The sequence below is a fragment of the Mesocricetus auratus genome, unplaced genomic scaffold (assembly GCF_017639785.1).
Source record: "Mesocricetus auratus isolate SY011 unplaced genomic scaffold, BCM_Maur_2.0 Super-Scaffold_100033, whole genome shotgun sequence".
NCBI classification, from domain to species: domain Eukaryota; kingdom Metazoa; phylum Chordata; class Mammalia; order Rodentia; family Cricetidae; genus Mesocricetus; species Mesocricetus auratus.
Window position 1 is genome coordinate 4,135,439 of NW_024429213.1, and position 70,611 is coordinate 4,206,049.

General features: G+C 41.9%; 1 protein-coding gene across 1 annotated transcript; it reads left to right on the plus strand.

The window, feature by feature from the left end:
• Window positions 1–24,239: 24,239 nt before the first annotated feature.
• Window positions 24,240–60,463, plus strand: Dipk2b (divergent protein kinase domain 2B). Its single transcript, XM_005080539.4, has 5 exons — window positions 24,240–24,636; window positions 33,842–34,106; window positions 53,771–53,944; window positions 56,890–57,178; window positions 58,283–60,463. Exons 1-5 carry the CDS (start codon window positions 24,401–24,403, stop codon window positions 58,621–58,623), a joined length of 1,305 nt encoding a protein of 434 aa, XP_005080596.1. The 5' UTR covers window positions 24,240–24,400; the 3' UTR covers window positions 58,624–60,463.
• Window positions 60,464–70,611: the final 10,148 nt, after the last annotated feature.

The following is a 70,611-nucleotide window of genomic DNA, read 5'->3' on the forward strand; positions in this document are numbered from 1 at the left end:
AAATAACAATAGACACTGAATAAATCCAGAGAATCATTAGGTCACACTTCAAGAATCTGTACTCCACAAAATTAGACAATCTAAAAGAAATTAACAGTTTCCTTGATAGCTACCAAATACCAAATTAAATCAACAGCAGACAGACAACTTAAATAGACTTATAAACCCTAAGGAAATAGAAGCAGTAATTAAAATAACCCCCCAAAAGACCAGGGCCAGTTGGTTTCAGCATAGAATTCTACCAGAAATTCAAAGAAGAGCTAATACTCTTCAAATTATTCCACACAATAGAAGCAGAAGGATCACTGCCAAATTCTTTTTATGCAGCCACAATTACCTTAGTACCCAAACCACACAAAGACTCAATAAAGAAAAAGAATTACAGACCAATCTCCCTTATGAACAATGATGCAAAAATACTAAGTAAAATACTCACAAACCTAATCCAAGACCACATTTTAAAAATCCACCATGATCAAGTAGATTTCATCCCGGAGATGAAAGGATAGTTCAACATATGAAAATCTATCAATACAATCCATCATGAAAACAAACTCAAAGAAAAAACACATGATCATCTCATTAGATGCTGAAAAAGCCTTTGACAAAATCTAACACCCCTTCATGATAAAATCCTTGGAGTGATCAGGGATACAAGGGACATATCTAAACATAATAAAAGCAACATGCAGCAAGCATACAGCAACATCAAATTAAATGGAGAGAAACTCAAAGTGATTCCACTAAAATTAGGAACAAGACAAGGTTGTCCACTCTTTCCATATCTATTCAATATAGTACTTGAAGTTCTAGCTAGAGCAATAAGACAACAAAAGGAGATCAATGGGATACAAATTCAAAAGGAAGAAGTCAAACTTTTGCTATTTGCAGATAGGATAGTATACAAAACTGATGCCAAAAATTCTACCAGGGAAGTCCTACAGCTGTTGTTAACACCTTCAAGTAATGTGGTAGGATACAAGATTAATTTAAAAAAAATCAGTAGTCTTCCTATATATAAATGATAAATGGGATGAGAAAGAAATCAGGAAAACATCACCCTTAACAATAGCCACAAATAATATAAAATATCTTGGGGTAACTCTAGCCAAACAAGTGAAAGACCTGTATGACAAAAACTTCAAGTCTTTGAAGAAGATATCAAAAAATGGTAAGATCTTCCATGCGTATGGATTGGTAGGAATAGCATAGTAAAAATGGCCATCCTACCAAAAGTAATCTATAGATTCAACACTATCCTATCAAAATTCTGACACAATTCTTCACAAACCTTGAAATAAAAATACCCAATTTCATATGGAACAACAAAAAATCAGGATAGTTGATACAATCCTGTAAAACAAAGGAATTTCCAGAGTTATCACCATCCCTGATTTCAAGCTCTGCTATGGAGCTACAGTAATAAACACAGCATGGCATTGGCATGAAAACAGACACTTGGATCAATTGAATGGAATTGAAAACTCACCTATGGTCACTTGATTTTTGATACAGAAAGCATACAAAGAAAAAAGAAAGCATCTTCAACAGATGTTGCTAATCTAACTGAATGTCCACATGTAGAAGAATACAAATAGATCCATATCTATCACCCTGCACGAAACTCAAGCCCAAGTGGATCAAAGACCTCAACATAAAATCAGATACACTGAACCTGATAGAAAAGAAAGTGGGAAATATCCTTGAATGTGTTGGTACAGGAAACAACTTTCCAAACATAACACCAATAGTGCAGGCACTAAATCAACAGTTAACAAATGGGACCTCATGAAACTGAAAAAGCTTCTGTAAGGCAATGTACACTGTCAAAAGGACAAATGACATCCCACAGGAAGTAAAATATCTTCACCAAACTCACATCTGACAAAGGGCTAATATCTAAAATATACAAAGTACTCAAGAAGCTAGACATCAACTAAAAAACAAATAATCCAATTAAAAATTGGGTACAAATCTAAACAGAATTCTCAACAGAAGAAATTCAGATGACTGAGAATTACTTTAAGAATTGTTCAGCATCCTTAGCTATCAGGGAAATCAAAATCAAAATGAGATTTCATCTTATGCCTGTCAGAATGGCTAAGATAAAAACACTGATGACAGCCTATGTTCGAGAGCTGCACTCCTCCACTCTGACGGGAGTGCAAAATTGTACAACCACTTTGCAAATCAATATGATGATATCTCAGAAAACTGGCAATTAATCTGGCTCAAGACCCAGCTCTACCACTCCTGGGCATATACCCAAAGGATGCCATATCATACCACAAGGACACCTGCTCACCTCTGCTCATGGCAGCTTTTTCACAATAGCCAGAACCTGGAAACAACCTGAAGAATAGATAAAGAAAAGGTGGTACATTTACACAATGGAGTATTACTCAACTGTTAAAAATGATGTCACGAAATTTGTAGGCACATGGATGGAACTAGCAAAAATAGTCCTGAGTGAGATAACCCAGACCCAGAAAGACAACCATGGTATGTACACACTTACAGGTGTATATTAGCTATAAAATAAAGGATAACCATGCTGGAATCCACAGACCCAAAGAAGCTAAGTAACAAGGAGGGCTCAAATGTCGGCACATGAATCTCACTGTGAAGGGGAAATAGAATAGGCATCACAGGTGGATGGGACAGAGTCTGGATAAGAAGTGGGCATGGTTGCTGGAGGGACTAGGTGAGGGAAGATGAAGGGAGAGAGTGCTAGTAGAGACAACTAGAATCAGGGGGCATCTCTGGAATGAGCTAGAAACTTAGAGCAATGGAAGCTGCCATGAATCTATGAGGGTGGCCCTAGCTAATACTCCTACTGATAAAGGATACACAGCCTGAACTGGCCATTTCTGGTAACCAGGTAAGACTTCCAGGGGAGAGAATGGGACCCTAGCCCATAAACGTAACCTTTGACCTAAAATTTGCCCTGCCTACAAGATATCCTGGAGTACAGGCAGGGCAGAAATTATGGGAATGACCAACCAATGTCTGGTTGAGCTTGAGACCCATACCATAAGAGAGAGCCTACCACTGACAGTGCCTGGAGGGACCGGACCCATAGGTGTGACAACCCAGAGGCCTAGGATAGAACCAAATATGACTGGAAAAAAGTCAATTAATGATTCCTAACGATGTTCTGCTATACCCATAGGTTGGCATCTAGCCCAACTGTCACCAGAGAGGCTTCATGCAGCAGCTGATAGAAAAAGATTCAGAGACCCAAAGCCAAACATGAGGTGGACCTCAGGGAATCCTGTGAAAGAAGGAGAGGAAGGATTTGGGGAGACAGAGAGTCAAGGACACCACAAGAAAATCCACAGAATCACTAACCTGAGCCAACAACCAGGGAGCCTACATTGGACTGAAGTAGGCCCTCTGCATATATGTTACAGTTTTGCAGCTTGGTCTTCTTGGGGGATTCCTAACAGTGGGAACAGGGGCTATTTCTATGTTCCTGCTTTTGGAACCCTTTCCTCCCACTGGAAGAAAGCCTTAATAGAAGAGGAGGTGCCTAGTCTTACAACTTGATATGCCATGACTAGCTGATATACAAGGGAGGTGTGTGCCCATTTCTGAAGAAAAAGGAAGAGGAGTGGATAGTGAGGAAGAGGGGAGGCTTGGGGGAGAGCCTGGGAGCAGAGGAGGGAAGAAGGAGAAACTCTGATCAGACTATAATAATTAATTAATTAATTATTAACTGATTGACTTTTAAAAAGGAAACAGGACCCATGTTTTTGATACATCCAAGCAACACACTTCATCATCAACAAATGATAGGCATTGCTTTGGGTAAAAGAGTATAATATGGTATCATAAGCAAGTAGAAAATAGAAACAATATTCCAATCCCTGACAATATATATCTTAAACCAAAACTAGTCAGAAGAGATAAGGGAAGATATTTCATAGTCATTAAAGGAAAATTCAAGAAGATATTATAATTATAAGCATTTATACACCAAACACATGGATATAAACTTCATAAAAGAAACACTGTTGTATCTATTGACCCCAGCACAGTGAAAGTGGGTGAGTTCAACATTCTATTTGCACCAATAGACAGGTAACTTGGCAAAAACAAGATGAGAAACTCTGGATCTAAGTGACATCATAAATTAAATGCAACTAACAGACATTTACAGAACACTTCACACAAACACTAAAAAACACATGTTCTTTTTAGCAGCCCATGGAACTCTCCCACAGATTGACCACATGTTAGAACACAAAGCAACTCTGAACAAATTTAGGAAAATTGAAATTGCATCTTGAATACTATCTAACTGCAAAGGTATAAAGTCAGATATCAACAATAGAAATGACAAAAACACACAAACAAGTAGAAGCAAAATGACACACTACTGAAAAAGAATTAGATTTATGGAGACATATAGAAGGGTGCTTTGTAAATTCCTAGAATTTAATGAAAAATGAAAACACAGCATACCAAAATCTATGAGACAGAACAAAGGCAGCCATAAGAGGAAAGTTTACAGCACTAAATGCCTACATCAAAAAACTGGAGATATCTCATATAAATAACTTAATGTTTTACCTGAAAGCCTTGGAAAATAAGAAGAAATAACACTCAAAAAGAATAGATGGGCATGGACAATAAAAGTCAGGTTGAAATTAATAAAATAGAAACAAACAAAAATACAAAGAATCAATGAAATAGAGGAGGTTCTTTAAAAATACTAAAAATATTGGCAAACATTTCATCAAATTAACAGAAAGAAAAAGAATACCCAAATTAATAAAGCTAGAGAAGAAAAAGGAAATATTATAACAAATACTGAGGAAATTCAGAGAATCATAAGGCTATACTTTTTTTCCTCAATATATGTTTTATTTAAATTAGAAACATGAATGCTTCACGTGTCAGTCCCAGCTCCCTCTCCCACCCCTCCTCCCTTGTCCCTCCACCAGCCCTCCCAACCCCCCACCCAATCCCCACATCATTCCCCAGGGAGGGTGAGGCCCTCATTGGGGGGATCTCCAAAGTCTGTCATTTCATCCAGGGAAGCACCTAGGCCCTTTCCCATGTGCCCAGGCTGAGAGAGCATCCCCCTATTTGGAATGGGCTCCCAAAGATCATTCATATACCATGGTAAACACTGATCTAATACCCAAGACCCCAGTGATTTCTGTGGCCTCCTCACTGGCAGTACATTCATGGAGTCTGGATCAGTCCCTTGTTAGCCTCTCAGGCATCAGTCTGGGGTTCAAGAGCTCCCCCCTTATCTGGTCAGCTGTCTTTGTGGGTTTCACCATCATGGTCTTGACCCCTTTCCTCATCACTCCTCCATCTCTGTCACTAAGTTCCAGGAGTTCACTTCAGTGTTTAAGGGTATCTGTCTCTACTTCCATCAGTCCCTGGATGAAGGTTCTAGGATGGCATATAGGGTAGTCATCAACCCTATCATCAAGGAGAGGCTATTAATGTAATCTCTCCACTATTGCTTAGTTTGCCAGTTGGTGTTATCCTTGTAGATCTCTGGAGATCTCACTAGTGTCAGCTCTCTCCTCAAGCCTATAATTACTCGATCTATTATGGTATCTCTCATCCAGCTCTCCTCTATTCTTACCTCTCCCATGCCTTCTCCTCTTATCCCCCTCTCTTTTTGGTTCCCTCTCCCCTCCCCCTATGTTCCCAATCTGCTCAGGAGATCTTGCCTCATTCCACTTTTCTGGGGTATCATGCATCTCTCTTGGGAACCTCAAAAGGCTATACTTTAAAATCTATGCTTTAGCCCTCTTTTAAGTTTTTGATGTGCATGTTTCATTTGTAACATTCATAGGGTTATGAAACTAGTAAAAAGCCATGAGAGAGAAGGGAATCTTTCAAGAGGAGGGACATAGAATTCAGTGATGTGAAGGGGGGAAGGTATTAATGGACTGTGAAGTGCTAATTTGGAGGGCAAGGTGGAAGAAGGACTATTGAAACCATAATAAACACTAAAGGCCTTTCGAAAAAAACAATATGGATGTGAGCCTAGCCTTTAACTGCTGAGCTGGATCACCATGGCTTAAAATTAGAATTCTACAAGAAAACAAATTGCAGAAATCCTATGAACTCATTAAAATTAAACAATACTCAATCGCATCACTCCTGGGTCAAGGATGAAATAAAGAAAGAAATCAAATGCATCCTAGAATTCAATGAAAATGAAGGCACAACATACCAAAACCTATGGGATACTCTGAAAGGAGTGCTAAGAGGAAAGTTCATAGCATTAGTGTCCACATGAAGAAACTGGAGAATAGCCAAACTAGAGAATTAACAGCACAACTGAAAGCTCTAGAACAAAAAGAAGCAAGCTCATCCTGGAAGAGTAGATGCAAGAAAATAATCAATAGAGTAGGAACAAAGAAAACAATACAAAGAATCAATGAAACAAGGAGTTGGTTATTTGAGAAAATCAACAAGATAGACAAACCTTTATCCAACCTAACCAAAAGGCAGAGGGAGAACATGTAAATTAACAAAATCAGAAATGAAAAGGGGGACAAAAAAAACTGAGGAAATGCAGGGAATCATCAGGTCATACTTTGAAAACCTGTACTCCACAAAATTTGAAAATCTAAAGGAAATGAACAATTTTCTGGATAGATATCACTTACCAAAATTTCAAAGAAGAGCTGATAATACTCCTCAAAGTGTTCCACACAATAGAAGCAGAAGGACCATTGCCAAACTCTTTTTAAGAGGCTGCAATTACCCTAGCACCCAAACCACACAAAGACACAACTAAGATACAGAAATACAGACTAATCTCCCTCATGAACAGCGATACAAAAATATTCAATAAAATACTCAGAGAAATAATTCACCACGATCAAGTAGGTTTCATCCCAGGGATGCAGGGATGGTTCAACATACGAAAATCCATCAATGTAATCCACCATATAAACAAGCTGAAAAATAAAAATCACATGACAGCTGACCAGACAAAGGTTAACTCTTGAATCCCAGGCATTAGCCTGGGAAGCCAGCATGGGACTGATCAAGACCCCCTGAATCTGGGTGTCAGTGAAGAGGCCTAGGGAATCTATTGAGCCTTGGGCAGCAGATCAGTACCCATCCCAAGTATACACACGGACTTTGGACTCCAATAGAACAATGTGAGGTGCACTCTCACCCTGAACTCTTGGGAAAGGGTCTAGGCCCTGCCCTATATGAAATGACACACTATGGACACCCCCATGGAGGGCCTCACCCTCCCTGGAGAAATGAGGGGATAACGGGGGGAGGGCACGGGAGGAAGGGAGGGAATGGGAGAGGGACCTGGAACTGACTTATGAAGCAACCTTGATTCTTATCAAAATTTAAACTGGAAAATAAAATTAAAAAAAAAAACAAAAAAAAATCACATGACCATCTTACTAGATGCAGAAAAATTCTTTGACAAAATCCAACACCGCTTCATGATAAAGGACTTGGAGAGATCTGGGATAACAGGAACATACCTAAATATAATAAAAGCTATATACAGCACACAACTGGGTTTAACAGACATCTATAGAACATTCCACCCAAACACAAAGGGATATACCTCCTTCTCGGGACCTCCTGAAACTGAGAAGCTTCTGTAAGGCAAAGGACATAGTCAGAAAGACAAAAAGGCAGCCCACAGAATGGGAAAAGGATTCGCTAACCCCACATCTGACAGAGCTCTGATCTCCAAAATTTACAAAGAACTCAAGAAGCAAGTCTCCAAAACACCTAAGGATCCAATTAAAAAGTGGGCTACAGAACTAAATAGAGAATTCGCAATAGAGGAGGCTAAAATGGCTGAGAGGCACTTGAGAAAGTGCTCAACATCCTTAGCCATCCAGGAAATGCAAGTCCAACAAATACCTAACACAAAATATCCAGTACGGGACTGATCCAGACCCCCTGAATGTGGGTGTCACTCTAGGCAATCTATGGGGCCTTGGGTAGTATTTATCCCTGGCATACAAATGGACTTTGGGTGCCCATCCCACAATGAGGGATGCTCTCTCAGCCTGAACTCTTGGGAGAGAGCCTAGGCCGTGCCCTGGATGAAATGACAGACTCTGGAGATCCTCCATGGAGGGCCTCACCCTCCTTGGGGATCAGAGTAGGGATTGGGTGGAGGGCTGGGGGGCCTGGTGGGGAGGGATGGGGAGAAAGGGAGGGAGAGGGAGCTGGGATTGACATGTGAAACAAACTTGTTTCCAATTTAAATTTTAAAAAAGGAAGAGGAAAAAAAGTTTCAGAGAATGTTAGTGTGTGGCCTAGAAACCATTCCTGTGCTATTTTGATGAAGAATGTTGAGGGTTTTTTTTTTATCATTGCCCAAAAAGTTTGCCTCGGGTTGAATTGAAGATCTTTGGATCAGCTTAAAGAAAAGCTGATATTAGATGAAATGAAGATAGTAGGGACCTTAGATCAAGACCCCACTCATCTAATCTCCCAACTTGTAAAAAGGTATTAAAGAAAAGTTTAAGTACAGGCAGGGTGGTATACGCCTTTAATTCCAGTACTAATAAGACAGAGGCAGAAGATCTATGAGCTCAAGGTCAGCCTCATCTACAGAGAAAGTTTCAGGACAGCCACATTTGGGCAGTGAAGGAAATTATCAAAAACAGAAAGTTGGTGAAGATATAATTGAATCAGGGAGCTATGTACCAGACCCAGCAAGCAGCAAAACTTGGCAGCTTTGGCCATGTGGTTCTGGCTTTAAAGTCAAGGATAGAAGAAAAGGATTATGAAATCTCCCTCCTCTACTAAGTTGCTGAAGCCAGACATGTGCCAGAGGTGTCCCTGCATGGAGACCTAGAGAGGTCATTGTATAAAGCTGTGAAGTTGAAGCCTGGGTTACCTTGGAGACCCCAAGATGATGGAAAAGACAGATTCATGGGATACCTGACAAGGGGAGCTGCTAACAGGGAGTGGAGCCAGCCCAAGAGAAGTGTGTTGCAGTCAACACAACTGAAAGGAACTGGAGATCTGATGAGCGTTTTGGCATCAAACATGGAGATACAGAGTTTGAAGTTTGCCAGTTTTGTTTTCGCTGCTATGCTCCTTTCCACCCTTTTGGAGCAGTGATGTATATCCTGTGCCATTTTATGTTGGAAATATGTGATCTGGTTTTTCATTTGATTTTCCTCTGCTGGGCAGAAAGTTAACATTTTATGTTTCCCTAATCATTATTTCTAAGAGTTATTTCTTTTGCTATTCAGAGAGTTCTCTCTTCAGAGAGTTCTTAATATACTTATGTCTTTAAGTATACTCCTTGGGCTTACCTCTAGCTCTTTCACATTTCATTTTTAAATCTTTGATCCATTTTTATTGAATTTTGTGCACACTACGAGGTGGGGGATCTAATTTCATTCTTCTGCCGGTAGATGTCCAGTTTTCCCAGAACTGTTTGTTGAATAAGATGGTTTTTTTCCAGAGTATGTTTTTTCAACACCTTTGTTAGGCATCCATATCTCTATGCATTCGTTTCTGGGCCCTCTATTGTGTTTTGTTGGTCTACCTGCCTGTTTTTGTGCTGGGATTGCAGGCTCACACCACTGTGCCTGGTGTTTTTACATGAATGCTAAGGTCCAAAGTTATATCTTCATTCCTGCACAGCAAACATTTTACTGACTGAGCCAACTCCCCAGCCCTTTATCTTGTTTTCCATCCAGCCAGTCTGCATCTTTCTATTATTGTGTTGAGGACATTTACATTTAAGGTTACCACTGAAAACATTTTGATTTTGCTGGGTTATGTTCTGGTTGGCTGAATTGTATTTCCGTTCCCTTTCCTGTTAATTTTAGCAATTGTGATCATTTAAATGAGAAATGTTCTCCATAGACTCAATTATTTGAACACTTGGTTCTGAGTTGGTGATGCTGTTTATGGAAGTTTAGGTCGTGCAGCCTTGCTGGAGGAACTGTGTCACTAGGGAAAGAGGAAACGTTGAGATTAAACACACACACACACACACACACACACACACACACACACACTTTCAATATGTTCTTTCTGCTTCATGGTTGCCTCTCACTGCTCCTTCCATGATGCCTGCCACTTGTTGCCATGTTTCCCCACTCTGATGAATTTTTATTTCTCTTGAACCATAATCCCACATAAACTCTTCTATAAGATGCCTTAAGCATGGTGTTTTATCAAAGTGACAAAATGGCAACTAATACAGGAAATTTTTCTTTGCTGTGTTAAGTAGTACTGATCATTTCTCAGTTCTTTTTTGTTCAGGTGTTCTTTACATAGAATGTATATTCTCATGTGTTCTCAAAGATGAAACTGTCTTCTTCCTTTTGTATAGAATTCCTTTAAGAATCTCCTACAGTGTTAGCTTGGTTGTAGTGAATTGCCTTAATTTGTCTTTTTTTCTTTAAATATCCCTATTTATCCATCAGTTTTGAAAGATAACTTTGATAGTTATAGTAATCTTGTTTGGTAGTTATTTACTTTCAGGGCTTTAAGTATATCGTTTCATGCATTCCTGGCTTTTGGGACTGCTAATGCAAGCTCTGGTTACTCTGGTATCCCTGCTCTGTATGAAATCCGATGTTTTTCCTTTACATGTATTACTATTGTTATTTTACTTTGTAGTTTTTACATTTTGAATATGATACACAGTGGAGAAGTTCTTCTCCTGTCATATCTAGTTGGAGTTCAAAGTGCCTCTTTTGTTTGGGTGTTAACTTCTTTGTGAGACATTTTTAACCATAATTAAATAATTTGTCTATTTATTTTTCCTTTACTCCAGATCCTCCTTCTACCCCATGATTCTTAGATGTACTCTCTTGAATGTATCCCAGACATGGAAGTTGAGGGCATATTCATTAATTTTTATTTTATCTATCTCTGAGTATATTATTATCTTGACATTAGAATCTCTCCTTAAAATCCTTTTACATGTTCTTGTCTGTTGTTGGTGCTTTCTGATACAGGCTTTCTTTGTTGTTGTTTGCTTTTTATTTTACATCCCACTCAAAGTTTCCCCTCCCTCCCCTCATCCCAGTTCTTCCTCCTCCCCTCCCCACCTCCTGCACCATCCACTCCTCCTCCACTGCTTCTCTTCAGATACAGGCAGTCTTCCCATGTACATCAGCCAACCATGGTATATCAAGTTGCAGTAAGACTAAGCACCTCCTCTTCTCTTAAGGCTGGATGCAGCAATCCGGTAGGAGGAACGGATCCCCAAAGCAGGCAACACAATCTGAGACAGCCCTTGCTCTCACTGATAGAAGTCCCGCAAGATGACCAAGCTACGCAACTGTAACATATGCAGCAGGCCTAGGTCAGTCTCATGCAGGTTGCTTGGTTGTTGTTTCAGTCTCTGTGAGCCCCCTAGAAACCCAGGTTAGTTGGTTTTGTAGGTTTTGGTGCCCTTGACACCATAGGTTCCTACAGTCTTTCATCTCCCTCTTTAGTATGATTCTTGGAGTTTGCCTAATGTTTGGCTATAGACCTCTGTAACTGTTTCCATCAGTTGGATGAAACCTCTCTGATGATCAGTTGGCTAGGCACCAATCTATGAGTATAGCAGAACACTTTAGGCATCATTTCATTGATGTTTTGCTGCATTTGGTCTATCCTAGGGCTTTGGCATATCCAGCCTCTGGGTCCTGGCCCTGCAGGCAGTTCAAGCATGGACTCCCTCTCATGGTATGAGTCTCAAGCTCAAGCAGTCATTGTTTGGTCATTCCCACAATTGCTGTGTCATCTTTATTTACCCTGGTACATCATGTAGGCAGGACAAATTGTGGCTGGGTTGCTGTCCCAGTTCCTCCCATAGAAGTCTTGTCTGATTACAAGATGTGGCCACTTCAGGGTTCATATCACCTATTGCTAGGAGTCTGAGCTAGAATCACTCTCATAGACTCCTGGGAGTTTCCATTGCTCTATGTTTCTAGCTCATCCCAGAGATGCCAGCTGATTCCAGTTGTCTCTCCCTCCAACCTCCCCAAACCTAATCCCTCCTGTTCCATATCCACCCTCCTTCTAGGCCCCTCCCCTATCTACTGGAAATATCCATTCTATTTCTCATTCATAGTGAGATTCATGCATTCCCCCCCTTAAGGTCTCCTTGTTACTAAACGTCTCTTAGTCATGTATTATAGTGTGGTTGTCCTTTGCGTTGTGGCTAATATTCACTTATGAGTGAGTAGATACCATGTTTTATAGGGGTATTTTTGCTCTTTTCCTTTTGGAGGCCTAACAATCAGCTCCCAAATACATACACAAGATGTATTCTTACTTATGCATGCCCAGCCTTAGCTTGGCTTGTTTCTAGCCAGCTTTTCTTAACTTAAATTATCCACTCTACCTTTTGCCTCTGGGATTTTACCTTTCTCTAATTCTATATATCTTTTCTTTTCTTCTTATTCTGGTTGTGTGACTGGGTAGCTGGTACCTGGCATCTTCCTCTCCTTCTCCTCTTCTTGCTCCTTGAAATCCTCCTCCAAGATTTCTCATATTTATTCTCTCTGCCTGTGTAACTTTTGGACATTCAGGTCTTTATTAAACCAATTAGGTGTTTTAGGCAGGCAAAGTAACACAGCTTCACAGAGTTAAACAAATGCAATATAAAAGAATGCTACACATCTTTGCATCATTAAACTAGTGTTCCACAACACAAACAAATGTAACACATCTTCAACTAATATTCCATAACAATGTTTGTCTGTCTGTGTCTGGGTTACCTTACTCAGGATGATTTTTTTCTAGTTCCATCAATTTGCCCGCAAATTTCCTGATGTCATTGTTTTTAACATTTGAGTAATATCCCAGTGTGTAAATATACTATGTTTTCTTTATCCATTCTTCAGTTGAGAGGCATCTAGGTTGTTTCCAGTTCCTGGCTACTATGAATAAAGCTGTTAGAAACACGATGTCTGTTTCTATGCCAGGGTGCCATAGGTTGCCCAGGCCTCCTCACTGACTCTCACATTCGGGGGGGGTCTGGATCAGTCCCATGCTGGCCTCCCACCTGTCGGGTCTGGGGTCCAAGAGCTCTCCCCTGTTCAGATCAGCTGTCTCTGCTGGTTTTGCCAGCCCATTCCTTGCCAATTTGCTGACCGCTCCTCTCTCTCTGTCACTGGGTTCCTTGGGTTCAGTTCAGCGCTTAATTGTGTGTTTTTTGCCTCTGCTTCCATCAGTCACTGGATGAAGGCTCCAGGATGGGTATAGACATAAAGTTCATTATCAGGAATGGGCATTCGAGGTGGTCTCTCCACTATTGCTTAGCTTGCCAATTGGTGTCATCCCTTTAGATCACTAGAGGTCACTCTGGTGGCTGATCTGTCTTCTATGATTGCCTCTTCCCCCTATTCTACCCCCCACTCAACCTTCCTGTTCCCCCATGAACTACTCTGTCTTCCTCTTCTCCCCCTCTCTTCTTCCCAGCTCCCACTCCCCCCCCCCCGCACCCCTCACCATGTTCCCCATCTGTTCAGAAGATCTTTCCTCATTCCTCTTCTCTTAGGTACCATGTATATCTATTAGGTTCTTTCCTGTTTCCCAGACTCCCTGTCAGTAGAAGTGCAGACTGCCAATATCGTGATTCATGTCTAAAATCCATATATGAGTGAGTACATACAATGTTTGTCTTTTTGTGACTGGGTTACCTCACTCAGGATGGTTTCTTCCAGTGCCATCCATTTACCTGCGAATTTCAAGATTCCATTTTTTTTCTGCTGAGTAATACTCCATTGTGTAAATGGAACACATTTTCTCTATCGACTCTTCAGTTGAGGGGCATCTAGGTTGCTTCCAGGTTCTGGCTATTACAAATAATGCTGCTATGAACATAGTGGAGCAGACGCCCTTGTTGTATGAATTTGCTTCTTTTGGATATATGCCTAAGAGTGGAATTGCTGAGTCTTGTGGTAGATTGATTCCCATTTTCCTGAGGAATCTCCATACTGATTTCCAAAGTGGCTATACAAGTTGGCACTCCCACCAGCAGTGGAGGAGTGTTCCCCTCTCTCCACATCCTCTCAAGCATAAATTGTCTTCGGTGTTTTTAATTTTAGCCATTCTGACAGGAGTAAGATGGTATCTCAAAGGTGTTTGATTTGCATTTCCCTGATGGCTAAGGATGTTGAGCACTTTCTTAAGTGTCTCTTGGCCATTTTAGCCTCCTCTATTGAGAATTCTCTATTTAGGTCTGTACCCCACCTTTTAATTGGATCCTTTGGTGTTTTGGAGACTTGTTTCTTGAGTTCTTTGTAAATTTTGTAGATTAGCCCTCTGTCAGATGTGAGGTTAGTGATTATCTTTTCCCATTCTGTGGACTGCCTTTTTGTCTTGTTGGCTGTGTCCTTTGCATAAGAGAAGCTTTTTGGTTTCAGGAGGTCCCATTTGTTAATTGTCTATCTCAGTGTCTGTGCCACTGATGTTATGTTCAGGAAGTGGTCTCCTGTACCAACTCGTTGAAGAGTATCTCCCAATTTCTCTTCTAAAAGTTTCAGTGTGCCTGGATTTATGTTGAGATCTTTGATCCATTTGGATTTAAGTTTTGTACAAGGCGATAAACATGGATTTATCTGCAGTCTTCTGCATACCAATACCCAGTTATGCCAGCACCATTTGTTGAAGATGCTTTCTTTTTTCCATTGTATAGTTTTAGCTTCTTTGTCAAAAATCAAGTGTTCATAGGTGTGTGGGTTAAAATCAGGGTTTTCAATTCGGTTCCATTGCTCTCCCTGCCTATTTTTGTTCCAATACCAAGCTGTTTTCAGGACTACAGCTCTATAATACACCTTGAAGTCAGGTATGGTGATGCCTCCTGAAGTTCCTTTATTGTATAGGGTTGTTTTGGCTATCCTGGGCCTTTTGTTTTTCCATATAAAGTTGATTATTGTCCTTTCCAGGTCTGTGAAGAATTGTGCCTGAATTTTGATAGGGATTGCATTGAATCTATAGATAGCTTTTGGCAAGATTGCCATTTTTATTATGTTGATCCTACCAATCCAAGAGCATGGGAGATCTTTCCATTTTCTGGTATCCTCTTTGATTTCTTTCTTTAACGACTCAAAGTTCTTGATATACAGGTCTTTCACTTCCTTGGTTAAAATTATCCCCAGATATTTGATGCTGTTTATGGCTATTGTAATGGTTGATGTTTCTCTGATTTCTTTCTCAGCCACTTCATCATCTGTATATAAGAGGGCCACTGATTTTTTTGAGTTAACCTTGTATTCTGACACATTGCTGAAGGTGTTTATCAGCTCTAGTTTGCTTGTGGAGTTTTTTGGGTCACTTATGTAAACTATCATATCATCTGCAAATAGTGAAAGTGTGACTTCTTTTTTTCCTATTTGTATGCCCTTGATCTCTTTCTGTTGTCTTATTGCTGTAGCTAGAACTTCAAGTACAATATTGAAGAGATATGGAGAAAGTGAACAGCCTTGTCTTGATCCTGATTTTGGAGGAATTGTGCTGAGTTTCTCTCCATTTGGTTTCATGTTAGCTGTTGTTTTACTCTATATTGCTTTTATTATGTTCAGGTATGTTCCTGTTATCCCTGATCTCTCTATGACTTTTATCATGAAGGGGTGCTGGATTTTGTCAAAGGCTTTTTCAGCATCTAGTGAGATGATCATGTGGTTTTTCTTTCACAGTTTGTTTATATGGTGGATTACATTGATAGATTTTCTAATGTTGAACCATCCCTGCATTCCTGGGATGAAGCCTACTTGGTCATGGTGGATGATTTTTCTGAAGTGTTCTTGAATCCGGTTTGCGAGTATTTTATTGAGTATTTTTGCATCGATGTTCATGAGGGAAATTGGTCTATAGTTCTCTTTCTTACTTGTGTCTTTGTGTGGCTTGGGTATCAAGGTAATTGTAGCCTCGTAAAAAGAGTTTGGCAGTGAGCCTCCTGCTTCTATTGTGTGGAATACTTTGAGGAGTATTGGAATTAGCTCTTCTTTGAATTTCTGGTAGAATTCTGCACTGAAGTCATCTGGGTCTGGGCTTTTTTTGGTTGGGAGACTTTTGATGACTGCTTCTGTTTCAATAAGGGTTATAGGTCTGTTTAGATTGTTTATCTGCTCTTGATTTAGTTTTGGCAAGTGATATCTATCCAGGAAATTGTCCATTTCCTTTAAATTTTCGAATTTTGTGGAGTACAGATTTTCAAAGTATGCCCTGATGATTCTCTGGATTTCCTCAGTGTCCGTTGTTATGTCCCCCTTTTCATTTCTGGTTTTGTTAATTAGCATGATCGCTCTCTGTCTTTTGGTTAGTTTGGACAGAGGTTTATCTATTTTGTTGATTTTCTCAAAGAACCAACTCTTTGTTTCATTGATTCTTCTCAATGGTTTCCTGGTTTCTACTTGATTGATTTCAGCCCTCAATTTGATTATTTCCTGGTGTCTGCTCCTCCTGGGTGAGTTTGCTTATTTTTGCTGTAGAACATTCAGCTGTGCTATTAATTCTCTAGTGGGCATTTAGAGCTATCAACTTTCCTCTCAGCACTGCTTTCAGAGTGTCCCATAAGTTTGGGTATGTTGTGTCTTCATTCTCATTGAATTCCAGGAAGTCTTTAATTTCTTTTTTTATTTCTTCCTTTACCCAGGGATGGTGCAATTGTGCATTGTTCAATCTCCATGAGTTTGTAGGGTTTCTGCAATTTGTGTTATTGTTGAATTCTAATTTTAATGCATGGTGGTCTGATAAGATACAGGGGGTTATTCCATTTTTTTGTATCTGTGGAGATTTGCTATGTTTCCTATTATGTGGTCAATTTTAGAGAAGGTATATGTGGCACCGAGAAGAAGGTATATCCCTTTGTGTTTGGGTGGAATGTTCTATAGATGTCTGTTAAACCCAGTTGGGTCATAACTTCTATTAGTTCTTTTGTTTCTTTGTTAAGTTTCTGTCTGGAGGTCCTGTCTAGTGGTGAGAGCAGAGTGTTGAAGTCTCCTACTATTAGTGTGTGAGATTTTATGTGCGATTTGAGCTTTAGTAATGTTTCTTTCACGAATGTAAGTGCCTTTGTATTTGGGGCATAGATGTTTAAAATTGAGACTTCATCTTGATGGAATTTTCCTTTGAGGAATATGAAGTGTCCTTCTTCATCTCTTTTGATTGATTTTATCTGAAGTCTAGTTTGTTAGATATTAGGATTGCTATACCCACTTGTGTCTTGGGTCCGTTTGATTGGAAAATCTTTTCCCAACCCTTTACTCTGAAGTAATGTCTGTCTTTGATGTAGAGATCTGTTTCTTTTATGCAGCAGAAGGATGGGTTCTGTCTTCGTATCCATTCTGCTAGTCTGTGTCTTTTTATAGGCAAGTTGAGACCATTGACATTGAGGGATATTAATGAGCATTGATTGATTATTCTTGTTTGTGCTTGATTTATTGGTAGTGGAGTTATTTTGTGTAGGTTCTCCTCCCTTTTTCTTTTGGTGTTTGATAAAATGGGATTATCTATTGCCTTTGTCTTTGTGAGTGTAGTTATCTTCCTTGGGTCTAGGTTTTCCTTCTAGCACTTTCTGTAGAGCTGGATTCATGGATACGTATTGTTTAAATCTGGCTTTGTCATGGAATATTTTGTTTTCTCCATCTATGGTAATTGAAAGCTTTGCTGGATATAGTAGTCTGGACTGGCATCCTTGTTCCCTTAATGTTTGTAGGACATTTGTCCAGGATCTTCTGGCTTTCATCGTTTCCATTGAGAAGTCAGGTGTAATTCAGATAGGTTTGCCTTTATATGTTACTTGGCCTTTTTCTTTAGCTGCTCTTAATATTTTCTCTTTATTCTGTAGGTTTGATATTTTTATTATTATATGGTGAGGTGACTTCTTTTTCTGGTCCAGTCTATTTGTTGTTCTGTAAGATTCTTGTATCTTCATAGGCATATCCTTCTTTAGGTTAGGGAAGTTTTCTTCTATGATTTTGTTGAATATGTTTTCTGTACCTTTGAGCTGTATTTCTTCGCCTTCTGCTTTACCTATTATCCTCAGGTTTGGCTTCTTCACGGTGTCCCATATTTCCTGGATATTTTGCGTTAGGGATTGTTGGTTTTGAGATTTTCTTTGGTTGACAACTGTATATCCTCTAATGAGTCTTCAACACCTGAGATTCTCTCTTCTATCTCTTGTATTCTATTGGTGATACTTGCATCTGTAGTTCCTGACCGTTTACCCAGCTTTTCTATTTCCAGCATCCCCTGGTTCTGTGTTTTCTTTATTGTTTCTATTTCAGCTTTCAATCCTTCAACTGTTTGAGTCATTTCCTTCATTTGTTTGGTTGTTTTCTCTTGGTACTCTTTAGATTCTTTGAGATATTTGTTTATTTCTTGAATTTTTCCCCCATTTCATGGATTTTTTGTTTGCTTTTACTTCTATTTCCTTAAGGGATTTCCTGGTTTCCTCTTTGAGGGTCTCTATCATCTTCATAAAATAATGTTTAATGTCTGTTTCCTCTGCTTCATCTATGTAGTGCTTTTCAGTTCTTGCTGGTGTTGGTTCCCTAGATTCTGGTGGAGTCATGTTGGTCTTTCTATTGCTGAGTGTGCTCTTATTCTGTCTTCTTCCCATCTCTTCTTCCAGTGGGTGCAGTTGGGGTCTTTCTGTCTCCACTGTTCTACATCCTTCCTGAAGCTGAAGCTGGGGACGCTGACACTAAAGCTGAAGCTGAAGCTGGGGTCGCCCGAGGTTGGGGCCTGGAAGGGCTGATGTCTTTCCTGTGTGTGTGGGTCTTCTGGATGCCAGGAATGGCCCCCGGAAGATCGAGAGGATGGGTGTTGGGCAGGGGGTTGGTGAGTGTCCCCCTTGAGACCCAAGCTCACCTGAAGCTGGCATCACCGGATGTTGGGGCCTCTCTCTAAGACTTTTATCATCAAAGACTTTTTTCAGCATCTAATGTGATGATCATGTGCTTTTTTCCAGTTTGTTTATATGATGGATTATATTGACAGGGTTTTTTTTTGTATTTTGAACCATCCCTGCATTTCTGGGATAAAGCCTAATTGATGATGGTGGGTGATATTTTTTATGTGTTCTTGGATTTGGTTTGTGAGTATTTTGCTGAGTATTTTTGCATCAGTGTTCATGAGGGAAATTGGTCTATATTTCCCTGAGTGTGTGTGGTTTGGGTATTAGGGTAACTATAACCTCACAAAATGAATTTGGCAATGTTCTATTTTTGTTTTGTGGAAGGGTTTGTGAAGTGTTGTTATTGATTCTTCTTTGAAGGTCTGGTAGAATTCTGCACTAAAACCATCTGGCCCTGAGATTTAATTGGTTGGGAGACTTTTAATTTCCTTAGAAGTTATAGGTCTATTTAAATTGTTTACATTATCTTCATTTAACTTTGCTAAGTGGCATCTATTGAGAAAATTGTCCATTTCTTTTAGATTTTTCAGTTTTTTAGAGTACATGTTTCTGAGGTGTAACCTAATAATTCTTTGGATTTGCTCAGTGTCTGTGGTTATACCCTCCTATTCATTTCTGATTCTGTTAACTTGAGTATTCTCTTTCTGCCTTTTATTCAATTTGGATAAGGGTTTGTTTATCTTGTTGATTTTGTTTCATTGATTCTTTGTATTGCTGTCTTTGTTTCTATTTTATTGATTTCAGTCCTCAATTTGATTATTTCCTGGTGTGTATTTCTCCTGGGTGAGTCTCCTTTTTGTTCTAGAGCATTCAAGTGTGCTGTTACGTCACTAGTATGAGATCTCTCCAGAGTCTTTATGAAGGCACTTTGTGCTATGAACTTTCCTCTTAGTACTGTTTTCATAAGTTTGGGTATGTTGTCCATCCATTTTTATTGAATTCTAGGGAGTCTTCAAATTTTTTTTTGTATTTCTTCCTTTACCTAGTTGTGATTCAATAGAGAGTTGTTCAATGTCCATGAGTTTGTACCATTGGTCTCCTTTTCCCATCATCCTGTCCCCAACCCTACTTAAACATATAGATTAATAGTTATGGGTTAATAATTAAGAGAGAGCTAGCCAATAAGAATCCTGAGCCATAATCCAAACAGTTTATATTTAATATAAGCCTCTGTGTGTTTATTTGGGGCTGAAGGGCAGTGTGTGTTTATTTGGGGCTGAAGGGCAGCGGGACCAGGTGGGAAAGAAACTCCATCTACAATTCCCACCACGCAAATGAGGGTAGCTCTATGATAGCCCATTAAAGCTAACCTTCGACAAGCCATTCTCCTGCTCTGAATCTCCAATGTTTGATAGAGTGGAAGAGATTCATAGATTTTTAAGGATGCTTTCTGGACCAGGTTTCTATTGGGAACCTCTTCCCTTTCTAATCTCTCATCAATGGCCTTCCTTCCACAGTGTATATACAAGCTATCTTGATCTAGTCATTTCTCTATGTGCACATATTTTGAAACATTATATCATACCCAATCAATATATAAATTATTTGTCAATTTAAATGAGTAAATGTTAAATACAGTAGCATTTGCAAGATTAGGAGACTGCCAAGCATAAACACTGGCTTTTTTAATTAAAAAAAAACTTGTAACTAAGTGAAGAGAGGTGTTCGAGGATTTGCAGACGGCATCAGAAAGAGATCACTTCTCTTTGAAAACAGAGAAAAGGCAGAGTGATATACCTATTTAACACAGTTACTAGCAAGACTCTGTAAGGTCTTTGGAGACACAGACAAGAATGTAGTAAAATGTATTTGGAAAGCTGGGTAAACTAGAAGAGCTGACATACTTTTGAAAAAGAACAAGGTAGGAAGAATCACTTAACAGACTTTTTTTTTTTGGTTTTTTGAGACAGGGTTTCTCTGCAGCTTTGGAGGCTGTCCTGGAACTATCTCTTGTAGACCGACTGGTCTGGAACTCACAGAGATCCGCCTGCCTCTGCCTCCCGAGTGCTAGGATTAAAGACATACGCCACCAACGCCCGGCTCACTTAACAGACTTTCAATACTTATCACATCATTATAGCAATTATCATTAGTGTGGTATCAACAGATAAATAAACACTCAATGTAACACAGACCCAGACACGGCTACTTAGATGCACAGACAACTGAATTTTTACAAAGGTTCAAAAACAGTATCAATGGAGAAAGGATGGTGCTGGAATAATTGGACATCCACTAGCACAAATACAAACCTTGCCTTATGAAGGGAAAATGAACTCAAGATGCATTATAGATTTAAATACAAAACATAAAACTATGAAACATATTAGAAGGTACAGGATAAGATCTTTAGAACACAGGACTCCACAGAATTCTTTTTTTGACATTTATTGGTATGAACATGTGCTTGAAGAACGATCATGGGCATTGGGACACCAGAAAACAACTTACAGAAGTTCCTTCTCTTCCACCATGTTGTTTCTGGGGATCAAATTCAAGTTTGGCAATAAGCATCCTTACCCACTGAGCCATCTCACTCACCCTGACCTTATCAGAATTCTTACATTTAACAAACAAAAATGTAGCTGAAAGGCCATGAGACTGGAGACGCTCCAGCACTTTAAATTCCTACATGAACAAAATAAAGCCTAATATAAGTGATCAATTGGAATCAGAAACCTTACAAATAAGAAGCTGGGTGTCAGGGTCTCAATACTGTGATTCCAGCATTTAGACATCTATAGCAGGAAGACTGTGAATTCCGGACCAGCCTTGGCTATGTCGTGAGACCCTCTTTCATAAAGGAAAGAAGAGACAGAGAGAGAAAAGGAGGGAAGGAGGGAGGGAGGGAGGAAGGGAGGGTAGCAATCAGAGGCTCTAGGTAATGTGCCACCTGAAAAAGAATATTCACAAGCCACTTATCAGATAGCTTTCCATAGTGGTGACAAAAACATGAGAAAACCAGTTTATAAAGAAAAAGAGGTTTATTTGTGTGCAGCATTTGGGCTTTTCAGTACATGGTTGAAAGTCTCAACTGGAGTCTGTTGTGAGGTGGGGAGCACTCAGTAGAAACAAAGAAAGAATGGTGAACAGAGCCATGGGCCTACAGTCTCCACCATGAGCCAGGCCTGGAAGGACCTCCTACTAGGACCCATATCTTCAAGTTTCTATAACCTTCCAATAGCAACACACAGGCTGGCAAGCAAAACTTTAACACATGTGTCTGTAGAGGACATTCTACATCCAAACTATGGCCACTAAAGACCTAAGATCTAAATTAAGAGAGAGCTAGCCAATAAGAATCCTGAGACAGAATCCAAACTCCATCTACAATTCCCACCACGCAAATGAGCGTAGCTCTATGATAGCCCATTGAAGCTAACCTTCGACAAGCCATTCTCCTGCTCTGCTCTAAATCTCAAAAATTAATAATAGGAACAGAGAGATGACTCAGTGGGTAACAGCACTTGACACACAAGAATAATGACCTGAGTTCAGATATCTGAATCCCATGTAAAAGCTGAACTCCACGGCACACGTTTGTGATCCCAGTACTCCTACAGCTAGTGGGAGCTGCAGACATGACTTAACCCTTGGAGGCCAGGGAGTCTGCAATAGGAAGCATGGCAGAAACAAAAGAGATTCTACATCAATAAGAAAAGAGAACCAACTCCCAAATGCTGTTCTCTGACCTCCACACGCACATGTGGCACAGAACATGTAGCATTGTATGTACACATGCACAAAAATAAATGAACACGTTTATTAAATCACCAGTAAATAAAAAACATGATCCAACACTTTACCAAGAACACAAAGATAGCTAGTAAATATATGCTTAATTCCTTCAGAGCTGCCCTTAGTCTGCTCTTCTCATTACTGTTTAACCACACTCCTCACTTCCCTGACACCATCCCCATCCCCCCTCACCTTTCTTTTCCTCTCCACCAGTCCTGTCCTTCCATGCACAGTAGCCTAGCAAGGTAATCCCAACCCTGTGCAAAGTCACGCAACCTGATTTGGCCCCCACAGACTATTCCCATCTGCACCATGCTGTGAACCTCATCTTAGTATCCAGAGGAAGTCAATCCTAGACACTTAAATTGTCGCAAGTCGGGCAGCTGCTGAGAAATGAGGCAAGGTGGTAAAGAAAAGAAAGGCTTTCAGCCCTACGAAGAGGGCCGAACACAGCTGGCTACAGCAGGGCTCCTTCTACTGCTGCCCTCATCAAGCCACACAGGCCACCAGCTCCTTTCCCCTCTCTTGTTCTCAGATCAGCAAGAAATGGACTAACCTGGGGTTTTCTATTCCTTTAGCAGCAAAAGCTTTCAAATCAGTGTTAAATGTGCTGCTTAATGGCCAGCAGACTAACCTCTAGTTATTTCTTTATGGAATTTGGGGAAAGTCAGAGCATACGACTGGTTAAGTGCAGAACAAATTTTCTGCTTCAGACAAGGGAAAAGTTGGTATTGGGCGGTGGTGGTGGTGATGGTGGGGGTATGTGTGTGTTTGTTAAACTCTGTGTATATATGTGTTATGGGATTTGTGTTGTGGGGTATATGCAGCATAAGGTGTGTGTGTGTGAGAGAGAGACAGAGACAGAGACAGAGAGAGACAGAGAGAGAGGGCTGTGTGTATGTGTGTTGTGGAGGATGGGGATGGGGTGTGATGTGTGTGCCAAACTCTTGCTGTGTGTGTGTGTGTTATGGGGTTTTGTTGTGAAGTGTATGTGCTGTGAGGTGTGTGTGTGTGTGTGTGTGTGTGTGTGTGTGTATTTGACGTGGGGTTGCATGTGTATGAGGGTTGGGAAGAGGAGTGTGGTGTGTATGTGTGTTGTGAAGTGTGTGTTATGTGTGTGTTTTGTGTGGTATATGTATATATGATATGAGGTGTGTGTGAGATGTGGGGTGGTGTACATGTGTGTGTTGTGGTAGTGGTGGGATAGGGATCTGGGATACGATGTGTGTGCTTGTGTGTATGTGTGTATTAGACTCTCTGTGTGTGTTGTGGCATTCATTTTGTGAGGTGTTATATATGTGTGTGTGGAGCGTGTGCATTTGTGTGTGTGCGCGTGCATTTTCCACAGGGAGAGATGTACCCAGAATGAAAACAGTGGAGGGTGGAGGCCTTCAGGATTCTTTGAAACTCCCAGGTGGAACCTAGATCCTACACACATCCTGCATGGACGTTTCCTGCCCAGCTGGGATATCCTGTGTTTGTCAAAAGGACTACACAGGGAAGCCATAACCATTGTCCTTCCTGAAATCTGCCAGTGTGCCCCTCCCCAGACTGAGGCAGCCGCCCCAAGCAGAGGAAGAATGACTTTGGAAATGTGTTATCAGCATCCTCCATGGATTTCCTCACCTCCTGCCCAGCTCCATTAGCTGCTAGCTCCTCAGCATCCTCAGACAGAAACTTAGAGGCTGGGACAGGGTCAGCACCCTGAGGCCAGTTGCCTTTGACAGCTTCCTTTCTGGTCAGGCCTGGCCTCTGTGTAGCTCTAGGTGCACCGCTCAACACCGCTGCGGCAGCACAGAGCTCAGGATGGAGGCCCTCGCTGGAGCTGAGACTGCAGCCTTCCACCAGCCCTGGCCAGCCCGGCTGCTGCTGTGGGTCTCAGCCCTGAGCTGTTCTTTCTCCTCGACGGCTTCTCTTCCTCCTTCTCTGGTACCCGGAGTCAGAAGCAGCTACACTCTGGAAAGGACGCTCCTCGGTCTTGATAAATGCAATGCCTGCATCGGGACATCAATTTGTAAGAAGTTTTTTAAAGAAGAAATAAGGTCAGAATAACCATGAAATAACTCTGAGGAGCAAACTAAGCTCCTCTCAGTGTCAAGATATCTCATTTATGGGTGGAAACTAGAGGAAGGCATTTAACAGTAGTTATGGCTTGACATAGGAGGGCAAGCATGGAAGCCAAATTCCAGCCCTAAATGCTAAAGTCTAAGGTTCCTTTTGAAACTGAAAATTCTTTTCTATGACTAGAGTAGCCTGAGACTGTTGAGATTTCCTACTGGCTCCTCATAACAGGAAGAATGAAATATATAGAAAGCTACTATGTGGCAGACATTTTAAACCATCCCAATCCCCAGTGTTGACAGTTTGCACCCATTATTCAGACATTAAGCAGACAGTGGCTGGATTAAGGGACTTGCCCAAGGCAGACCTGGGATACAAAGACAGTTTGCTCCAGCATTTCAGAGCCGGTTCTCTGTTGTGTGGTACTGGTCTGAGGAAAATCAGAGTTTAGTTCACTGTGATGCACGTGGCTCTCACCAAAAAATGCCATTCATGCCTATCAGCACACAGTCATGGGACATTCAACAAGACTAGGAACCAGCAGGGACAAGTGGGAAGAGCCACCACAACTCTGCTCCTTACCTTCTAGGGGTCAGAAGAAAGGACAGTATTAGAAATAATAGTGAGGTTTGATCTGATGAGTGCCAGACAGGGGACACTGACTGCAGAGAGATTTTCTGGGGAGAGGATTTCCAAGCAAGATCTTGCAGGATGAACTGGGCGTGGGGGGTGGAAGGGGAAGGCAGAAGCATGGTAAACAATGGTGTGGGAGACATGAAAGGTGTTGGTGGCCGAAGCCCTGGGTCTAGGTGGACATGGACAGAGGAGAAGCCAGGAATGGCATACAAGGCACAGTCCCTCGAGTTGGGCCAAGAAATGGGGAACTTAGCCTGGGAACCGGTGGCTCCCAGTTTTTTCAGTACCGAGGACCTTTTGACCTGCACCCTTTCTTTCTCCTCCCCATCGCCACCACCAAAATCTACCTAACCTTCTGCCTGTAAGATTCTGTGATCAAACAAAAGGCGTAAGCAATGACACACAGCCTCTCTTTTAGTTGTTACACTAAATTACTGAAAAGAAGCAACATAGAAAAGGCCAATCAAAAAATGTTAAAAGTTTTTCTGGGTTTTTTTTTTGTTACTACATACTCATTGTACAAAATGCCTTATGACATTTTCATGCATGTGTATTATGTGACTTAATCGTATTTACCCCATTAATTTTTCTTGACCCCCTCTTCCTAATACCTTTCCTCTTCTCAAATAGTCCCTCTTTATTTTCATTTAATTTATTTTTAAAAATCTAGATTCCACATATGAGAAAATGTGATGTTTATTTTTCTGAGTCTGACTTATTTCATTTAATGTGCTGATTCTCAATTCCATCCTTTTTCTGAAAAATGACACAATTTTGTTATTCTTTATGGCTGAATAAAACTCTGTGCATGTGTGACAGAAAACACTAAACTTCACTTTTATTTTATTTTATTTCATATATATGAATGTTTTGCTGCTGTGCGACTAATACATGGCTGGTACTTGAGAAAGCCAAAACATGGTGTCAGATCCCCTGGGATTGGAGTTATGAACAGTTGTGAGCCACCATATGAGTGCTGGGAATCCAACCTGGGTCGACTGGAGAAGTGCTCTTAACCATTGAGCTATCTCTCTAGATCTTAAGATTTGAGGTGTTTTAGGGAGTCTTTGTGGACATTTGCTATTAAGAATTTTTGGTTTCTGTTTTATTCTTCCTGGAGATGAAACGAAACCATAGGGCCTTTCAAATGCCAGCCAAGTACTCTATCACTGAGTTATCTCTCCAGCCCTCTCCCTGAAGCCTTTCATAAATGCTTTGTGTAGGTTGCAAAGTTGAATGATCCCTAATTAAGACTGATCTGTTATAGACAATAGGGAGGATGATAAGCTGGGAAATAAAATCCATGTTTCAGAGTGATCTCACCGAAAGCCACAGGCAGGGTGGCCTGGGGTTGTTCTTAGGGACTGAAGAATCAGAAGAGAGGTCACCAAAGAAAAGGGGGCAGAAAGAAGCCATCTGGATTCAGCTCTGTGTTCATTTTGTTGACTGACGCAATTTGAAAGGAAGTAATATAAATATGGGGACATTGAATTTGAACTCAGACATTTCCACCTAGGAAGTGGGGTGCAGTGGCTGATTACTCAGAACAAGTAGCAATGAGGATATGGATCTATTTTACACTAGGAGAGAAGGAAACTGCAGAATTCCAGTGAAGAGCTCTAGACTCCCATCCTCTTTCATCCAGTTCAAGATGTTTTCTTTGCAACACTGTTTCAGTAGAACTCAAGACATTCCATATGTGCCTAAAGAGGACGTTTACAGATGCACACAGGAAAATATCAAGCAGGGCAGGTTGGTGGGGTCACAGCACTCTGCTGAGGGTACTGAACCTCAACATAAAGAGACAGAGAGAACCTAAGGGTATGAACTGGTTATGATCTGCCTCACCACCTTATAAATAATTTTCTTTCATTGTAAAACAGTAGTTATTTATTTTAGAAATATTACACAAAATTCAAAATACAAATCATGTAGAATTCATTCTCAAGTGGGCTAGAGAGGTGGGTCCATGGGTGACAGACCCACGGGTGACATGCTTGCTGTGGACTTGATCCTCAGCACCCACACAAAACTGGCCATGGCTACATGGCTTTGTAACTCTATAACTAGGAAGTGGTAACGGATGGATACCCAGAGACCCTGTTAAAAACAAACAAACATAATCTTAGTGTTGGGAAGGCAGAGACAGGCAGGATCTTGAAGCTCATTGACAAGCCAGCCTAACTGAAGAGAGCTCCAAGTTCTGTGAGAGATGCTGTCTCAAAAACCAAAATGGTGCGTGATTAAGAAAGACACCTGACATCAACCTCTGACCTTCACACATGAATACAAACAGGAGCATCTGCACTCAAATACACATGTGCACAATGACACACACACACACACACACATACACACACACACAAATACATATATGCATATGCGCACCTGCACAAAGATCCAATTAATCTTACATACTCTTAGGGACTTTAATAGTGTGTGAAGAACATTTCTTCACATGATTAAATATTTTTCTCCATAATTTGATTTTTTTTTTGGTTTTTCGAGACAGGGTTTCTCCCATAATTTGATTTTTAATGGCTTCGGGATACTGAATTACATCAACTAACTATAATATATTTAAGCCACAAGCATGAGACAATAGGAATTTTTTCACATTTCAATATTATAAACAGTGATGTGTCGAACACTACTGCAGCAAGATTTTGTGCATCTCTCTTATTAATTCCCTATGACAAACTCTTAAAAATGGTATATTTGGATGAAAAAAAGCTAATTTCTAGGATTATATGTGTGTATATGCTTATATATCTTCGAATGAGTACTCCTAAAAGCTCATTTTTACACACTTACAAATATTTGATTTGCTATTAATACTGATCAATAATAGTAAGAATTATATATAATTACATGCATTACTATTACATAATAATGTACTACAGAAAATAATATCTGTATATTGTATATAGTAGATCTATTAATAATTGTTCATATTGTGTATGCAAGGGGAAGGGTACTTAGTAGCAGTGTTTTAGAAATATTGAAAGAGACCCAAAAAATGTGGTTTACACAAGGGTCAACAGTAACTTGGTAAGACCAAAGCAAGTTATTAAGGAGAACAGCAGATAGTGGGCCTAGAAAGATCATAGTGACCTGTGTTAAGTAACTTGACTAAATCCTAAGAGCTTTGGAAATTTAATTTTATGTGATCTGATTTATTTATGAAATATATATATATTAATACCAATCTTTCTTTAGCTTGTATGTATTCCAAGTGTTTTTTAATCTGACATTTTTCATGTTTATTAGCCTTTTGTGTTTCTTCTTTGTTAAGCTGCAAGTTCATAGCCTTTACCTCTCTGTCCCCTTCTCTTTCTCTCCTGCTCTCCTTCCCTCCCTCCCTCTTGCTTGCTTGTGCTGAGGCTGGAACCAGAGCTCTTGGCATGCTCAGCACGTGCTCAATCTCCAAATCCTATGCCCAGTCCTTTCGCCTCCCTCTAATGGGGTAGCTGTTCATCTTGGTCTTGTTTATCTCCTCTCCAAGCATTTCTCTGTTTTTAAAAATGATTCTCATTGTGCCTCAGCAGAAAGTCCACCTCAGGCGCTTGGAAGCATGACTACAATTTCTATCCTGGTCCTTGTGTGTACGTTCCAGCCCTGGTCCTCATTTAGGACTGGACAATGCTGGAATGCAAATGACAGACAAGCTTCCCAGGCTAGCTGGGTAAACTCAAGATCCACAACTGGCAAATGAATATACTTTGCCATCGTTGTTTTATCTGTCCTTTGTAGGGACAGTGATACACCAGGGGCTTCCCATACTCAACCACTGGCTATTAAAATTTGGAATGTGGCCCAGCACTGGTGGTGCATGCCTTTAATCCCAAAACTTGAGAGGTAGAAGCAGGTGGATCTCTGAGATTGAGGCTAGCCTGGTCTACAGAGTGAGTTTTAGGACAGCCAGGGATATGCAGGGAAACCCTGTCCCCTGCCAAAAAAATTGGAATGTGTTCCTACCAGTTTTGCTGTGTAGTATATGTTGACTTTTGCATCATAAATTTTTTTAAAGTTGTAGAAAACTGGGAAATTAGACAGGTCTGACTGACATGCTCCTTTTAATGAAAGTACTTAGATAAGAAACTCTGCATATTCCCACCAACCAGGAGGATCCACCAGGACCTGCTTAGTGGAGTACTTAATGGCAGTGTTTTAGAAATATTGACAGAGACCCAAAAATGTGGTTTTCACAAGGGTCAACAGTAACTTGGTAAGACCAAAGCAAGTTATTAAGGAGAACAGCAGATAGTGGGCCTAGAAAGACCATAGTGACCTGTGTTAAGTAACTTGACTAAATCCTAAGAGCTTTGGAAAGGTGCTGGATGGTTTAGGGGTTCAGTGTGGTGCAGAGACATGTAGAGGAAAGAAGACAGACAGGAAATATTCTGGGAGGCATGTATGACCAAGATGCCTCCTAGGGGGTTCTTGGGCCCTTACCAAGGCTAATTCATTCCCTCATTTGCCTGACTACATGTAATTGGCCTAACATCCATAATCCCTACACCTAAAGCCTTAAAGAATGTTCAGACACCTCTTACTGACTAGTGAAGGGCTTGCGAGAAAACAAATGATAAATTTGGTTGTTTATGTTTTGTTTTTGGCTATCCCTTCTCCCCTGCCTTTTCTCTGTCCCTTTCACGGAAGATTTGGTAGTTACTTTTCTTTTCTCTGTGACCAGATACCTGACAAAAAATAATCAGTATATTAATGGAGGGAGGGTTTGTTGTGTCTTATAGTTTGAAAGTAATCCAATCCATCATAGCAGGGAAAGTATGTCAGGGAAGACTTGGCAGCTCTGTGGCCACAGAAAGGGCTCAGAAGATGGCTTCATAGCATTGGCAGAAAGAGGTGTGTGCCAGGAATCAGTTGGTGTCTTCCTTTTTACCCTTTTACTCAGTCAGGAACCCTAGTACATGGGATGGTGCTACCCATATTCAGGGTGCATCTTCCTGCCTCGGTCCAACTTCTCTAGAAACCCTTTCAAAGGAATGCCCAGAGGTATGCTTCATGTAATTGAAATCCACTCAAGATGGCAGTAAAGATTAACTTTTACCAAAGAGGACAGTAATTATTGAATTAATTCATTTCCTGACCCCATCTCTAGGACCTGTACAATCTGTCATTCATCCATTCGTCCATGTGCCCATTCACTCACTGTCCAACTGGCTATTCATCCAGGCAACCCTCCATGCATTCTTCTACCCCATCATCATTTTGTGCATTCTGTGATGCCGTCCTTTGAGTGTCTCTCTCCTCACATGTGCATCTTACATCCAAATATCCACTATGGTCCATCAATACATCCAAAATTCATTCATCTAACTACAAGGTATTGAGTACCAACTTGGTAGGAACCACTCTGTTAAACTCTTGAGTTATAAAGTTGAAAGAGGAGACCATATATTTGCCCTGGAGGATGTTGTTGTTGAGAAAACAGAAAAGTAAAGTAATGTCTAAACCACCATGTATAAAATGTCCAATGTAGAGTGTCATGGGAACATGTAGAAAGAAAGCCATCTCAAATAGAAGCGAAACAAATGAAGATCAGGAGTGGTACCTGTCAGGGATTTAAAAGGTTGAATGGCTGTCATCCAGAGAAGAAAGAGGAGAAAAGTGTTTCAGAGAAAGGCATGTCCTGAGCCTGAAAGGATGTAGTTATCCAAGGATAGCCAGTAGCTTAATGAAACCAAAGCAAGCTTGTAAGGAAAATGAACAGGAGGTGATGAGTCTTGAAAGAGCCTTGTGGGCTGTGCTAGACACTGTGACTGTATCCTGAGAGGTTTAGAAATAACATCAATGTTTTAGGGTTCAGTATAGAGCTTGGGCATGAAAAGAGGAGACAAGAAATACTTAAAAGGGCATGTGTGGATACAGTAGAAGAGCATATTTCATGCTAGTTCTACTTTAGTCTTCCCTAGCACCACCACCACTACCAAACACATCTGCCCTGCTCACCTTGACATTTCTCTCCAGTTCTGAGAAAGTATGGTCCTGCTGGTCTACCTTTCATGCAGTAAGAACCTCGGCCAGTCTCACATCAATCATGCCAATGATCTCAATTCAAAAGAAAAAAATACAAAGTTACCTGTTTTGCTTTGTTTTGTTTTTTGTTTTTGTTTTTGTTTTGTTTTTCCAAACTCCAGGATATTGACATTTTAGAGAATGAAGAACAGGGCCCATGTTTTCACCAACATTCTTCTAGTCAGTGAAACATGCAGTCGATTCTGTGAGATACACACTTCCCCTTTGTAGCACTAAATGTCACACCATTTTGTCACATGTCTGTTTTCACTCAAATTCATTGTGAAATTCCTTCAGTCATCACTGAACCTGTCATCTCATCAGAGACTCCTCAGAAAATGAAGACAGGAGAAAAAAAAAGGACAATGACTTTGTCCCACAGAGTAGAAAGTCTCTTTCCCCTTAACTCTACAAATTGGTTAAAAGGAATCCCTGGAAGATGCATCCCTTTGTCACTAAATGTCTGTGATTCTTCAGACAAGTCACATATAGTCTGTCTTCCATTTACTCGTTCTCAAAACAAGATGGAAATGGGAACAAGAGCAGAACAAGAAGCTTTCAGGACTTGCCAGGGTTATCCATTAATAATATTATTGACCTGCTCCCATGAGCTAACTCATAAAATGGACTACATAGGAATAAACAATGGTAATGTTGTGAGGATTACAAGCTCTGCTATGTTGAATGCTATTTCTTCCAGTTCCTGGTCAAATCAGGGATCCTTATCTGTACAATTCATAATGCTAACAACCTCACAGCTGTGTTGAAAGGATCATATGCTAGAGATGAAGTTCAGTGCTAGAGCATTTGACTGCTGTGTTTGGTAACCTGTGTGCAACATGAAAAATTAAATGAATTAATAAACACAAAGAGGTTAGCAAAGAAGATAGCATACTTCAAGGTTTCGTAAATTTAAGTTACTATTATTATCACCTCATTGTAAATTCTAAATTCCAGGACCTTTGTGGGGATAGAACTTCATAAGCAAGAGAAGCCAATGTAAGGACCATCTCTAGGCCCTGAACCTTTCTAATCCTTCCTAGAGGGGAAAATGGGTCCCCTCAGTTGTTCTGAAACTTCTGGTGAAGCTTTTGAAGCTCTTTTCACGTTCATCTTCTTCAATCGTCTTGTGACAAGATTCTTAAACGGAACTGCTTGGCCCTGCATTCATTGCAGTTTTTACCACTGCACTGCAGAAGCAGCTCTTTCCCAACTGTTGGAGATCTAATACAGAAGGCACTCAGAGATCTGGGATCTCCATCTATTGTTCCTTGGCCTTGACCATTGTCTTTGAAATTTTTCAGTGGCTTGCCTTGCTATGAAAATACTAGGGTAGAACTGATGGTGTGGTTCAGTTGTAGCTCATCTGTATAGCGTACATAATGCCCTGAGATTCCTCCCCAGCACTGCCATTAACAAACAAACAAATAATCAACAAATAGATAAATCAGTGGAAAACTAGTAATCTCTTTGAGCAAAGATAAGTTATATGAGTAAGAAAGCAAAACATTATACAGTTTGGAAATCATCAAAATGTTAATTCACTGAAAATATACTAGCTAAAACTCATTACCATGAACTGCCCAAGTGTTCAATAACAAGAATTTAAAACTCCCATTCAAGTTCGGAATTTGATATAGTCTGATTCTCACTTGCAATACGACCTTCAATTAACAATAATGAAGGCAAACTTTTTGTGAGTAATTTTTTCAGACATAAATCAAAAGCAGATTCAACATTCATCCATAATGGAAATGTCAACACCCAGCTGGAGAGGTGGCCCTCCTACAAAGGGTAACCATGGAGCCTAGGAAATCAGCAGATGACAAGAGGCCAGTGCCCCTCCCCTGAGGAGGATTAAAAGCTGACTGATCCACGGTGCAGTCACACACCTGCAGGAGCCAGATGGCTTCAGATTTGACGGACATGAAGCAGCCATGGGTGCCTGAAGTTTGCTTGGTGCGCATGAGTTAAATCAATGTTGCTGAGGCTGATTGGGGTTGGATATGGGAATGGAGTGGTCTCTCAAATTCAGGCCCAAGAGCCTCTTGAAGAACTGTGTTTCCAGAACCCAGGTATTGGTCAGAGGATGAGTGGTTTAGACAACTAGAGTATATAAAGGTTGATTTGGGATTTTATACCTCTGATTATCAACATTGCATTCGATCTTGAGTAAGATACTTAAGCTCTATAAGCCTCAGTTTCCACACCTGTAGGGTGAGTATGGGGCATGAAAAAAGTGTAAAGCTATTGTCATTAAATGGGGTTGAAGTTCAAAGAGCCATAGTTATCCCTTCTGTACATTGGGGAAAGAGGATAGTTTTTGTATGACCTCTTTTGACAACCCATGTACACTTCTAAGTTTGACCCAATGCAGATAATCAGTCCTCTTGTAAAAGGAGTTTGGAATAAAGCAAAGGAAAAGGAGTGATCAGACAGGCCGTTGCCCCATTCCCTGGCCCTCAGCTCTGCTGACCTAGGGCTCACAGGCTAATTCTATGCTTCTCACAGGTTTGACAACTCAATGGCTTCCCACCTGGGACTGCCTCCTTACGACTTGCCTTCTTATCCTGCAAATTACTCAGATGATTCCAAAACCTGGCGCCCCGTGGAAGTTTCTCGACTAGTCAGCAAGTACAAAAGTGAGATCTCTGATAGGAGAATCTGTGCCTCTGCATCAGCTCCGAAGTCCTGTAGCATTGAGCGTGTCCTGCGGAAAACAGGGAGGTTCCAAAAATGGCTGCAGGCCAAGCGACTCACTCCCGACCTGGTGCAGGTGAGTGTGGGCTTTGGGTAGAATATCTGCTCATACCTCGCAGTTCAGTCTAACACAGTAGTTCTCAGCCTGCGGGGCATGACCCCTTTGGGGTTTGAATGACCCTTTCGCAGGAGTCATTTAAGGCATTCGGGAAACCCAGATCTTTACATTATGATTCATACAGTAGCAAAGTGACAGTTGTGAAGTAGCAATGAAAATAATTTTATGGTTGGGGTCACCACAACATGAAGAACTGTATTGAAGTGTTGCAGTGTTAAGAAGGTTGGGAACCCCTGGTCTAAGAAAAAGGGAAAGTTGTGATCTACCTAAAGTGTGACAAAACAATTGTAAAACAGAGGGGCTTGTGACAAGACAGGAACTAATCAAGATTTGCTTGACTCTCTTCTATCGTCTCCCACCACTCTTGTCTATATGATCCTCAGTGATTATTTGATAAATAGTCCCTAGCTGCCACCTTTGAGCTGAAGGTTTGCCAGGATGACCCTTACCAGCCCACTCCCCTGACAGGGTCAAACTCATGTGCAGTTTTCCACCTGGATACGTTCCCAACCCCCATGTTTGGTGTGGTAAGACTTTGTCTATAGACGCTTCCATATAAAGGCCAGGCATGATGGCATGTGCCTGTAATCTCAGTCCTTAGGAGGTAAAGGAAAGAGGACCATGCCACAAGTTGGAGGTCAGTCTAAGCTACATAGTGAGACACACACACACACACACACACACCACTGCCTATGCTCTGCTCGCTACTTTAGGAACCCTGACTAGTACAGGTGGAAAGCGTGTTGAAATCAGGTGTCAGAAAGAGTGTAGTGCTGGTCTTAAAGCCACTATCCAACACTGGATAAAGCTGAGCTTTCCAAGGTTGTCCTTTTCCCCACCCTCCAAGTCCATACCGAGGCACACAGTTCCTCAAAGCAAGACTATTTCCATCTGGAAACTGGGAAACATAGCAAAAGAAGGAACGTCCTAGTGTACAAGAGACATTCCAAAGTCTGTGGGGTTCTCTGCTACCACCACAGTCATCAGAGTAACAATCTGATCCCAGGGAAGCAAGAAAGTAATTTAGTTCAACATGACTAAGTAGCCAGTATTGGTTCAAACTTCAAGATTATGAACCCAAGTAGTTATTTGAGGCATTTGAGTTTTTAAGCACAGCAAAATTTGGTGAATAACTTCCTGGTGATAACTCAATCCTGTGTACACAACAAAGCTTAAGACATGACTACATTGATAGATACTCTTTGTAAAGTACATGTGACATCTTCCAAAAAGATAGATCTTATAGATTGACAAGCTCATATCTCGGCCACACAGATAGTGCAAAAGTCACCAGGCTATTAATCATGTTTGCTCGCTGTAGGCATCTGGTCTGTGGACCTGTAACGGTGGCCACACCCCTTTGGGTGTGGTTTCAGGTGGACAGAAGCGGAAAGAGAGGTTTTCCTTGGTGTGCTCTTTTCTGGTAGGTCAGTAGATCCTGTAGGGAGAACAGAGAACAGGGAAATGCTCCAGCAGTTCTTTGTATTTTTCTGTGTAAAAGAGCAACCCTGTGTGTTTAATATTCCTGGTTCCCCTAGTGCTTGTCTGTGAGCACAAGAACCTCTACACCTCCCACAAAAGTCGTTAAAATGTAGCTAGATGGGTTTTAGGCTTTACACCAGTGGTTCAAAACCTTCCTAAGGCTACACCCCTTTAATTTAGTTCCTCACATTGTAGTGACCCCCAACCATAAGAGTATTTCATTGCTACTTCCTAACTGTAATTTTGCTACTGTTGTGAATGGTAATGTAAATATTTGATATGTGGCCCCAATGGAATCATGACCCACAAGTTGAGAACCATTGCTCTAGACTAAGGTAAATTATTTTTTTCCTTGTGTTCTAGACACTTTCATAATAACAATAGACTGTAAATTATCTCTTGGGTTCTGACAAGTTCAAAGCACCCTTCTGACACATGTAGAGTCACCTATGTTAATGTTTGTGGACACCGAGGTATAGGCCAGAGTCCTGTGGAACAGGAAAACTTTCTTGAATCCCAGATCTACCACTAAAGCTGTGGTGGAATGAGAAGAAACAGAGTCCTGGGAAGATTGGGTGCTTCTGCTTCTCCTCATACATTCTACAAGTTTCAACAACTATGCTTCAGCTGCGGATTTGGAGATGAATCACACACAGCCTCCTCTCCTAGGAGCATGTGACTCAGTGCTGGAGACAGATAAGACCACAAACTACCAACACTTTGATGTTGTGATGTCACTCTCTATGGGCAAGAGAGACAGACTAATTTATGTCTTTCATTCTCTGACCATTGGCCTTGAATTTAAGCCTTAGACTTGCCCCACTCTGCTTTGATATTCCTGCTGAAAAGTGAGATAGGAGGAGGGTTTCTGCATAAGCTCGAACACCCTCCCGGCTCTGACATTCTCTGACTTGTGTGCCTCTGCTGTGTTTACTTCACAGACAGACCTGATGTATACTGTCACCAAGTGCTAGGCTGGGCTTGGATTTTCTTGTTTCAAAATGTCAGTGCATGTTTCTTGTTCTGCCTGATTCCTTCATCCTACTATGCTTAGAGACAGGAGATGCTTCAGAAAAAGCCCATTTCTATAGAAATGTATGTGGCATTTTGGTAATAAGTGAGCCCCTTTCTTTTATTTGTTATGCAAAATTCTTCTCCATCTGTCTTTTTATTTTGTATTTGACATGTAGCTTACAAGTTTCCCTTCTTTCTACCCAAACAACATCTCTTACTAACATTCAATAAGACAGCCTAAACCATAACTATTTTCACTTTTTCTTGGCCCTCCCGTAAGCCATCTTTCCATCCCCTCTAGACTTTCTCCTTCTCTAAAAAAAAGCATCAACAACTATTTTCTAAATTCAGGACAAACCCCATTGTTTTTTCTATTCACAAAGATCAAATCCTCAGCATTCTTTTCTGGCAGTTTCTTCTCCCTTTCTTGTCACATTTTTTAGGCCCTTTGCCCTTGAATTTTGCTGCTCTTTCCTACTGCCAGGACTCATCTGGCTTTCACCCACAGGCCTGTTCTTTGCTTTAACAAAACTTAAAAGTTCCAAATAGATCCTTCTCCACTAACACTGGAGGGGAAAATCCCTCACTGAGACTAACCCAGGTGAACTGAAAACCAGACTTTAAAACAGTCTTCAAAACAGTGCTACTTATCATAGCCAAATGGTGGGAACAGCCCAAATGTTAATTAAGTGATGGATGGCTAAATAAAATGTGTTGTATCCAAATCATAAACTATTTATTTATCAACCTTAACAAGGTAAAAAGTACCAATTCACACCACCATACAGATAAACCTTGAAAACATGCTCCATAAAATAAGGCAGACACCATAGGGCAGGTGTGATTCTATTTATAGGAAATGGGCTCAGAGACAAATGAACAGAGACAAAAAGAAAATTAGTGGTTGACAAGATCTAAGAATAGGAGAGAATTCATAGTGAATATTGTTGGGATGAAGTTCCTTTTGGGAATGAATAGATTCTAGAACAAGGTATTGATGTTTTCATAGCTTTGTGAATATACTTAAAACCCATCAAATTGTATAGTTTAAAATTACTAAAGTGAACAGGCATTGTGGTTCATGCCTGTAGTTCCAGCACTTGGGAAGATAAGGCAGGAGGCTGGCAAGTATGAAACCAGTCTGCCTTATATAGTGAGACCTTTTATCAAAAAAAATCAATAGCTACAGTGTTGACCTTCATGTTATGCGAACTGTTTTTTCTATGTATGTGATTTTTCAAGACAGGGTTTCTCTGTGTAGCAGCCTTAGCTGTCCTGAAACTTGATTTGTAGATCAGACTGGCCATTAACTCACAGAGATCTGCCTGCCTCTGCCTCCCAAGAGCTGGTATTAAAGGTGGGGGCCACCACACCTGGCTGTGAACTTCTTTAATGTTATGTGAACTTTAGCTCAGTAATAAATGCAAGTATGATGGGGACAAGCATGATCAAACAACATTGTGTCAGGGTATGAATATGTCCTTGTTAAACTCAGTCCTAGATACACTGAACGTATTCCAATAAAAAAGGAAGAAGGAGTCATTAAAATACTAGCCTATTTTGTGACTCCATTCTTTTAGAGCCATGTGATGGACAGCTAATCTCCTAGGTCAAAATGATAACAGCCAGAGTATCACTATCAGCACTCCAGGAAACAATTTGAGTACAAAGCCAATAGTAAAATTCTCTGGCATAACAATAACAATAGCATCTTGTTAACTGTCTCAGATGTTCCTAGTACTGCCAATCTTCATTATTAATGGACTCCATGTCTGTGGATTCTACCAATCACAGATGTAAAAAAAATTGTGGTGCTCACTTGTACTCATAACTACTTTGGAGGCTGAGGCACAAGGATCCCTGAAACTCAGGAATTCTAAACCAGTCTATGTGCCATAGTGAGAAACCACCTAAACACAATCTAAAATAAAAAATCTGCATTAACTATAAGCATACTTTTTTCCTTTTTGTCTTTCCATAAGCAGTATAGCATAACTATTTGTATATGATTTGGGTTATTGTAAGTCATCTAGAGATGATTCAAATGTTGCAGTAGATGAGCCTAGACTCTACATAAATGCTCCAACATTTTCTTTAAATGATAAAGTATTGTAGAGGATCATAAACCCAACCACATACCCATCCATTCTTCTCCTATAAGCAATATATAGGCCCAAAATCCTTCTTAAAAGCATTTTAAGCAAGCAGCCTATGTCCCTGACCTCATCCAGAATGATCTGAGATCTCTGAGCGACCATTCATCCTAGATTTGGCTGAACATCTCTGCCCTGTTTTGCGACAATCCATAAGTCCTTATTTCTGGTTGGGAAATCCTGTTTATACTTATGTGGAAGTTTTATGGACCAAATGCGGAGCTATTATGGAATGGGTTAGAAGGAGATGTACCCGCATCTTTCAAATTACGCCAGATAAGCCAGAGCCAGCTCAGCCTACCTGCCAAGCCAGCCCTGGCATTCTGTCGGTGTTTAACTTAAGCTGCGCACCCAACCCCCATTTCCTCAAGAAACAGTGATCCCTTTGTGTGTGTGTGTGTGTGTGTGTGTGTGTGTGTGCGTGCGCGCGTGCGTGCGCTCACACGCGTGCATGCGTGGGTGCGTGTGTGCGTGTGTTAGAGAGAGAGTGTGTACATGTGTGCATGTTGACATGTTTGCTGAAGGTAGAAAAGGGCCACAATAAACTAACAAGCCTTCTTCAGAGGCCTGGCAAAGCAGAGGGACAGGGAAGGAAAAATTGCAGCAATGGAGGTGAACTGAGCCAAGGAGTGATCCCGATGGCCGTTGGGCCTTAGATCTGTACACTGTGTCTTATTTATTAATAATGTCAGCATGGATTAAAGGCCCAGTGGTCACGATCCAAGGCAGAGTCTGGAGTCTGGGGCTCCCCTCCTGCAGGGCCAAGAACAGCTCTGCTATAAGGATACTCGCTGGAGCCACGAGTATTTACAGCTGGAGCTGCCAAAGATGGTGGCAGGACCAAGAATCAGGAGGAAGTTGAAAATCCAGGGCATGTGTGACTGTATGTGCCCGGCACTTACAGTAATTAAACCCTGACTTGTCTATATTGTTCTGATGGAAATATCCCACAGCCTAAATTGTTAGTCCCCGAACAGCAGTGCAGCCAAGAACACCACGCTGTTTTTCACGATATACTTGTTTGTAAAACTACAAAGAATGCTTTCTCTGTTGTTATGCCAAGTGCAAAGGAGAAAGTACCCCAGCCAGCCAAGGGTTGGAGAGGGAAAAACACATACCCTCCTCCACTGTGTCTGCCTTCCATTCCCTCAAGAACCACCTAATCTGCCTGGGACATAGTCCTAAATACCATCTCCAAGGAGAATGGGCTAGATAGACGAGGAGCTTTTTGACCACTAGATGGCAATAAAGAGTCTTTCAACAGCTTTGTTTAAACCAAAACGGCTGGCAATTTTACTTCCTAGTTTCCATTATTTCTTTGAATATATAAAATCGGTGAAATAAGCAAATTCACCAAAACATGGTTTAATCATTTAATCAAAACATATGCTTATATGTAGCTGCTGAACCAGGTAAATTCATTTTTGCTTAAATTTAGCTCAAGAATATCTAAGGGGCGTTTACAGGAACTGGAAGGACACTGGGAGGGAACCAGGTCCCCGAACTCTAGATGACACCCCTGTCTGGTAACAGACTGCACCGTTTGCATTGTGACACTAATCAGGGAATGACAAAGTTCTCTCATGAAGATGAAATTTTATATGAGATTCACCGCTGCTTTTCAGAATATAAATTTTTAATTCCTCACAAGCCAGTGGGTCTAGGACCCTTCCAAACATTTCAACGGGTTTTTGTTTGCTTGTTTCTTTGTTTAAATATTAGCATGACTATACTGATGCTGAAAAATAAAAATAGCTTACTGATGGCTGTTTCATTTTCACACATGTCTAGCAATGGAGTCAAAACTGAAATGATAGCCCAGCACAATAGGGGCACATCTGTGATCCCAGCATTTGGGAGACTGAGGCAGGTGGAGAGCCAGCCTGGGCTATATAGTGAGACACTATGTCAGAAGCAAACAAAGGGAATGACTGTTAGTGGACAAGAAAAGTCAAACAACCAAAAGGGTCTTGCCAGCAGTACCACACAGGACAATTTTGTTTCATGTATACCCTATGCTAAAGCCTTTCACATCAGAGCCTCATCAGAGGCCGCATGAAACCTTGCCTCTGGGGACCCTTGAAAAGTAATCGCTGTACTTGTTGCCCACAGAAGTTTGAAGGTGCAATGGAGAGGTGCTATGGGGTGCATGTGTCTCCACAATGTGATTTCCCCTGCCAGCTGTGGAATTGCTGAGAGTTGAAACAACTACGATTTTAAATAATGGGATCTGCTTGGTGTTAGAATCAGTGAGGCTTAGCCACTCACATTTGAGACAAAGAAGTCATTTGGAACAGAACTGAGACCCTGTATGACGGTTTGAATGAAAATGACCCCGGAGACTCCTAAGTTTGCTGGTAGAACCTGTTTGACAAAGTTTGGGAGGCTTGTTGGAGGAGGTGTTTCACTGAGACTCCTGCTCTTCCAGTCCCCTCTCTCTGTCTCTCTTTCTCTCTATAGCCATCACTCTCGCCCTCTCTCTCTCTTTGCCTCCTTCTTGCAGATGTGCACTCTCAGCTCTTCCTGCCAATGTGTTTGCTCCACCATCAAGGACTTTAACTCTCTAAAATCATAAGCCCAAATCAAGCAAGTTGCCTTTGTTATAGTGTCTTATCCCAGAATAGAAATATAGTAAAGCTGGGAGGGGTTGGTGAGTTCCAAGATAGCCAGGCCTGTTACACAGAGAAACCCTGTCTCAAAAAAACAAAACAACAACAGCAAAACAAAAGTGAAAAAAATTAAGACAGGCTCTCTTTGTGTTGTGCAAAAGGGACAAGTAACTCAGCCTCCTAAATACTTCTTCACAGACCTCATAAACAAAAACAAAGCAACACATGCTGAGAGGCTTTACCAGGCTTAACACAACCAAGTTTAAGAAGAAAACAGGAGGCAAGGGAAGACTAGGCTAAAAGTAAACATAAGACAGGTCACAGGCCTGCCCATGTGGTATTCAAATGCAGAAGAGAGGAGGCCCGCAGCTGAAGGAGAACTGAAGTCTGGGCAGCCAAGACAGACTATGATCATGTTTTCCCAGAGCTTTGAACTTTCTCAGCATTTCCACATTACTGAGTCAAGTCCCCTAGGAAGACATCAAGTCATCCTCCGGTTTTGCTATGAAGTCCTTCCTTTGAGCTCTCACTCCTTGTTTTGATATACAGTAGTCCATCCCTTTATTTGCAATTCCATTTGACAGAGTTCCCATTACCCACCGTCGACCACTGTTCAAAAACACTAAATAGGAAATTCCAGAAACAGGTAATTCAGAGCTTTGAAATAAGTCTTATTATAGTATGTTGCTATAATTATTATATTTTATTTAAATGGCATCAGGATGTCCCTAAAACATGTCTCTATGTTTTCTTTTTGGTGAGACAAAGTTTCTTATTGAACCTAGAACTTACCACTTTGGCTAGACTGACTGGCCAGGGAATGCCCAGGGGCCACCTGTCTCCACTCCCCAACTCTCTGGTTACAGCTATATGCCACCATCCACAGATTTTATACAGACACTGGGGATCCAAACTCAGGCCCTCACACTTGTACAGAAAGTGTTTTAAGAACTGAGCCAACTCCCTAGCCCCACAATTAATGTATTTTAGTATTAGTTATCATCAAGCTTTTACTGTGACTAACTTGCAAATTAAAATTTTTCGGGCTTCTTTGGATACGTGGAGAGACATGGCTCATTTAGAATTACTTTATTTAGAACTGGTGCTATCTGTGGTTTTTCTCAGGCACAGAACAGCATAGAGCAAACTACCTGCAGGTAGGAAACAGATGCTTTTCCTGTAGATGTGGCTTGACTCACAGGCCTCCGGACTGGCTGTGTCTATATGTGTGCTCACATAATGCAAGGGAAGCAGAGACTAAACATTATAATTATAGAATACTTTCTATATATATTTTCTAAAGAAAGTTACATGGAATAAAAGATTATGTAACCAGCTTATATATTATGCTTTAAAAGTGTTCATTAAGCCATAAAACCTCTGAATACATTTTTGGAACTAGAAATATTAAAGACCATTTTCTCTAATCAAAATGCAGTAACATCAGACAGAAAAGATAAAGAAAACCTCGAGGGATTTAACAGCATTATCTTTAGATCACAGAGCAAAGCACTGCAATTGTAATATGGAGAAAGTAACAATGAGGAAAATTCCATATTACCACTATGTATATGGTTTATTAATCTTTGCCAAATCACCATTCAGGGGAAAATCAGAAATCAGTGCAGTGTTGTATTGGGCAGCTGTCAAAAGAGTTTGGTCCCTCATGTGGGAGAATAATACAAAAAGATACAAAGTACATGCTAGTTCATCTGAAATCAGGGCCACTTACAATAGACATAATATTTCCAACTATGTTAACTCTCCTCTTGAAATATCTAGACTTCTGTGGAAGGCATGATTCCTAAACCTTTTCTGTCTGTTGAGAAGTAAATTTACTCTCAGTCTATATATGACAACACCACCGAGCAAGATCAAAATAGATTTCTGAGGCAGTAGGGTGGATCGGTGGGTAAAAGTATCTGCCACAAAGCCAAACAACTTGAATTCAATCCCAGGGATCCACATGCTGGGAAAGAACTGACTCCCACTGGGTATCCTCTGACCTCCATGTAAGTGCTGTGTCATGTGCTCCCATCAAACACACGTGTGCGAGCACACACACACACACACACACACACACATACACGGCATACACTCAGCATGCACACACGCACGCACTGGTTAATTAATTAAATTTTCTGAGAGAGGAAGGACAGGTTTATTTTGGGAGCACAGTTTTCAGTGATACAGTCCATCACACTGGGGAGGGCATAGTTGCAGGAATAAGGATCAGCTGTATTTTTCATGCACATGTCATAGATTCTTGAAATGAACTTGAAACGTGACAATTAAAGAAACTGAGGTAAAAACAACAACAAAAAAGGTGGTCTACTTTACCACACAATGACAAGCAACACATTCTTTTAGAAAAAGCTATGTTTTCTTGGGATGGAAGAAATCCCCTAAAAATTCACTGTCAATCTATCTTCTTAAAATGTTCATGCACATAAATCATTTCTACTCAGTTCCCCTAAAACCTTCCTCCTAAATTGTTGCATCTCTAGTCTAAACATTCCCAGTTCTATTTCCTATCTGCCCACTGCCCTCATAATGAAGTGTATTAATCTTTATATCCACTAAAAACTCTGTGGCTAGATTTTAGTTTATAAGAACAGAACATTTCATTTATCCCAGTAAATACTATCCTAGATTAAATACATTATTCTATTCTATAAGCTTAATCCTGATTCAAAAAAAGAATAATTTATTTATTTTTATTTTATGTTTGTGAGTATATTTGTTGCCTTCATTTATGTGTGCTACATGCATGCTGGTGCCTAGAGAAACCAGAGGCAAGTTTTTGATTCCCTCAAATCCATATGGTTATGAGCCACCATATGATTACTGGGAACTGAACCTGGGTCCTCTGCAAAAGCATCCAGTGCCCTTAACTGCTGAGCCATGCCTCCAGCTTCCTGATTCTGATTTTTTCTCATACTACTATCATCCCAAGTACACATCATCTTCAATTAATAAGATTTTACACAGGACAGAGCCAAAGAGAAAGCCTGTTGTCCATGGAAATTAGTTTTTAGGCAAACCCAGTTAGCCAATTATCTTCATTTTGTTGCAGCCAGAATCTTCAGTGTTATACTAAGAATCACTGCCGAGTATCTCACTAAGTCAATTTCATTTCTGAAATTTAAAAGAAAAATAAAACCACCAGGTCAAAGAAGAAAGTAAGACAGGAAATATTTGATTAACAAAATTCTCAGTGGCTCCATAATATCATCTCCTTCCAAAAGTTTCTAAATCATCCCATTAAAAATATATTTTAGAATGTTTACCATGATGCCAGATGAGCCCATCAGTCACTGATTTCTCTAATCCACCCCTTGCTCCTTCAGAATATCAACATTGAGTCTTTTCTGTTATCTGGATCCACTGCCCACGGTTCAGAAATACTGTTTGCAAAGTCCCTGTGGGTCTCTGTGACAGGGAACTTGTTCAAAATAATACAAGTTTGCTTGGTGCAGCTGGCTTTCTATTCCTGCTCACTGTACTTTGTTCCACCCTTTTCAGATCAAAGTCTTATCATCTGGCAAAGAAGACAGTCAGACATTAAACAAAAACAGAACCTTCTGTTTGTTCACCAACAGTATTCTTCCCATGACCCTATTCAACAAGACTTTGCTAATTTTTGTTAACCTCTGTACAATGCAAGGTACTAGGATTGTTTTGTTTTGGATTTGCTTGTTTGTTTGTTTGGTTGGTTGGTTGGTTGGTTGGTTGGTTGTTCAGGTGGTTGGTTGGCTTGGCTTTGTTTCATTTTGTTAAGACAAGGCTATTTATCTCAGGCTACCTTATCATGATCTTCCTACTTCAGCCTCCTGAGAGCTGGGATTTCAGGCATGTGTCACCATGCTCAGGTCAAATAGCTATTTTTAAAGACTTCTGATTAAAGTGTAAATTACATACCTAAGTACACAAATCTTAAGTATATTGGGTAAAATCTAACATGTGGGTTCACTCAGAGACACCACTCACAGTAAGATCCTGGATGTTTCTGGCCCCTCAGAAGACCTTTTCATGTCCCTTTCCAAAAACAGGCCCTTCCTAGGATGACAAACCATCCCAATTCCCTCAGAACTACTTAATTTTAGCAATGAAAGTGCAATATCCCAGGCAATTTCGCAATTTTGGCTCAACAGAAACAGTAGCGCATCCTATCTCCTCCTAAAAGTAGTCACTATTCTGGGCTGAACCACCTAGGATTATTTTGCCTGTTTTGAACTTTATTTAAATGGAATAATACAGTACTAGAATATTAGAATATTATCAAGTCATGGTATGTATCCATGCTATTATATGAATCAATGGTTCGTTTTCTTTTTCTAGAAGTATAATAATCTATTTTTGATAATACAAGTTGCATATTCTGCTATTGGTGAATTTTTTAGTTGCATTTACTTGGGCTATTGTCAACTGAAATTGATGTCAACATTTTAATGTATTTATATTCTGACTGCAATTTCTCCTCCTTCCTCCCCTCCCAGTCCCTCTCCCCTATTCCCCTTCTGTTCCCACCCTCCAATCCACTCCTCTGTTTCTGTTTAGGAAAGGGCTGGTCAACAAAGCATGGTATATCAACTTACAGTAAGATTAAGCACCTCCCCATGAATTAAGGTTAGCAAAGAAACCTAGGATAAGTATTAGAGTTCCAAAAACCTGCTGCTATTCCTACTGTTAGGAGTCCCACAAAAGGACCAAGCTACACCACTGTAGCATATGCAGAGTGTCTAGGTAAGTCCATGTAGGCTATCTTCCTGTTGGTTCAGTTTCTGTGAGTACCTATGAGCCCAGGTTAGCTGATTCTGTGAGTTTTCTTGTGGTGTCCTTGACCCCTCTGGCTTCTACAATCCTTTCTCCCCCTCTTCTGCAGGATTCCCAGAATTCTGCCTAATGTTTGGCTGTGAGTCTGCATCTATTTCTATCGGTTGTGGGATGAATCCTCTCTGATGACAATTGGGCCAGGCACCAATCTGGTTATAGATGATGGTCAGATCAGGATACTTAACTGCCATTGCTAGAAGTCTTAACTAGGGTCATCCTTGCAGATTCCTGCACCAGATTTTTACCTGACCCAGAAATGTCCCCCATTTCCACTAGCCTCTTTCAGTACTCTTCCCTTACATCCCCTAACCTGATGGTTCATGTTCCCATAGCAACCACCCCTCAGTCCACTCACAAAATCTCTTCTACTTCCCCTTCCCAGGGAGATCTGGATACCCTCCTCCCCAGCCATGAACTTTCATTGCTACCTAGCCTCTCTGGGGCTGTGGATTGTAGCATGCCTATCCTTTATTTTACAGCTAATATCCACTTATAAGTGAGAACATACCTTGTTCGTCTTTCTTGATCTGGGTTATCTCATTCAGAATGACTGATGTCAATAATCTTATATGTGCCTACAGTTGAGCTTAAGCACGACAAAGTGAATTTCCCAGGCCATACATATATATGGACAGAGTCTGAAGGGACTGCCAGTCAGTTTTCCTATATGCAGTATGCATATGCTTCTACCTATATGCAATGGAAGAGAAGATACTGACTTCTCTTTCCTGTCTTCATCAGATCACTATTGTTAATTTTGAACTTCAGGTATTTCAGTGGGTGTCTAGCAGTATCTCACATGGTCTCACTTGCACTTTTTGATAGCATGCTAAAGGGCCTGTTTTCGTGTATTTATTGGCTTTTTTGATCTTTGATAAGGTACTTGTCCATTTTGTGACGTTTTCTGTGTTTATTATTTATTCTCACAAATTATATTTATGTTCTGAATACAATTTATTTATCAGATATGTGTATTATGAGTAGCTTCTTATAAATCTTTATTTCTGCATAGACCTGCCAGTATGAAGAAGATTTTCCAAGCAAACGATCCTCCTACACAGCACCCTCAGCCTCTGTTCACTGGGAAGTAGAATGACAGGCTAAGAAGTACACAGTCTGGGACTGGAACCAGGAAACGCACTATAACCTTCAATGACCTACTCATAGTCACCTACCAGCTAGGTCTCACCTATTAAAAGTGTCACAGTCCCCCAGTATAGTAAGTACCACCACCTTGGGAACCAATGTTCAAAACATGAGACTGTGGGGAGCATTTTCAATTCAAACTAGAAATGGTTTAGCATCTACAGAAGGATGTAAAGCCCAGGTTTTATGTAAATGCTTTGCCATTTTGCACAGGAGGCTTGTTATACATATAGGGTAGTCCTGGCACTAATCCCCCATGGATACTGAGGAAAAACTACTCGTTATAAAAATCCATAGTCTCATCCAACATAGCAGTTCATGTCTTTAATCCAACACTCATAAGGCAGAGACAGGTGGATCTCTGAATTTGAGGCCATCCTTGTCTACAGAATGAGTTCCAGGACAGCTAGGGCTGTTACACAGAAAAATTCTGTCCTGAAAAAAAGAACAAAAAATCATATTCTCTATATATTTGTAAAACTCAAGGTTGGAGATGTAGATCAGTTGCAGAGTGCTTGCTTAACATGTGCAAAGAAAGCCCTGAGTTTTATACCCAGCACCATAAACAATGAAACAAAACATTAGGAATTTGGTGTGAAAATCACTGATAATGGAGGCAACAACTGTGAACATATTGGAGTTCTTCCTTCTAGATTTTTTTCTAGTTATATTTAACTTGGCTGCAGATGAGTTCTATATGTAATGTTTCCCTATGGCTCAATCGCATACCACATCCTAGTCCTCTTGCTATTAGAACACTAAGCAGCATTTCATCATGTTGATACAACGCAATTTAGTTTGCTATTGCTGAATGCTGTTATTGCTTGTTTATTTTTTCACTTGTCAAAATATACTATGAAGAACATGTTAGTGCAAAGACTTTTTTTTAATCTTGTTATGTCCTTGGGGCACATTTCCTTTTCAAAACTACCACAGACTATGAAGTGGGCCAGGCCCACTACATCCACATTGAGGACAGTTGATCTTTGACACCTGAGACATTCTTGCTCCCATTTTATAGATGGCAAACTAAGACATATGTTCAAAGCTTAGACAGCTAGAAATTTCAGAACTTGGATTTGAACACAGACCTTTCTGCTGACTCCAGAAATTGCAGCTTCAAACACTGCTTACTCTCTGTTGCTTCATTATGTTAATGTAGAAGAACTACTGACCACAAGGACATGGGTGTTTTTGCACTAGAAGGGTGTGTGTGTGTGTGTGTGTGTGTGTGTGTGTGTGTGTGTGTGTGTGTGTGTGTGTGTGTGTGTGTGTGTGTGTGATCTTATTTGGAAGTCAGAGGACAACTTCTACCATGTGGGTCCCAGGCATCAAACCCGGCAAGTGTTGAACCATCTTGCCACCTTCTCCACCAACTAGAAGTTTTAGAGTATGCTCATAACATCTTCATGAGCCATAACCTTTGCCTCTAAGATTATGTACATTAACAAAAAATCTAAAGTCTTAAATATAACATTCAAGTGACTGTTTGTTTGCAGCTTGCTTTTCCAGTCTTCTGGGTGACTCCATGTCTACGTCATCCAGGCAAGAGATAGCCTTCAACTCTACTCCTTATATTCCTCTGTTCTCTGTTCAATTCTGACCCTTCAACCTGAAATGCATTGACATGAGATACCCACCTACTCAAATCCATCTCAGTCTTCAAGGCCAGGCGTATATCACCACTTCTGTGAAGCCTGTGAAGCCTGTCCGGATTCCCCTATTGCTCTGCTTTCCTGTAGCATTTGTCACATTCTGTCCCACAGTAAATGTTGTGGCAGATGTTGTACCCTGGCTCACAAGAGTACCAATTCCCTAGAGGTAGGGACCTTCTTATGTTCATGACCCCTACTTTATATAAGACACTGTACATAAATTTTGAGAAAGTTTTTTGAATGAATGACTAGCTGAACTCTCAGTGTGAGCTTTTTCCTAATGTATGTGCATGATTGGAGTGGTATGTTTGGGTTGGAAGAAGACTCTCCCATTTCTTTCTGATTGTATCTTAAATGCACTGGCTGGAGTTGAGCCTAGAGACAATCACAGTGAGTTTGGACTGATAACACTTCCTTCCAGTGGGTAGGGGAGCCTAGTTTGGACTATTCTTGGCTCTGTGGCCTCTCTCTCCATTGCTTCTGGGACTACTATCTCATGCCCCAGAAACTGCTTACTTTTTTCTGCCCATAGCCCTTCTTTCCATCATAAAAAAGATAGTAGATGGTACCCTATGAAGCCTCCCAGGATGCACAAGAGTGGGGATAGTAACGAGAGGGAACATAGGGTTAATAGAGAAAATGGAAGGAAGCCACGGTGTCTGGGTCTATAGCTCAGAAAGAGAGCACTTGCTTAGGAGTTTCAGGGCTCTGAGTTCCATCCCCAGCCCCAAAAAGAAACATCCCATGATTCCTCCTCTATATTTGAACCCCGCCTGATACATGTGGTCCAATATCACCTGAAGAGCTCAAGGAGGAGTGAAGAAAAAGCCTAGCAGTATCCCCCATTCTTAGGCCAATAAGAGTGTTTTTCTGATGATCAGAATTCTCAGAGCCTCCTGGACCAGAGTTGTCAGTCATGCTTAGCTTCCTATTTTTTTTCATTAGAAAAAAGCAGAAAAGAGAAAATCAGTAGCCCATAGAAAGAAATGGCCCAGTGGAGAATTATGATCCACTTTAGCATACCTGAATCACAGTGACAGATCATTAAGTAATGTTTCACTCTGCATCAGCTGCCCTGCCTGCCCCAGCCGTCAGCTGCTTTGCCGGCCACAGTGATGATTTCATCTGCCAGAGTGAAAATCTCTGAGCAACCCACAAATGCTTCAGTGGCAAAGCCTCAGCAGCACTGGGTTAGAAGAAGTTGCAGGACAGAACAGGAGGTGGGAGGAAAGAAAGACGAGGTCCCAGCAGAAGAAAGCCAGCTAGGCCTTCTATCTGCCAGGTAGTCCAAGATGTCAACAACCCAGTAGGCACAACCAAGTGAGATTCTGGATACCAATGACTTGCCAACAAGAGGGAAGGGCCTGACTAGGACTATGGCTACACAGACACCAAGCATGACAGAATAGGATGTTGAGCTAAGATGGTCACCTACATGACAAGGCAAATATGCTAAGACACCATTTGTTTGGTGGTGGTGTTTTTTAAAACAGGACCTCATTCTGCAACCCAGGCTGGCCTGGAACTTGGTCTTCCTAATTTAGCCTCCCCAGTGCTGGGATTACAGGGCTTGAACCCTGCCAGCTTGACTGTAAAGGATGTGCTTGTAACTATCTCATTGTTCTGCATTCTGGAGGTCTGTGAAATCCAAGCTTGGGGTGAAGGTTGTGTACCCATCCAAGCAGAAATCCCTCCTCAGGTAAATGGAGTACAAGGGTGACTAAAGAGAAAGAGGCAGTCAGTTTGGAGAGGTGAGACAGAAATATGTTGGAAGGCTTTCGTAGAGGCAGAAAAAAAAGGATAAAGCCACCCGTAAAACTTCACACATCAAGTAGCTCCTCATTTCTCCTCTTCTGGGAACCCTTCCCAGCAGCAAAATGGACCAAAATGTCAACCCCTCTGCTCCTCAGAGAACAACTTATAGTCTCTGCAAAGTACCAAGAATCTAAACAAACAGAAACTCTGCCTAAGAAAAGACGTCATCAAAAGTGAGAGGACCTGTCTTACATAGAAACTAGGTCTTTGAGAGACTGAACCTGTGATTTGAGGAATACCTCCCGTATTATTTACTGGTCCTAACAAGTCATTCAGATAAATGAATATGGCTTTAATGCCTACTCAACTGTCCTGGGTATGCGACCCACTCTAAGATGTTCTAAGACAAACTCCAAATTCGACACTTTCCATGGGCTCATTTCCCTTTGTGGGTGACTTTGCACCAATGACATAATTTCAGAGAGCAACTTACTAAGAGGAAAGAGACTTACCATAAGCCTTCCCTGACTGACGGATTTCACAGAAAACTTGAAATGATTTAGGGACCATCTTCTTGCAACTTCCTCTCCCTCATCTAGTACATGTAACAGTAAGCTAGGAAGATGAACTCTGCCTGGGAAGTCACCTGTCTGAAAGTGACAAGGGTGTTACTGGATTTCTATATGATTAAAATCATCCATGTGGTTCCTTCAAAACCATCACCATGCTAGAAGACACTTTATAGAATGGAGATTGACACACCAAAAACACTTCCTGTTGTGTTAGCACTTCAGAGAAAAAAAAATACACAAAGGAACTTTGTTAAAAGAACAAAATTGGAGTAGGCATAGAACTGACAGTTGTTTATCCTGATAAAATAAAAGAGGTGTTTCCTGTTTTGAATAAAGGGAAGGTTTAACTAGCCATGACAATTGAGACAATTATTAAATTCCATTGTCTTAATGGTAGCCCGTTGATTAACTGTGGTGAATGATTAACCTCATCTCTGTTTTGCAAGCATAATTAACAGCCAAATCATGTAAAGGGTATTCAGGTGTACAACTGGAAATAGGTTTATTTGAATTAAAGTTTTCTCCATGAGGTTAGGAGAGCTTGAGAACAGCTAATTCACTCGGCGTAAAACTTCATTTGTTGGACATTTCTTTCAACATTCTAAAGCCAGTTGTTGGATGTGACCTTACTGAGAAAAGCCAGTCTCTGATCTTGGGGTGAAAAGCCATACTTCTGATCTTAGACTTTCTCAGAGTGTATTTCCATCAGAACAATTATTCAGATGTGTTCGGCAGTGACAAATCTTCACCTTCCGAGCAATATTTGCTGTTGGAAACACAAAGTCACTCAGAACAATCATGGGTGATTAATACACAAATTGTCTTAAACATAATGTGGTTTTCTGGAGCCCAGGAGGCTAAATGCTTAAAAATAATTTTTGAATGTTCATTCCTGTGAGGTGAGGAAAAAGGCAATGTCTACCCTCCCGAGGCAAAGGTTAAGTTTCGGTAGGTTTGGGACTCCCTGCCCTAACCACTGCCTTTCCTTCAGTGCCTCAGTGAAGCCACCTTTCCCTGAACTGCTCAAGCTGCTTGGTTTCCGTAGGACAATGAACACAGGGAACCCACTCTCTGGAAAAGGAATTTGTGACGGTGCTGTCTCAGTCTGCTTTCCGTTGCCCCCAATTTTTAAAGAATAGCTGTTTGTTTCACTAACGCGTTTTGAGGCTGGAAAGTCCAAGAATTTGATACTGGCATCTGGTGTGGACTTTCATGCTGTATCATGAGCTGGCAGATGCATCACATGAGGAAACAGAGCAAACATGCTAGCTTGGGTCTCTCTTCCTCTTCTTTTTTTATTTTTTGTCTTTTTTTATTTTTAAATTTAAATTAGAAACAAGGTTGCTTCACATGTCAATCCCAGCTCCCTCCCCTCCTCCCACACCTTCCCACTAACCCCTTCCTCCCCTCCCCCAATCCCTACTCCTTTCCCCAGGGAGGGTGAGGCCTTCCATGGGGGGTGTCCATAGTCTGTCTTTTCATCCAGGACAGGGCCTAGGCCCTCCCCCAAGAGTCCAGGCTGAGAGAGCATCCCTCATTGTGGGATGGGCACCCAAAGTCCATTTGTAAATTAGTCACTAATGCCATTATTGGGACTACCCTCTTGACTTTATCCAATCCTAATTACCACTCAAAGGTCCCACCTACATGTACTGTTAGTATATGTCTTTGGGAATTAAAGTTCCAATCATGAAATTTGAGGGTCAAAGTCAAATCATAGCACCATCTCTGACTTAGAACTTAGTATAGCAGCTTAGGGACCTTAAGCTCCAAGACGAAACAATGTTGTAATTTTTGCTCTAAATTTTCTTTCATGAGTCACCAATCACTTTGGTCCACAGCATCTCTTGCTCTCTTCATGGCTCTATCCTAAGACCACCTTTCTCAGGTGGATCTTCAAATCTAAATCCTCAAGGGGGGGGTCTAGGTAATGAGCGAACTTTACCAACTGCCCCATTAGGAAGAGTCCTTACATTGGACATTTTGTATACATCAAAGACAGCCTTACCCTCCTTCTCTAAGCAGGCAACCAGGGGAAGGGAGCTTCCACTAGAAGTACATGGACAGCAGTGTGGCTGGCACTGTTAATTCTCTTTTGAAGCTATTCTTACTGTGTAAGAGCAAAGAAAAAGCAAGCCTCAAACTTTCAAAGAGGCAGGGTTGGCCTCCATGCCTCCAGTGCCCCAATTCCTACATGGCCCACTATGCCCTCTCCTGTGCCAACAAGCAGGATCATTCTACCCCCTGTGCCCCACCCAGGGGTTTCCACCCCCTCCTCGGCAACCCATGGATCTCTCCTCCCCCATTCACCTGGACTCCCAATCCGATGTCTGTGTCCCTTACAAGAGTCCAGCAACCCTCCCCATCCTAGGTCTCTCTCTGTCTCTCTTTTGTCTGCAGGGCCTGCCCAGTCCCTTCCTGCGCTGCCCTTCGCAAAGACTCTTGGATCGTGTGGTTCGCCGCTATGCTGAAGTGGCTGATGCTGGCAGTATCTTCATGGACCATTTCACTGACCGGGACAAACTGCGACTCCTCTACACCCTGGCTGTGAATGCACACCCCATCATCCTTCAGGTACTCAGTGACCCCCACAATTCCTCCAGGTTATGTTATCACCTTGGACTTTCAGAGCCATCCCTGGGTTGATTTTTCTCCCCTTCTGCTTCATGTCCTGGGGCCACAAATCTATGCTAGTACATTTACACCATCAGGTAAGTGCTTGAGAGCCTTGGCAGTTAGTGAGGAAAGAGGTCTGAGAATGCAGGGCTGTATATGTAGGTAGCAGGCAACAGCAGCCAACTTTACAAGTCGAGACATCCAGGAAGGGCTTTGTGAAGGGAGGCAAATTTAATCTCTGCCACTAAGATAAATAAGTTTTTAGCAAGTTCAGGGACTGGCAAAACAGCCACTCAGATATGTACCTTGGAAAGGAGGAAACTGGAAATGGCATAATTGAAAAGTGGTCAAATAAATGAGGATGTACTAGGGCCTGGGGACAGACACAATTTAGTCAAAAGGATAGACACACTTACCATGTTAACAGGCACACATAGAACCTGTAGAGCTAGGATTCCCCCAGACCAAGGATCATCAGGACAAGGACACCTAAGTCACATAATGGACAGAAAGGACATCAGAAGTAGGAAGGGAGGAGAAGGAGGTGAAAGAAGAGTAAAATGTCGAGGAGTGGTCAGAGAGGAGGAAGAGCTCGGAGAGGAAAAAGGGAGGAAAAGTTGTCCATCGTGGTGGTACAGGCTGTATGATGAGACCATCTTTTAAAATACTGTAATCTAAAAATACAGGTAGAGAAGAAAGGATCCACAACAAAGACAGTTTCTAAATATTTGCCAAAAAGCTAATGGTTGACTGCATGGTGAAGACTGTTGGTTAGTTGGTTCTTGCGGCATTCCAGGTGTTGTGATGAAGATTTACTATCATTGTCAGTTAGTTCTCACTGCAAGCCCCCGGAACGATGTTAGTAACTGACTGGGGCTCAGAAACAAGTGTTTTAACCACTGCCAGCCAGGAAACCTAAACCCAAAGACATCAGAGACATCAGAAACTGCCCTCTTCCCACTAAAACCTGCCCGGTGTCTTTGGCATTTGACATACTAGTGGCAGAGAAGGAGCTGCTATTTGCCCTACATGCTCAGGGGTCTTCTTGGAGGTCTTTTACTCACAATTCTAACTTTTGTTGGCACCTTGGTTATCCCAAGGTCTGGCTCCTGAGATATCTGACCTGAGACCATGGGGCTGAGAGACTCCACTCAACCCTGGGCTTTACCCAGAAAGAATGCAGTATGGGATCAAGGAGTGGCTTTACACATTTAAAAAAGGTCAGTAGTTCCAGGTTGTCCCTTGGAGACACATAGTATGTAAGGTGCCCCAGGTAGGGGAAACTAAAGCGACAAAGAGCAAGATTCTTTATGACATGACTTAAAGGGGGTAGAAGGTAACAGAGAGAGAGAGAGAGAGAGAGAGAGAGAGAGAGAGAGAGAGAGAGAGAGAGAGACAGAGACAGAGACAGAGACAGAGAGAGAGAGAGAGAGAGAGAACCTTGAAGTCTACTTTTTGTTTTATTTTCTGCAGTGCTGTAGATGGGACTCAGGGCCTTATGTGTGCCAGATAAGCAGTCTTCCACTAAGATGCACCACCCAGACTTACTTTGTTTTCTTAAGAAGGCAACAAAGAGGAAAGTGGTGATTATAGTTTTCATCATCAGTTCTGGACACAGCTCCATTGGAAAAAACAAAGGTCAACAGTTGAGATTCTAACATGGACAGGGAATATTCTACATGGTCCTACTAATAGATGAATACAGACAGTCAATGGCTACTGAGAGAGGGAGAATCAGTCTTCTCCATGGACAAACTCCCACATAGATTGTCCAATTCCAAATGGACACCTCTGGTGACATATACACATGAGTAACACTAAATGGATTCAGTAGGTTGTATATACATGTGTGATTAGATATGTATATAAATATATGCATCTTGGTGTAGCAATAATAAAGAATAGATCATGAAATTTGGAGAAAGAAGGGGGACACAGGAGGAACTGGAGGAGGAGGGGAGGGTGGGAGTGATGGAGATGTGGAGTTTGTTTATGAAGTGCAAAAAAAACACACAACAAAACATTTTTAAAAATTGTCAATAAAAATCCACCTAGGATTCCCTCCTCACTTTGTGTCTCCCAAATCCATAAGTTGAGATTCTTTTCCAAGGAGAAAGGCTGGTATACCCCTCCCCAGACCAGTGTTAGTCTATCTGGAAGCTTCCCGACAGTTGAGAAGAATTTTTGAGTGTGTAGTCACCTGAGCCATGCAGATTTGCTCAGCCTAGCAGTGGGGACAGTCACCTGCATTATTCTTGTCCTATCACAGAACCAGGTACTTTCATTGTTCTGTTTTGTTCATTCACTTATTCATGAACTTTGTTGACCAAACTGGCCTCAACCCTCCTGCCTCATCCTCCTGAACAGCTAGAACTACAGGCACACATCATACCCTATTTGTAATGTACTATTACTATTATTGTTGTTGTTGTTGTTGTTATTAATCCTTAAGTTGCCCCGAAATTGATCTTTTATAAGTTTTCCCATTGCTTCATCCTAAGCAATAGTATCTTCGAAAGTGCAAACTAATTATATTTTTTAAATGACACAACTTAAAAAAAAGATATTCCCTGAATCATGGGTACCACTGAAAATCACTGAAGGTTGGTTAGCATACTCAGGTCCCACTTGGAGAAACGTGTAAAATCTGAACCACCGCACACCAATGAGAGCAACCTCCTTCCTGAGTCCTTCCATTGGCAATACACTGCAAAAGTGGGGGAAGGGCAGGGGCCTTACCATGTTCCAAGAGGTATAAAAAGATGGAGAAATGTTTTGCCAGCATGTTTGGAGATCCAGGCTGGCAGTGAGATTATTTGTGTGTGCTGTGAGCTAGAGGTAGAAGCAAGCTGCCTCTGTGAGATTTCTCTCTGTGTCTAATGCCTCTCCTTCCGGCTTGGCAGATCTTCCCTGGGGCTGAGGGCTGGCCACTGCCCAAGTACCTGGGCTCCTGCGGTAGATTCCTGATCAGTACCAGCACCAGACCCCTGCAAGAATTTTACGATGCACCTCCAGAGCAAGCCGCTGACCTTGCCTACCAACTCCTTGGGATCCTGGAGTCCCTAAGGAGCAATGATTTGAACTATTTCTTCTACTTCACCCATGTTGATGCAGACATGTTTGGCATCTTTGACAATGGGCATCTGTTCATCCGGGATGCCAGTGCGCTAGGCGTCATCGACAAGCAGGAAGGTACTCAGCATGGGCTGGGCTCAGCAGCTGTCAAGGGGGATGTCCTGGTGTCCAAAGCTAAGGAGGCATCCTGGGCCTTTGTACTCTCTGTGTGTCACAGACTAATCCAAGTTTTGGGAATGTGTTTGGTCATAGAACAATGTCCCCTCAACCCCACTTGAATTTCTGTTTCATCTTTATTTCCAAAAGGAAAGGGAACTTGGCCTTGCCTGAAAGGCGCATTGTGCACGGTGGTTTGAACCCCTGATGAGCAGTCTGTATCTCATTCACAGGCCCCTCTCTCCCTCAGAGCCTTTCTCCTCGGATGCTCTGAGCCTTGATCTGAAACATAACTGCTGGCCTGATGCACTAGTACCCTTTGCAGTCACTGTTGACGTAGTGACTCTGTAAAGTTCTAAAATTACAAAAACAAGGAACTGAATGAGGTGTATGAACAGTCATGTTTCTCGCTCTTTACAAAGGCTCTGCCAGTGTTCTAGAGGCCATTAAGCCCCAGTTTCTCAAGGTGACCAAATTTGCTGAGCCCAATGACAGGACAAAAGATTTTTCCTATTTCTTACACTCTTTAAAAAAGAAACAAACAAAAACTGCAAAAAATAGAGAAAACAAACGCTTTCTTCACTTCCTGATTTGCCTTTAAGAAGAAAGGTTGATCCCACAAACATCGGTCCCATTGCCACCTGCTGAATGCATATTGTGGATGACATATTTTCCTCCCCGACTTTCTATCCTAAATGTGCAATTAAACAAATCTTAATACCATCCTCAATTTCCTAATTCATTAGTAACAGGAAAGTAACAATGTGATTATAATTTCCACAAAACTAGCCAAGCTTTCTGATAGAGACAATTAGGTTTCCCTCACTTGGACCTTAGCATAATTGTAGGACAGTGTTACTCAATGCTGTTCTCCAAAGGGGCTGTTGTATTCCTGAGCCCTAAATCTTCTGGTGATAGGGAAATATTTAGAGACTAAACCACTTCAATCAGCAATTCTAATTGGCAACGCCCCACCCCAGCCGCCTTCCCATCTTCCCCTCATCCCCCATCCCCCCTACAAGAATAGGTTGTACAGTATCTGATATTTTTCCATCTCTCTTATAGGCAGCCAAGCAGCTGCCAGGACTGGAGAGAAAGAAGACATTTTTAGCTGCCTGGTTTCTGGCTGCCAGGTCCAGCTGTCCTCCTGTGACACTGTCCCTGAGAAGCAAAGCCTGGTGCTGGTGTGTCAACAGTTGCTGCCTCAACTTCTCCAGGGAAAGTTTCCCTCCCCCGAGCAAGAGGATATAGACTCTGCTCTCAGCCTGTGTAGCAAGGATTCTAGCACAGACATGGAAGTTTTAGGGGCCACCAGCCGGCTGAAGGACATCTTGAGACCGCTGAGAACCTGTGATCCCAGATTTGCCTACCGCTACCCAGACTGCAAGTATAATGACAGATTCTGAGTGGCTGAGGCCTGACTAGCCTAAAGGGGCAATCCACAAGTTCTTCCGTGTCCCTGATTGAGTTAATGCCAAATTGGAAGAAGCAATCCCATTTTGCATATTGAAGTACATTCCTTTCCTAAGAAACACTCAAAACTAGTGAAAGAAACTCTGACACTGCATACTTGACACCACTGGCTAGGACACCGTGGCAGAGTCAGGAGGTGAGCATAGGAAGACTCAGATGTGAATGCTCCATTTCTTTGAACCTCTGTTTTCTCTGTACTCTACCAGGCTCTCACAAGATTAAGAAAACAGATGTAAAGTGCCCAGAAATACAGTCATGATCCACAAAGCATGTTCCAGAAGCATACGTCAGGAGGCTGGTATAGGTAGAGGACAGGGTGAAGGCAGGGGTTTAGGCTACTGGAACTTAAGCTCTCATTCCTACTCCCTTGCCTCTGTGAGTCTGAACCCAGCAAAAGGTAAGCAATGCAAGAAAGATGGTCTGGCTATCTACCAGACCAAGATGGAGCCATATACCAAAGGAGCTCCATATCTTCCATGAACAGATCTGTTTTATTGTGCTTGTATATTCAGGCTAGCCCGAACAGGCTGTGGCAGTGTGCCTGCAGCTTAGCCACAAAGATAGATTTCAGAGCACAGAAGCCTGGGGGCACCAAGTAGGTTCCATTGCTCATTGTAGCTGCAGCCTGGGGCCAGGGTCTGCTCTTTTCCATACCACATGCTCGAGCACAAGACCTAAGGAGTCCTAGATTTTCATCCAAATGCAGCCTTACAAGTTATTGTTTTAAAAAAATTTTTTCAAGGTCAACCAATGGAATGCATTTTCCTCAACAATGATTATTCTGTACCTTTAAAATGTTTAATTATGTGCTATGGGCCTCTGTGCATGCCTCCTTAGCAATCATAGAGGGTTTTTGGGCCTTTGCCTAGCCTCCCTACTAGGCCTCTACTCCTGGGGATTGTTCAGTCTACCTCCTTTCTTCCACCTCTAAATCAGCACCTTGGAGGTCAGAACACCGAACTAACAAGCTTCCCTGTACTCATAGGGAAACAAAGGCCCAGGGAGGAAGGGATTTGCTGCGATAATGCTGAGGACCTCCCTACCAGTTCATTCCCCTGTTGCCTTCCCTATCAATCTCAGACTCCCATCTTGAACTATTCAATTCTAATTTCTAATCTCAATCACATTTAAGCATGAACCCCATCGTGGGTTATACTGGATGACCTTTTGATTTTGCCTTTATACTGCTCCAGACATTGTCCCTGGCAGCCACACTATGAGACTGACAGGCCAAACTGCTGCAAGAAGTGGCTTGTCATGCCTGAGAAGCTTTAAAACTGATGTCCTCTGGCTGACTGTTGAGAAGGAAGTCTGGCCACAACTCCTACCTGCATTAGCACACTGGCTTGCTTGCAATACATGCGCCCAGCCAGTCTCCCGACAAGAACCCAGGAACTACAGCTTCACACTCTCCAAAGATGCACATGCACATAAGACTGTCCCCAAGACTCTCCTGTACACAAGCCAGTCCTGGCCTCTCTCAACAAAAGACTGTGAGTGACTTTGAGTGAAGCCCTGGGAGAATTTAAACATGGAATTTACCATAACCCTACTCTTACCTCTCTACCACCTATCTGTGGAGCAGGCAAGAAGGGCGAACAAATGAAGAACTCTCCTCCAGACCAATGACGTGGAATACTAAAGAATGGGGCTGCTGACTCTCGGAAGGGAGCACAGCCCTAGATACCTCCTGAATCAGGACAAAGATATCTTATGTCCTCCTTGATCAAATCCTAGGAGAAAGCAAAGAATAAAACTACCCGAGTAACCCCAGGGCAGTGGGATACTTGCTTTTAGTACAAACTAAAGCAAACTCTGTGTGTAGGTGTGTGCGTATCTGCAGAGTAGGCCGAAGGGGGACAAATAACTGTAAAGCAGGGCCTAACACTTTGGAGTGGCCTGGAAATGGCTCCCGAGCTAGCAGTTTTTGCGTGATTGGGAGTTTGGAAAGTTCCTTTCCTCATGCATTTTGAGGACAAAACAGACATGTTCTTGTTGTCGTGACTGAAGATCACAGACCCCTCCTAGGTGCTATCTCCGAGGGACATGCTCCCCACTCTCTGCCATCTGTTGATTCTCTGCTGCTCCCTATCTGTGACACAAGGGACACCTCTCTCTCCAATGCAGGCAGCACTGACTGCCAGCCCTTTGGGCGCTGCCTGGGTCACTCAGTGGCTTCACTCCAGGCCACACCCATCCTAAGGCATATCCATACCTAGTCACTAGGGCTTGACGAGATGTAGTATCTCAACCAATTTGGCCCACTTAGCTACAACTCTGATGGGTAATTCTCATTCCAAAACTTTCCATGCATCAGACCAAGAATTTGCTGGGCCTGCATCGTAGTCTAACTTGCCCCATCCCTCTTTATCCTCTGAATTCTTTTCATGGGTGTTGGCTAAACAGTTTGTGCCCAATAGCAGCCAAAATGGTAGCTCCAGAAAAGTATGTTCACATCTTAGTTCCTAGAAACTGTGATAATTACCTTAAGGTTAAGGATCCTGGAATTTTCCAGGATTATCAAAGTAGGTCCTAAATGGCAGCCCATGTGTCCTCATATGAGGGAGGCAGGGGGACTTTTAAGAGAGAAGAACCGATGATGAGAAGACAGAGGTTAAGATTGGAATGAGGCAGGCAGTGGTGGTGCACTTTGATCCCAGCACTTGTGAGGCAGAGGCGGGCATATCTCTGTGAGATCCAGGCCACCAGCAAGTTTCAGGGTAGCCAGGACTGTTACACAGAGAAAACCTATCTTGAAACACCAAAAACAGAAGGAAAGACAGGAAGGAAGGAAGGAAGGAAGGAAGGAAGGAAGGAAGGAAGGAAGGAAGGAAGGAAGGAAGGAAGGAAGAAGGGAGGGGAGGGAGGGAAGGAGGGAGGGAGGAGGGATTCTTTTGCCAAGGATGTCCCCAGCTGAGACTCCTAGAAATAGTGGAGAGGGTGTCTGAATGGGCCTTCCCCTTTAATCAGATTAGTGAATACCCTAACTGTCATCATAGAACCTACATTCAGTAACTGATGCAGTGACCCACAGCCAACCACTGGACCGAGTTCCTGGAGTTTAGTTGAAGAGAGGGAGGAGGAATTATATGAACAAGGCGGGGTCAAGCTCATGATGGTGAAAACCACAGAGACAGCTGACCTGAACTAGTGGGAGCTCATGGACTCTGGACTGACAGCTGGGGAACCTGCATAGAACTGAAGTAGACCCTCTGAATGTGGGTGACAGTTATGTGACTTGATCTGTTGGGAAAACCTGGCAGTGGCACCAGGACATATTCCTAGTACATGAACTGGCTTTTTGGAGCCCATTCCCTATGGTGGGATACCTTGTTCAGCCTTGATACAGTGGGGAGAGGCTTGATCTTGCCTCAACTTGGTAGGTCAGACTTGTTAACTCCCCAAGGAAGGCTTTGCCCAATTAAGGACTGGATGGGGGTGGGAAGGGAGGAAGTGGGGACGGGAGAAGGGAAGGGAGAGGGATCTGGGGTTGGTATGTAAAAATGAAAAATAAAAACGTTTAAATAAAAAAATTGGAATGAGGGCAACTATAAACCAAGGAACTCCAGCAGTCCCCAGGAACCGAAAAAGACCAGGAATGGCCTCTTCTGCAGATCAGAAGGAGCATGAATCTTATGCTACCCTAATTTCAACCCAAGAGCTGTGAGGAAATACAATTCAGTTAGTTTGTACTACCTCCTGAGAGAGGATTTAAATGAGTCCACAGGACCCAAGATAAATGGTAAACTAATAAATGGTATTTGTTAAGGAAGCACTTACACAGATAAGGGTAAATAACCGCTGCGGTCTTCCTGCTCCAGAAGGTGCAGTCTCTGCCCTTCTGATGCTCTCACCACAACCCAAGAGAGCAAGCCAGCCCCTTCTCTTCCTTATAAGGGGTCACATCTGAACACCTGAAGCCACGCCCCTAGGATGTGGCCACCACTGCAAGTACGCTGGCAAACCAAGATGCCACCACAACCTCCTTCTTAGTAATTTGTTTGAGAAACTTCAGGAATCCACTACATACTCCAGAATCTACTGAAAATCAGCTTCCAGAGAGCTGCACCTGCAATACTCATTCACAGTCTCCTGTGCGCAAAAGGAAAGTAATTCTAGGGCTGATGACATAGTGCACTGGTAGAGCACTTGCTTAGCATTCTTGGGGCCCTAATTTCAGCCCCCAGTACAGCAAAAGTATGTTGTGGCATGGGGAAACATAGGATGTGTCCCCATCCTGGGCTGAGGGCTTCCTTCCTCCAAAGCTGTAGACACCACTGAAGACTCCGCTCAATCCTACATTTATGCAGAGCCTTTCTTTTTTTTTTATTTTCCAGTTTAAATTTAGATAAGAAACGAGGTTGCTTCACAAGTCAGTTCCAGGTCCCTCTCCCATTCCCTCCCCTCCTCCCGTGCCCTCCCCCCAAACCCCCCCCCCGTTATCCCCTCATTCCCCCAGGGAGGGTGAGGCCCTCCATGGGGGTGTCCATAGTCTGTCATTTCATATAGGGCAGGGCCTAGACCCTTCCCCAAGAGTTCAGGGTGAGAGTGCACCTCACATTGTTCTATGGGAGTCCAAAGTCCGTGTGTATACTTGGGATGGGTACTGATCTGCTGCCCAAGGCTCAATAGATTACCTAGGCCTCCTCACTGACACCCAGATTCAGGGGGTCTTGATCAGTCCCATGCTGGATTCCCAGGCTGATGCCTGGGATTCAAGAGTCAACCTTTGTCTGGTCAGCTGTTTCTGGGGGTTAAACCAGCCCAGTCTTAATCCCTTTGATCATCAGTCCTCCCTCTCTGTTACTGGCTTTCTTGAGTTCAGCTCAGTACTTAACCGAGGGAGTCTGCCTCTTCTTCGATCAGCCACTAAATGAAGTTTCTGTTTCCCAGACTCTCTGGCCATAGGATTGTAGGCTGGCACTCCCCAGATCTATGTCTAAAATCCATATATGAGAGAGTACATGCCATGTTTCTCTTTTTGTGACTGGGTTACCTCACTCAGGATGGTTTCTTCTAGTGTCATCCATTTGCCTGCGAATCTCATGATCCCATTATTTTTTTCTGCTGAATAGTACTCCATTGTGTAAATGGAACACATTTTCTCTATCGACTCTTCAGTTGAGGGGCATCTAGGTTGCTTCCAAGTTCTGGCTATTACAAATAAAGCTGCTATGAACATAGTGGAACAGACATCTTTGTTGTATGAATGGGCATCTTTTGGATATATGCCTAAGAGTGGAGTTGCTGGGTCTTGTGGTAGGTTTATTCCCATTTTTCTGAGGAATCTCCATACTGATCTCCAAAGTGGCTGAACCAGTTGGCACTCCCACCAGCAATGGAGGAGTGTCCCCCTTTCACCACATCCTCTCCAGCATAAATTGTCATTGGTGTTTTTGATTTTAGCCATTCTGACAGGAGTGAGATGGTATCTGAGAGTTTTTGTTTTGATTTGCATTTCCCGGATGGCTAAGGATGTTGAGCACTTTCTCAAGTGCCTCTCAGCCATTTTAGACTCCTCTATTGAAAACTCTCTATTTAGTTCTGCAGCCCACTTTTTAATAGGGTCCTTTGGTGTTTTGGAGACTTGCTTCTTGAGTTCTTTGTAAATTTTGGAGATCAACCCTCTGTCAGATATGGGATTAGTGAATATTTTTTCCCATTCTGTGGGCTGCCTTTTTGTCTTGCTGACTGTGTCCTTTGCCTTACAGAAGCTTGCAGAGCCTTTCTTGACAGGCCAGTCACCACAGATCACTTTCTGAACCCTGTCCCTGAAATTCTGGTCCACACGCTTGTGCCACTTTGAGTGTGGTTTCAGGAAGATCTGTGTCCTGATTGCCCATCCAGCTGGGAGCTTGCCGAGTCTGGGCGTGATGTGGGGGGGAACTCTGTGTTCCCCATGACAAGGGAGGGCTGGCCACAGAGCAGAGGCTGAGAGCAATGAATGTCTTCTTCAAACCTTCCCTACATTGTTCATACACCATACTGGCTACCCATCAGATGGAACCACTTCTCACCAGGCAAAAGACAGATGCGTCAATACTCAAGAGATTTCAACCAGAATAAAATTATCACCAGCTAGTCTCTACTCCCTGGGATTAGAGTGGAGGCATTATTTTTCCAGGTTATATCAGCCACGCCATTCAGCCCGTAGGTCTGGCTGTATGGTTTGTGGAATTCAACGAAAAATGGAAATATGAAATGGACCTATACACAAACAACTAATGGTTGCAAGGTGAGACAGCAAAGCTAAGCTGAGGCCCTCTACTGTGTAGCTTACAGCTCACCGAGCTGGCGCAGGGGGTAGACTGCACATATGGATTCTCCTTACACTTGGCATTGAATGTTGCTGGCATTTGCTGAGGGCTCATTTATCCTCCACATTGAAGGGCAGCAAGTGTAGGACAGGGTGAAATATAATATAGGCCTATGAGTTCAGCCTCAGCCAGCTACAGTGATCAGGAGGTTATAAAGACAGCCCAGCCCACAAGTCTGACTCAGCACAGGAGAAAGCTGGCTTCAGTGTGTTGTTAAGTGTGGCAGTATTTTAGTCTCCTGTCTGTGGTCTTGCCACATCTGACTTCTGCCTGTAGGTGATTCCTTAAGTCTGAACATTTTCTCCGGTGTTACATAAATACTTTGTTGGAGCTGAGGTCTTTGGGGAAAGTCTTGATCTCTGGGAACAGACTGGCTTGCAAACCATGAATGTCCTGTTTCTGTGTAACTTTAGCCATGCTATTTACCTTTTCCAGGACTCATTTTCTACATGCACAAAATAGAGATGAATGGATTTTCTCTTGCAGAAATGTTGTCTCCTTTAAGTGACATGGTCTCTATTTGAAAGGAAAGTACAGAGGCATTCTCCATAGAGAACACAGTGACATCTTGGAGAAAATCCTGATTCCTGCCCAGGGAGCCCCACAATACCTCTGGCTGCTGACAGTCTGACTGTGGCCATTTTTGGTGCTTCTCCCATCCAGACCCTGGGTTGGTAATGAAAGGCAGCTAGGCAGCTTCTATGCCCACCTCTCTCCCTAGCCTGGCCCTCCAGCAGGCTCAGAAGGGAATCTTCCAAAGTACATGGTACAGGGAGCTTTACCAAGTCCATCTGTGCTTATTATGTGAAGAGAAATGAGGACATGTTGGCCCCATGAGCACTAGCCTCCTAGCTAATTCATGGTGATGTGCGCCCCCCATCCACTGCAGGGGCAGTTCACATGTATTGGCCCAACTGACCTCACAAGAGCATACGGTTTTCTCTGATCAGCTTGCAGCTCTTGAAGGAGTTTCAAACCATAGGAAAAGCTTGGCACCCAAGTAGGGAACAACAGCATCTGCAGACACAGCAGCTCTCCAAGAAAGCAAGCTGGAGGCATGCCTAGTAAAGGCGTGCTATGTCAGTGACCCACGCATTCTCTTTGTAGACACAGTAAAGAGACAAGGACACCCTTGTTCCACTCAGATGAACAAAAGATGACTTCACGTCTGGACTGTGACCCTAGAGCCAGCATGGCAACACCAAGGGAAAATTGGCTCAGGGAGCAGACATGTACCCCTTTAGATCCTGCCACAATCCTTATTGCAAAAAGCAATGTATCAAAGTTGTTATTGGCAGAAATTGTATTCATTGCAATTAAGTAGTAAACACATGATTCGTAATAAATAAACAATTATGCACTATAATAGCAAAATGTTGGAACCACCATAAAGGTGGTCACACAGGACTACAGTGCACCCACACAACGGATCACCACACTCTGTACAGAAGTATGATAAAGAGATCTATGAAATCACATGAGGGAAGCATCACAGGCATTTATAGGAGGCTGATTTTTGTGCAGGGAAGAAGAGATGTAAAACCCCATTTACATGACTGCTCGCTTGAAATATTCTAAACTGGATGCTATGAGGAGTTGGAAGAAATTATATGATTGCATATCTCAATACATTCACAGTACAGGCTAGGAAAGATGGGCTGTGCCCTGAGCTCCATTGGGGAAATGGCAGCCTTAGTTTTGTTTCTTCATGGTCCAGGTCAGGGCAAGAGATGCTTGGTCATTCTGTCTGCACAATGTTTATGTTGTTGTTTGTGTTAATATGTGAGTACAGAGTGGCCTTGTTTTGCCTTGATCCATCTTAGTCAAAGAGGGCCCTTGTTTGATGCTGGCAATCTGAGAAATTGTTTATGTCTAAGGAGAACACAAGGGCTGTGCTGTGCTGGCCAAGCCAGCTGTGGGTAACATTGAGGCTAAGGCTTTACTGATTATGCTAATCCAACTCCACCCTCTAGGGTACACATCTCCTTTTCTGTAAGACAATTGGTAGAATTCAAATAAGGTCTATAGGCCAATAAATAGGGCTGTTATCGATATTAGTTTCTGAGTATCAGTAAAGATTTTGGTTAAGTGGTATGCTAATATATGAGGAACCTCAATGAAGAGTACAAATGGATCCCACATTCTATTTTGTAGCTTTGTTATAAGTATAAGTATAAAAACAATTTTTGAAAAATGTATTAGTCCTGTGGTGTGTGTGTGTGTGTGTGTGTGTGTGTGTGTGTGTGTGTGTGCGTGTGTGTGTGTGTCAGCATTGATGCTGTTGTCAATTCTTTCCTTCTACCATGTGGACCCTTCAGTGTCAAACTCAGGTTGTCAGACTTTGTAACAGGAATCTTTACCTTCTGAGTCATCTTGCTGACTCAAGGGGTTTTTACTTTATTTAGTTTATTTTAGTTTTAAACCTTAGCTCATGGAGCAGAAATTAATTCGGCACCGTGTAGAGAGGTTGGCTTACATGTCAGGATTGCGCTGTGCAAAACAAAATACACATCTCAAAATGCCAAAGCATTATCTGTGTGACAAGATGGCCCTAACCATGAGAAACACATGCAAACTGCGCTGACATCACAAGAGGATTCAGGTCTCCCATAGGAGGCATAGTCTAGGGCAGTGTTAATTGGGTAGAAACATTACTGCTCCCTTTCCATTGTTACTGCCATTTCTCTCCATCTCTTTGATCCAACCTGTTTGTGTGAATGTGGCCATCCTGGGACCAGGGCTGCTTGTAACACAGTTGAGGGCAGCAGGGACTCGGGGCCCTGATCCTTTCCCTGCTGTACACAAACAACAATGCCTTTTGGAGAGCAGCTGTCAGACACGGTTTAATCCACCTCCCCTCCCTGCCTCTCCACCGTCAGCCTTTAGCCAAATCAGCTTGCATCTTGCCTGTACCTGTACCAACTCTCTGAAATGAAAACCACTCTTTAAGGGCAATTGTGCCAAAAGTGCGTCAGTAGTATTTGGCTTGTCAAAGCAACAAATATTTTAACATGTTATTTTTTAATGATCCTACCCAGAGCAGGCAAAATTTCAGAAAAAGAGAGAAATTGTGGACATTTTGTGAGAACATAATCCTGTTGAAAAGCAATTTGGCCAAGTTCATCAAGAGCCTTAAAGGGGGAGTAATAGGGGGAGGGAAAAAGAGCCTAAAAAGGGATGGCACACTCTACCCAGTAATTCCACTTCTGGGATGCCATCCAAAGGAAGTCATCAAGAATGCAGAGAGATGTGTATGTAGACCGGCTGCAAAAATCATGTATTGAACATTCATGATCTCCACTGAATGAGAATAAGTGGTATTTTTAATAGATATAAACTACAAGACAGGGTAACGTAGGAGAGGAGAAAACAGAATCACAATTTTTAAAGTCCAAAAGCAAATAATTTAGGAACAAAATAACAGTATCCTAAACTGGCAGCAAAGAATGTGAGAACCAGCTCAATTTATACCACAAAACCCTTCCCTCCAAAAGTTTGGGACAACATCAGATCGCATCAGAAATGAGGCCGAGAGGTGGCTGAAGCCTGTATAAGGCTTCTTTTTAGATGCAATTGGACCTCTGCCCTATTCCCCAGATTTCAGATCCAAAGTCAAGACCCTCAAAGATCAACAACAAATAAGATACCCCTTCCCTAGATAGTGTGTTTGCAGAGAGGACCTGAAAGTTTGTGTGCATGAAGATAAGTTCCCCAACCTCTTCCATACCTCTAGGCTGGAGAACAGAAAGATGAGTGATCCCTGCTGCCAAAAAACCATGGAAGAAATTGACATCAGAAGCTCCTCGAATAGCCCATTCCCTGGGTCCCCACGAGAAGGTCACATCCTATAAACTCCATGTGCTTTCCAGAACACTCAACCATTTTTCAATTCCCTGCTCATTTATTTTCTTTCTGATTTTGAGTCCCAACATCATTTTGAAATGATCTCAAGCCTTCAGAAAAGCTGATAGAAAAGTCCAAATGTCTCCCTTGTACTCTGCATCTGCACTGCTCATTATTTGTTTTGTTTCCATGCTTGCTTTGCTGTGCCTTCCCCTCCTCTTCCCCTGTCTCCCTCCATGGATGGCTCTGATGCCTTTTATATTACTACTGCTTTCTGAGCTTGAGTCCATATCCTGAACGCAAAGGCTTCTATAACTACAATCGGAGGACCCAGACAAGAACAGTATCACTGAAAAACTGTTAGCCAGCTCCAACACTTCTTTAAATTCTGTCAATTTCCCCAAAACTGTCCCTCAAACAAATCTGCTTTTTCCTGTCCCAGGACCCAATCCTGGACCACATGTATTGCACATAGCTGTTGTATGACTATATTCTCCTTTAACTTAAAATGATTGTTCCACCTATAGGTGTGCGTTTTGTCAATTTGATACCTTTAAAGTGGAAAGGCTTCTTGTTTTGTACCACATCATTCAATTGGGTTTGTTTGATTCAATTTGAGTTTTTTTCATTTGGAGTAAGAATGCCTCAGAAATGACACTGTGATTTCTTCACTGCTTCCTATCAGACAGCATATGAGGTCAGTTTATTGTATTATTGGTAATGTCAATGTGGTTAAGGTGATGTGGACTTGCAAACATCTACTGTAACTGAAGAGGTAATACTTGGAAATTATTAAAATAACCTCTATTCCTCCAACCTACTTGGAAATTATTAAAATAGTCTCTATTCCTCAAACCTTCGCCTACTAACTTTAGTGCCCATTGACAATTCTTATCTGAATCAGCTGTCATTGTAGTGATTGCCAAATAGTGACTTTTCTAATTCCATTATTTCACATTGATCAATTGCAATCCTAGTATGAAAAGAACTTTTCCCTTTCCCCTACTTATATTTATGCATCTATATATGTATGAACTAGTGGATTAATATTCAATGGGTTATAATTTGTTTCCATTTGTTTTAATGCTTAAATTTTTCCCAGAGGCAGTGATTGGGTTGTCAGGAACACTAGACAAAAGAAGATAATGACTTCAAATTTCTTTTTTTTCTGGATTTTTTATTTAAATTAGAAACAATCTTATTTTGCATATCAATCCCAGTTCCCTCTCCTTCCCCTCCTCCCCTGCCCCCCACTAGCCCCCTTCCCATCCCCTTTCTGCTCCCCAGAGAGGCTGAGGCCTTCCATGGGGGATCTTCAAAGTCTGTTATATCATTTAGAGCAGGACCTAGGCCCTCCCCCATGTGTCTAGGCTGAGGGAGTATCCCTCTGTGTGGAATGGGCTCTCAAAGTCCGTTTGTGCACTAGGGATAAATACTGATCCACTACCAGAGGCCCCATAGACTGCCCAGGCCTCCTAATTGACACCCATGTTCAGGGGGCCTGGTTCAGTCCTATGCTGGTTTCCCAGCTGAATGACTTCAAATTTCTAAAGGAAAATTATTTCCAACCTTGAAAAATCAGTTATATATCTATTCAAACTATCTCAGATATTTCCAGATATTCAAGGTCTGAGTTTTTCTTTTTAAGTGTCCTGTCTTAGGAAACCACCAGAGGATGTGTTTTGCTAGCAGAGCACAATAGACTATGATAAAGGAGATGTGGGTTGTAGGAAACTAGAGAGCTGGTATGCAGATGGGCAA

Excerpts from the sequence above, each read along its gene's own strand:
- Dipk2b (XM_005080539.4), top strand. The coding sequence starts at position 24,401 with ATGGAGGCCCTCGCTGGAGCTGAGACTGCAGCCTTCCACCAGCCCTGG. Across the intron at positions 24,637-33,841 it reads TTTTTTAAAGAAGAAATAAG|GTTTGACAACTCAATGGCTT; the intron begins GTCAGAATAACC and ends TGCTTCTCACAG. Across the intron at positions 57,179-58,282 it reads CGTCATCGACAAGCAGGAAG|GCAGCCAAGCAGCTGCCAGG; the intron begins GTACTCAGCATG and ends TCTCTCTTATAG.